The 65,472-nt window shown below is 35.0% G+C and overlaps 2 protein-coding genes across 2 annotated transcripts; one reads left to right on the forward strand and one right to left on the reverse strand.

Moving 5' to 3' along the window:
* Window positions 1-26,520: 26,520 nt before the first annotated feature.
* Window positions 26,521-28,897, forward strand: LOC131642625 (uncharacterized). The gene is made up of 5 exons (XM_058912850.1): window positions 26,521-26,834; window positions 26,942-27,243; window positions 27,336-27,554; window positions 27,658-28,515; window positions 28,605-28,897. Exons 1-5 carry the CDS (start codon window positions 26,521-26,523, stop codon window positions 28,895-28,897), a joined length of 1,986 nt encoding a protein of 661 aa, XP_058768833.1.
* Window positions 28,898-51,901: 23,004 nt separating this feature from the next.
* LOC131642626 (zinc finger protein GIS2-like) lies at window positions 51,902-60,373 on the reverse strand. The gene is made up of 4 exons (XM_058912851.1): window positions 60,119-60,373; window positions 59,918-59,983; window positions 59,434-59,662; window positions 51,902-51,906 (listed from the first exon to the last, which is right to left on the reverse strand). Exons 1-4 carry the CDS (start codon window positions 60,371-60,373, stop codon window positions 51,902-51,904), a joined length of 555 nt encoding a protein of 184 aa, XP_058768834.1.
* Between the last annotated feature and the right edge of the window lie 5,099 nt (window positions 60,374-65,472).

The following is a 65,472-nucleotide window of genomic DNA, read 5'->3' on the forward strand; positions in this document are numbered from 1 at the left end:
GTCTCTTCGTTGGGGTCCATACATCGAAACCATACAGGTCAGGACGTAGCCCCTGAGTTTCTTGATTCATGGAGCAGTGCACACGTTCAAATGATCGTGCTAGCATCTCATCATAGGCTGCCCCACATCTGGGGCAGAGTGCAACTTCAGAGTTCCCTTTGTGGCATCTGATCAAAAATCCTAATAAGCTTTCATCCATCCTTGGGTACACTTGTAGTAAAGGATTTGGTTCTCTCCCTGGGTGTTCCCATCTTTCTCGTCGAGCCCTTTCGAAATTGGCTTCGATTCTTCGATTCAGCATGATCGAACACCTTGGGCACATCCATTGTTTTCCGCCATTTCTCTCATGGCAATTCCATAGGTAGTCTTTGAGGCTTTCAGCTCTTAGAGGAACTTTAATACCCCCATTCTGCCTTGTCAGCCGTGTCTCTAGTTCGCCAAACTCAGATGTTGGGTGTCTGGCGCTAACCATGTTAACCACCGCTGGAGCAACTTCAGAGATTTGGATTTTCTGGAGTTTTATCCTGAGGTCTTCAGTGGCCTCATTGCTCTCTTCTTTTGGTGCTTCAGTCATCTCTGTTTGGGAAGCTTCTTCAATCTCAGTATTGAAGATTATTTCATCATTTAGGCTTTCAGTAGCCTGCTTTCCGTTGAGCATTGCCTTAGTTTCCGCCACTTCGATCTCCGATACTTCCACCATGTTGATATCTTCTACCTCACAGAGGCTAGCATCAGCAATGTTTAGGGGATTGGTATCGACCCTCATGTGACTCTTGGTCTTGTCAGCAAATTTCAACCTTCCATCATTGATAGCATTTTGAATTAGATCCCTGAAAAGAAAACATTGTGAAGTTTTATGGCCTAAAAACCCATGATATTTACAGAAACCTCTTTTCTTCCTTTGTTCCAACGGAGGAATTTTGGAATTAGGAGGTAGTATCATTTGGCCATCTTTTACTAATAGATCAAATATTTCATCACACTTAGTAATATCAAATGTATAAGTTTTCTTAGGAAACCTATCATTCTTATCATTTTCTACAGGGTTCTTTCCATTTGCAGGATTTAATAGTTTGCAGGCATAAGGTGGTGCCTCTTTTAATTCTGCTAAGTCTATTTCGACTTCCTCCAGGCTATATGAGTCATTGCAAGACTCATCATCGGCGTCTTCGGCTTCGACGTATGCTATCCTTTCCTTCTTATGACTTTTATTAGCCCTAGCCTTTTCTGCTTTCAAGCGTTCGACCTGTCGAACTCTATCTGCCAACTGGGCCATGTCCCTAAGGTATTGGGTATCTAATTTCTTTCTTATTGAGTAATCTAGACCACCTGCAGCCATTTCGACAAGTTCGTGCTCAGGAACTGTCGTAAAGCACCTAGATTTCAACAGACGGAACCTATTCAAATAATCATCAATAGTCTCCGTGAATTTCCTCTTAACACTGGCCAATTCCTTCAAACTTATCTTAGTTTGACCCATGTAAAATTGCTCATGGAACAATCTTTCTAGGTATGCCCACGCATCTATCGAATTGGGTGGCAAAGTAGTAAACCAAATAAAGGCATTCTTTGTCAGCGAACTAGGGAAATACTTGATCCTCAAGTCCTCGTTTCCTGCCAAGTCCCCTGCTTCTGTTAGATACCTAGCAATGTGTTCCACTGTCGATTCGTTAGTTTCGCCTGAAAATTTTGTAAATTTGGGTACCTTAGTGCCCCTAGGTAATTCTGTCTGCATGATATAGTCTGATATAGGGGATATATAATTTGGACGTCTGAGTCCAGTACTTAGGCCATTATTGGCCATCACCCTTTCTATCATAGCAGTCAAGTTATTCTCCGTGGCCAGATTTTCCCTTCTGACTCTTTGAACAACCCCATCTGGATGTTCATTTCTACCTACAACTCTTACTCTGGGTTGTTCTTCCTCCGTTTCTTGTCGAACGGGGACGGTTCTTTGACTTGAAGTCTCTAAATTAATTACTGGAATTTCTTCTGTCCAATTCGTCCTCCGCAAGGAATTTATGTCTCGGATGGTTGGTCTCGATGATGGGCCCTCATCTTGTATGCGTTCTAAAACGGGCATTCCCTCTTGGTACGCGGGCTGTTTATCTTTCCTTTTTGGTTGTGTTACACCCATGAACTCCGCCATCCGATTCATTTGAGATGACATCTTTTGGAAAGTTTCTACATTTTCCCTATTTGTGCAAGAAATGTTTGTCAATAATGGGGAAAAGATTGAAGTCAATTCTTTGGCTAAAGCCCCTAGCATATCATGGTTGCTTGCATCCATTTCTTGTCGAAATGCTGCTTGGCTGTTTGTGGTATAATGAGGCACCTGGGTAGAAAAACCAACGTTGTGTGTACTTCGACTTGCAGATCCCACATTTGGTGAAAATGTCGCATTATTAGTTGGGACATAAGTAGGTCCGGCCCCTCGTACGCCTGATCCAAAAGGAAATGGCATCCCGTATGGAGGATTTGGCCTCCATTCGAAAGTTGAATTCGTGCCTTGACTAGACAAGTTATTTGCAGCATTTGTTGAGGGAAACGGTAATACTTCCTCTGCACTCGTGGTCGAAGGTGCAGTTGTTGACACTGAAACTGGCAAAGTCCCTGAAAGTCCTGTATTATTCTCAGGCACCGACTGGGAATTATCTGCAGGTCTCGATCCATTTGGACCCGTTGTATCCCTTGTTCCTTGAGTGGAATTCGAATTTGCCGCTCCTGATCCTGTGCTTTGTGAGGGATCTTGATCACCCCCTGCACTGGCTGTAACAGCCATTTTCTTGTTGTACCTTCGTTTGGGAACCGGTTGTGCACTGTTTGTTAATTTACCGTTCCTAAGGTTCATACAAGGTCTTGGTATTGTCTAGACAAAACAAAGCAATTGATTAAAACAATCCGTTCGACACTGTCCCACTGGGCGTGCCAATTTGTTTACGGTGATTTCCGGTAAACAACCGCTAGTCCTCCAAACTATAATAAATATGATTTGGTTACTCGCAGGATCGACTAGATTGATCCTAGGACACATAGTCAATTAGATTGTTATCAATATTCTTTAGAACCATGTTCATGATTCGTTGTCTTCGACAAATGTTATTCGATTGAAAACATACACTTTTAGTGATGACTTGATTATATGTGATTATGACTTTAAAATATAAACAACGCAGATAACGTAACATGCAATTCTGTTAAAAAGAATCTTAAAACATAAAACTGTTAAAGATCTTGAAAGTAAATAACATGAAAGTAAATAACATGAAAGTAAATAACATGAAAGTAAATAACATGAAAGTAAATAACATGAAAGTAAAGATACAGTAATGTAAATGACAAGAAGTAAGTAGAATGCAAGAATTTAAAGATATTCGAAAACGAAAAGCAATAAAAGATAATACTCATGTATTAAGATGATGGTGTCATACGTACATTTTCTCAGCGAACTCGTTCTCGTTAACGCTTGATACTTGAGTAAATATGTGAGTGATTTGTACAAAATGAACACACGGAATCCTATCATAAAAACTCCTATTTATACTAGTTTTGACCATAACGGCCCTATGCTAATCCGCTGCCACGTTTCTCATAAGAACTTCCAGCGATGACATCTGTGAATAAGCAGTTACGCAACTATCTTCGAATTTCAAATCTTCCCGCCTGAGTCCATCTTCGACGCGTGGCAGTATGTTAATAACACTTACTAACAAACACGCTAAATAATAATACTTAAGCAAATTCATAAATTTTGTCTAAGTCTTCGAGGATATGTCCTTCCAATAGCTTTCAGTAGCCATCATCTTCATAAAAAACTTAGACATTTTTTACTATCGAAACATGGCCATCAGTAGCCATTTTATATTTCTCAGAGATGGTCATCAGTAACCACCTTGCCTTCGATCATACACTCCTTCGAAGCACATATATTTGTTCAACGAAATCTTCAGCTAACAGTTTCATTCATGGCACACCTTTAGTTGCCATTATTGATACTGGAGCAACTCACTCTTTTATTTCTTTGGATTGTGCTAAGAGGTTGAATCTAGAGATATCTGACATAAATGGAAGTATGGTTATTGACACTCCTGCGTCGGGTTCAGTAACTACTTCATCTGCATGTTTGAATTGTCCAATTGACATTTTTGGTAGAGAATTCGGGATGGACTTAGTGTGCCTTCCGTTGAAACAACTCGATGTAATCTTGGGAATGAATTGGTTGGAATTCAACCGTGTTCATATCAACTATTTTGCGAAGACGGTAATTTTTCCTGAAGAGGTTACTTCTGATAATCTGGAAATGATAGCTAGGCAGGTGAATGAAGCTATCGAAGGTGGTGCAACGGTGTTTATGTTGTTTGCATTGCTGAATTCGAAGGAAAAAGTGGTGAGTAGCGAACTACCAGTGGTATGTGATTTTCCAGAAGTTTTTCCAGAAGAAGTGAATGAATTAACACCAGAAAGAGAAGTAGAGTTTTCTATTGATTTGGTTCCGGGAACTAGTCCAGTGTCGATGGCACCGTATCGTCTGTCGCCATCTGAGTTGGCTGAACTGAAGAAGCAGTTAGAAGAATTACTCGAGAAGAAATTCATTCGTCCTAGTGTTTCTCCGTGGGGTACGCCTCTATTGTTAGTGAAGAAGAAAGAAGGTTCAATGAGGCTATGTGGATTACAGACAATTGGACAAGGTTACTATCAAGAATCGGTATCCATTGCCGAGGATTGATGATTTGATGGATCAACTGGTCGGGGCGCGCGTGTTTAGTAAGATAGATCTGAGGTCTGGGTATCACAAAATCCATCTGAAAGATGATGATATTCAGAAGACTGCTTTTAGGACGAGGTATGGACATTATGAATATTCGGTAATGTCGTTTGGAGTTACTAATGCACCTGGTGTTTTTATGGAATATATGAACAGGATCTTTCACCCTTATCTTGACAAGTTCGTAGTGGTGTTTATAGATGATATCCTGATATATTCTAAGAATGAGGAAGAACATGTGGAACATCTCAGAACTGTGTTAGAGCTGTTAAAAGAGAAGCAACTTTTTGCCAAACTGTTGAAGTGTGAATTTTGGTTGGAGGAAGTTAGTTTTTTGGGAAATGTGATTTCTAAGAGTGGTATTGCGGTCGATCCTACAAAGATAGAAGCAGTATCTCAGTGGGAAGCGTCGAAGTCAGTGTCAGAGATTCATAGTTTTCTTGGTCTTGCAGGTTACTACAGAAAGTTCATTGAAGGATTTTTGAAGTTAGCGTTGCCGTTAACTAAATTAACCAGGAAGGTACAGGCTTTTATTTGGTATGCAAAATGTGAGGAGGGATTCCAAGAGCTGGAGAAGAGGCTGACTAGTGCTCCTATTATGATTTTGCTGAATCCGACAGAATCATTTGTGGTTTATTGTGATGCTTCGTTGATGGGTTTAGGTGGTGTATTGATGCAGAACCAACAAGTGGTCGCTTATGCGTCGAGACAACTCAAAGTGCATGAAAGGAATTATCCAACTCGTGATTTAGAATTGGCAGCTATGGTTTTTGTTTTGAAGTTGTGGCGACATTATTTGTCTGGTTCGAGATTTGAGGTATTCAGTGATCATAAGAGTCTGAAGTATCTCTTCGATTAGAAAGAGCTGAATATGAGGCAGAGAAGATGGTTAGAATTCCTTAAAGATTATGATTTTGGTTTGAATTACCATCCGGGTAAGGCAAACGTTGTTTCTGATGCGTTAAGTAGGAAGACCTTGCATATGTCTATGCATATGGTAAAGGAATTGGATTTGATTGAACAATTCAGAGACTTGAGTTTGGTGTGTTAAGGTACTCCTACTAGTGTTAAACTGGGTATGCTAAAGATGACTAGTGGTATCCTTGAGGAGATCAGAGAAGGTCAGAAAGCTGATGTTGAAATGATCGATAAGTTGACTTTGATTAATCAAGACAAGAGTGGTGAATTCAGAGTTGACGAGAATGGTATACTGAGGTTTGGTGACCGAGTTTGTGTTCCTGATATTGCTGGACTCTGAAAGCGTATTTTGGAAGAAGGACACCGTAGTGGGTTAAGTATTCATCCTGGTGCTACCAAGATGTATCATGATTTGAAAAAGTTGTTTTGGTGGCCTGGAATGAAGAAGGAAATTGCTGAGTTTATGTATTCTTGTTTGACATGTCAAAAGTCAAAGAATGAACATCAGAAACCATCTGGGTTTATGCAACCGATGTTTATTCCTGAGTGGAAGTGGGATAGCATATCGATGGATTTTGTTTCTGGTTTACTGAGGACTGTCAAGAATTGTGAAGCTATCTGGGTCGTGGTAGACAGGTTGACGAAGTCTGCACATTTTATACCTGTAAGAATGGATTATCCGATGGAAAAGCTGGCTCAGTTGTATATTGAGAAGATAGTTAGTCTACATGGTATTCCATCAAGTATCGTGTCAGATAGAGATCCGCGATTTACGTCTAAGTTCTGGGAAGGTTTGCAGGAAGCTTTGGGTACTAAGCTGAGATTGAGTTCTGCTTAACATCCGCAGACGGATTGACAGACTGAGAGGACGATTCAGTTGTTGGAGGATTTGTTGAGGGCTTGTGTGTTGGAGAAAGGAGGTGCTTGGGATAGTTATCTTCCTTTGATTGAGTTTACCTACAACAACAGTTATCATTCGAGTATCGGTATGGCTCCGTTTAAGGCTTTGTATGGTAGGAGATGTAGGACGCCGTTGTGTTGGTACGAATCTGGTGAGAGTGATGTGATCGGGCCAGAAATTGTACAACCGACTATGGAAAAGATTAAGATGATTCAGGAGAAGATGAAAGCTTCTTAGAGTCGTCAGAAGAGTTATCATGACAAGAGGAGGAAAACACTTGAGTTTCAAGAGGGAGATCATGTGTTTATGAGAGTCACTCCTATGACGTGTATTGGTCGAGCATTGAAGTCAAAGAAGTTTACTCCGCATTTTATTGGACCATTCCAAATTTCTAAAAGAGTGGGAGAAGTGGCATATCGTATTGCTTTACCGCCGATGCTTGCCAATTTGCATGATGTATTTCATGTGTCTCAGTTGAGGAAATACATTTCGGATCCGTCCCATGTGATCCAAGTAGATGATGTACAAGAGACAACTTGACAGTTGAGACATTGCCTGTAAGGATCGAAGATCGAAGGCTAAAGCAATTGCGTGGCAAGGAAATAGCCTTTGTCAGAGTAGCTTGGGGAGGACCGGCTGAGGGAAATTTAACCTAGGAGCTAGAGAGTCAGGTGAAGGATTCTTATCCAAAACTCTTTACCTGAGGTATGTTTTCGAGGACGAAAATTCTTTTAATGGGGGATTAATAATTATAATTATTATGGATTTTATGAAAATAATGGAAAAATGATGGTTTATGGCAATTGTGCCATGTAAAAGATTAGTAAGAGGTGGGGGTGTGGTGTAGTAAAGCCCTTACTAATTTAATATTATTTTTCATAAAATAATTAGAATTGGGAAAGAAGGAACAGAACGTAAAAAGAGAGAAGTTGGAACACGAAGAACGTGAAAGAGGAACAAAGAGGAAGAGACCAAAGATCAAGAAATTTGGCAAAGGTAAGGGGGGACTCTTCCAATTATCATCTCTTATTGTGATTATAGATGAATAGTATATGAATAGTTGTATTGTTGAGTCAATTTGATTTGTGTGTCAGAATTAGGTTTTGGGTTCTAAGAATTGATTTAGATTTTGGGGTTTTGATGTGTGGATTGACATAGGATGATTAGATTAATCTGTATGAATGAATCCTATGAATGAAAACGTGAAAAATGGACTGTTTTAGACTCAAAATCGTGGACTTGTATGAGTATAAACGTGTGAGAATTGGGCTGTTACGAAACTGCAGAATTCTGGGCATTTTTCTGGTTTTTCGCGTATGGAACAGTGTCATACGCGTATGGGATGAAGTCATACGCGTATGAGGGACATTCCCCAAGGGCTATACACATATGATACGCAGGTGCTCTGTCCCAAAATACACTGTACTGGTGATTTGCGTATGAGAGCGTATGAGGATGCTCATACGCGTATGAAAATTTTTAAAGAGGAAATTGGTTCTGTTGGTACGCGTATGGCAAGGCTGATACGCGTATGAGGTTGCTTCTAGGCAAAATCTGGTCCTGGTGATACGCGTATGGTACGCATATGGGCAAAGGGTGATACGCGTATGGGATTGATGATACGCGTATGGCTTCTGTATCTGAAAATATTGTTTTGTGATTTTTTTGGAAAGTTTAATGATGCGTAACTTTCGATCTGTAGGCCTGTTTGTGTGCTGTTTGAGAATGAATAAACCTTGCGATGTGATCTTGTTGTTTACTGATGATTTGATTGTATTGAATGATGTTGATGTATATATGAACATGCTAAATAATGATGATGATGATGATGATGATGATGAAATGAGTATAGATGATGCTACTCATAGAATGGTGATGATGAAAGTATGTTATATATATGTTTGCATGCATTCATAAACATTGATGAGGGCTGAATCCTAGATGATGAGAGGATTCAGTGAAGGGCAGAATTCCCATTGTGTGGAATTTGTGCTGGCAGGGCCGTATCTAGATGATGATAGATCGGTCGGTAGGTGATTCCCGTTCATGATGTTTGGTACCACATGCATAGAGTCAGTTGCATTCATTTGCATGAATTTAATAACATGACTAGATGTATTCTCTTGTATTGTTTTTGGTGGTATGTATTTGTATGATGATGGATGATCTGGATATAGCTGCGTTGGGTGAATAATATAACTGTTGATGTACTGTTATTTATAATGCAATAATATTTGTTAATTGCGAATGAGACTCACCCTTACACTATATTTTTCAGATTGAGGATAGCGGCTTCGACTCGGTAAGGATTAGCTCATGAGTCAATGTGTCGGTTAGCATCGGGTCATGCTCTGATAGATGTAACACTGGGGAACGATGTTTTTAAAGTTTATGACATTAACTCTGTTTTGTTTAAATTATTTGAGGATTTAAGCATTGATGATGTAATGCTAGTTTGATGATTTATTCCGCTGTGTTAACATGAGAAATTTGATTTATGAGTTATGTTGAGATGTTTCTTCAGTGAATGCATGACGTACAACTGATGTTGTTTATTTTTTTTATATTAAATTGTGACGCCCTTGTGCATGTTACTCTGATTTAATTAATTAATTGCCGCGGGGTTTTTTATACAATAAAAGATGCAATCATTTTTTGCAAAAGTTATAATTTCTTGTACAAAAGGGTTCCACTGGGCATGCCAATTTTTTTAATGGTATTGTTAGTAAATTAAATCACAAGTTTAGCTCACTTAAGGGATTAAACTCGAAAAAATTCTAAAGAAAATTTGTGCAGAAAAGTATATTAAAAAGTGTTTGTGATTGAAACTTAAGTAAATGAACATCGACAAACTAAACATAAACTCTAATTGATACACTATAGAATTGCTTAGGAAGGATAAAATAGACAAAAAAGCATAATAAATATCATTGAAGTTAATTCTTTGATTAAAAAGACTTAATGAATTTAAAGAAAGGAAGCAGACCCGTACATTTTCTCACAAATTGTTTCTTTTCGTGACTTGGATATTTTAATTCTTTAGAGAATAAATGAAATTTGGGATCTTAGTTACATGAAATGAACTTGATTTATATATTAATCCTAAGTAACGCTCGATAACGGTTACTTGTCAGGTGTTCGACACATGTCTTACTACGTGGCTTTCATCTTATGATATACTTCCACATGTTTCTGGTCTTTGAAACTTTCTTCTAACTGTTGTCTCATTGTTTGACAAACTATCTTTACAACCTTTAATCGCTCCTGTCAAGGGATGTTTTGGTCAAACCTTGTTGTGATGGTGAAATACGTTTAAATCACTTAAACTATGGAATTAAGAATATGAAGGATAGAAAAACACTTAGAAAGGGGGGGTTTGAATAAGTGTAGCTTTTAAAACTTGTAAGATAAAAACTATTTGCACAATGATTTTTATCCTGGTTCGTTGTTAACTAAACTACTCCAGTCCACCCCCTTGGAGTGATTTACCTCACCTGAGGATTTAATCAGCTAATCACACAAGATTACAATGGTTTTCCACTTAGACAACTTCTAAGTCTTCTAGAGTATACTGATCACAACCTGATCACTCTAGGAACAAACTGCTTAGATACCCTCTAAGACTTTCTAGAGTATACTGATCAACAACCTGATCACTCTAGTTCTTACAACTTAATGTAAACAAATTCTAAGAGTATTACAATGCTTCTTAAAAGCTATAATCACAACCGTGATATTTCTCTTAAAGTTTAAGCTTAATCTCACTAATATATTACAACAGCAATGTAGTGAGGTTGAAGATGAAGTTTGAGAGCTTTTTGAATTTGACAGCATTTCTGTATATTTGCGCAAGTGTTCTATTCAGAATTCGTAAGATTGCTTCTCATCAGAACTTCATATTTATAGGCGTTTGAGAAGATGACCGTTGGGAGCATTTAATGCTTTGCGTAATCCGTACAACATTGCATTTAATGTTTTACTCTTTTGTCAACTACCTCGAGCCTTGTTTTCGCTGTGTCTACTGACGTTGCCTTTAATAGCTACTAACGTTCCTTTTGTCAGTCAGCGTAGCCTGCCATCTTGTACTTGCTTCTGATCTGATGTTTGTGTAAACAACGTTTGAATATCATCAGAGTCAAATAGCTTGCTGCAGAGCGTCTTCTTGTCTTCTGACCTTGAAGTGCTTCTGAGCGTGATACCATGAGAACTTCAGTGCTTCTGCTTCTGATCTCAAGTCCTTCTGATGCTTCCATAGACCATGTTCTGATTCTGCTTGACCATCTTCTGATGTCTTGCCAGACCATGTTCTGATGTTGCATGCTGAACCTTCTAAGTCAGTGCTTCTTGCGCTGATTTTGTGCATACTCTTTATATAATTTCTGAAATGGAAAATGCATAGTATTAGAGTACCACATTATCTCATACAAAATTCATATACATTGTTATCATCAAAACTAAGAATATTGATCAGAACAAATCTTGTTCTAACAATCTCCCCCTTTTTGATGATGACAAAAACATATATAAATGATATGAATTTGCAATCAGAATATCATACGGCTAAAGACAATTACACAGTTATAGCATAAGCATATAAACATAGTGTGTGAATATGTCTCCCCCTGAATATTAACAATCTCCCCCTGAGATAAATAATCTCCCCCTGAAATAAATACTGGAAGAAATTTATAAATAAAGGACTTCCCTAAGTATTTTCCATTTCAGTTGAGACGATCACATATGCTTAGATCTTCAGAACATACATAGCTTCTTCTTCTTGCTTCCATAGGACAGCTTCAGAGCTTGAATTTCTTCTTGAATCATTTCATGCTAGATTGTATCAGAACATTGTTAAATGTACCAGAGCATCATCAGAGCATCTCTACATCCTGAAATGTTACAAAACAAACTAAACGATAAAAATCAGAGCATGAATGAATCAGAACATAAAATATGTATCAGAACATATAAAATGTATCAGAGCATAAACAATAATGTTTCAGAGCATGTTTAGAACAAAAACATGCATCAGAACATTTAAGGGATAAGAATGAGTTAGAGTATATTCTATCATCAGAATATCATAACATTCTTCCTTCTTGCTTATGATCTTGAAGCTTTACAGCACTCAGCTTGCTTCAAATTCCATGAGCTTGTTTCCATAGTGAATTGCTTTTCCCCATGTCTTTGCTTCTCATGTTGAGCTTTTAAGGATATCTTCACTTCCTGCAAAACACTCAAAGACACAGAACTTGCAAATTCTTGTTAGAAATGTGGAGACTTTCTCCTAGCAACTGATAATATGAATCAGATTATTTATCACATTTTCTCCCCCTTTTTGTCATAACATCAAAAACACAAAAGATTCAGATGAAAAAAAAACAATATGAGAGAAAAGAAGGATAATTTTCATTGCTTGCAAAAGAGAATTATCATAAGGTACAAGGAAGATGCATAGAAGACAGATGCAAGAAACAAAGAAAAACAACTAAGACACAAAAGACTAAGACGACCCTAGCTTAGACATAATCTTGGCCAGCATGTCATGAATCCCAGCATTGCTCTCAGTCTGCCTCTCCATGAAAGAGCGGAACTCAGCATTGGTGTCTTCTTGCTTGTCCATATGAGAAGCTAGCTCAGCTTGGTTCTTCTGAATAACCTCTAGAGTCCTCACCAGAAGAGAGGGTTCACCAGAAGAAGCTTCACAACTTCTGTTCAGAGGGACAGCAATCTCAGCAGCAGCTTCTATTGTCAGATCATCATCATGATTTTCCTCAACAGGAATAGTCTCATCAGGATGATCTTCAGCATCAGCTTCTCCCATATCAGCATCTTCTTCATACTCAGGAGCAGGAAGATCAGAATCTCCATTCTCAAGAGCTTGAAGAATGGCAGCAAGATTCCTTGGGGCAGAAGGACCTTCAACTTTTGGCGGGTCAACAACTTCTGGAATGACCAAATTGGGGTCTTCCTCATAAGGATTTTCCCTCAGAAAGTCAAACAATGACTTGAAGTCTCCAGTTAGAACTGGATACTTAGGTCTCCAGACCACAATATCCCTGCAAGGATTGTCCAGCAACTCATCAACAAACATCTTCTCCTCAAGAACTCTCCTGTTTCTGATAGGATGAAAATATTTTCCATCATCAACTTCAAGAAGATATCCAACATAACCAGGTGCAGCAGCCACTAGTCTCTTCTGAACGGCCATGGCTCCAACTTGAAAATCTTGGCAAAAACTTCTCCAGAGATTTCTAGTAGAAACATCATCAAGGTCAATGAAGAATGCATCTTTCAAGAGATCCATCCTACTGATAACTTCTTGTCTGAATAACTCAAGGTAGATATGAGGTTCAGGTTCAGGAGGATTGAAGGTGAATTTGTAGTCAGGGTAGAGAAGGAAGTATGGGTTGGATTTTCTGGTAGGAAAGGGATGGGATAGAGAAGGTGGAACTGCTGTGGTTGAAGAAGATGGAATATCTGTGGAGATGATTGATGAGGATGGTATATCAGTGGGTGTGGGAGAATAGACATTTAGTGGAGTGGGGTTCAAAACAGGTGTAGAAAGAGATGGTTGAGGAGGATTTGGAATGGTGAAGGTGTTATGATGTTCAGAAGGAGGAGGTTGGATAGAAGATTGAGGTTCAGAAGGAGGTGGTTGGTATACTTGCCTGGGAAAAATTGTAGTTCTTACAGTACGGAAAGATTCCCTGATGCGCTGGTCTTGAAATTCCTTGGAATTTACTTTGACAGGATCAAAGGTGACCCTTTGCTTCTTGGCTTTCTTGACTTCTTCTTCTTGAGCCTTTCTTTTTAGCCTTGCTTCTTGCTTCTTCTGATCCTTCATCATCATCCATGTTGTACAGCTTCCTTATCAATTTCTCAGTAATCACAACTTCATGCCCTAACACGAAGGAGATGATTGCAGTTGGAGTAACCGTTGCATGAGCCCAGAAATCTTTTACAAGAGCCGGATAGATTGGTCCAACCAATCTATCAAGGTAGTTTGACCATCTATGTGCCATTGTCTTTGCTTCAGGTTTGAAACCATGTGCTCTCAGATTTTCAAAGTCCACTGAAGACCCACAAAGAACTTCCATCTCTGCAGTAGGAATGGAGCAGGTCTTCAACGGAGCATACCCATGCTTGCTAAACACCAGATGAGTGGAAGAAACTTCTGCTTGGCTTAAGGAACTTGACGAAGGATTCATGATGAGATGCTAAGTTGTAGACACAAACTAGGGTTTATGCGATGAATGCAAAGAGAGAGAGAGAGAGAGAGAGACGAATGAAGAAAGAGAGTGAAAAGAATGAAAAGAAGATGAAGAGAGGTATTTAAAAGATTGAATAAAAGAAAAATAATAAATGCAATATGGTTTAAATGAAATGATTACAAAAAAACATGACATCAATTTGCATTTAATGAGAAATAACGTTAGGAGAGATAAAATGACAGAATGAAATGATTTGCACAATTACCTAGGGCGGCGTCTCCTCAACTGCACGCATGCTTGTCCAAAAATAGTGAACACGTGTTCATTTTCTGGAAAACTGGTGACAGCTGCTTTACTTTAAAAGAGATTCTGAATCAACTTAGATAATGAAGCGTTAGTAATAACAGAATCAGAACTTCTAATTGATCATTATCAGAACTTCTTATAAACACATAATCCCGACACATTTCAGAATTTAACCATACATAAGATCTTCTCATCTTCTCATTCTGGGCATAAATCCATACTGATATTCTTCAGAATGAACTTAAACCTATCTTCAGCAAGGGGTTTTGTAAAGATATCAGCCCATTGATGGTCTGTATCCACAAAGTTTAAAGAGAGAACACCCTTCTGAACATAGTCCCTAATGAAATGATGTTTAATCTCAATATGTTTAGCTTTGGAATGTAAGATAGGATTCTTAGATAAACATATGGCCGAAGTATTATCACAGAAGATAGGAATGTTACTCTCATATATTTGATAATCTTCTAGCTGACTCTTCATCCAGATCATTTGTGTGCTACAACCAGCAGCAGCAACATATTCTGCTTTTGTTGTTGAGAGGGCAATAGAAATTGACAACTTCCAGAAGTACTTTTCCTTTCAATTCTATCTCCAGCATAGTCAGCATCACAAAATCCTACTAAGTTGTATTCTTTAGATCTTGTGTAGACTAAACCAACATTAGTAGTACCTTTCAGATACCTCAGAATTCTCTTAACAGCAGTTAAGTGAGATTCTCTAGGATCTGATTGGAATCTAGCGCACAAACAAACACTGAATAAAATGTCAGGTCTAGAAGCAGTTAAATATAGAAGAGATCCAATCATACCTCTGTACAACTTCTGATCTACCTTCTTACTTACCTCATCCTTACCTAGAACACACGTTGGATGCATAGGAGTTTTGGCTTCTTTGCTTTCAGAAAGATTAAACTTCTTCAGAAGTTCTTTCACATACTCCGTTTGATGAACATAGGTTCCATCAGAAGTTTGATTGATTTGAATCCCAAGAAAATACTTGAGTTCACCCATCATACTCATTTCAAATTCAGCCTGCATAGACTTAGCAAACTCCTTTCCAAGTGAAGTATTAGATGTTCCAAAAATAATATCATCAACATAAATTTGACAAATTAAATTATCCTTCTTAGATGTTTTACAAAAGAGAGTCGTATCCACTTGTCCTCTAGTGAAACCATTGTCCAGAAGGAAAGAACTTAATCTTTCATACCAAGCTCTAGGAGCTTGCTTCAATCCATACAATGATTTCTTAAGTTTGAAAACATGTTCTGGAGACTCAGAGTCTTCAAAACCAGGAGGTTGGTGGACATAGACTTCCTCATCTATATAACCATTTAAGAAGGCACTCTTAACATCCATCTGATACAGAGTGATGTTATGCTGAGTGGCAAAAGAAATTAATAAGCGAATAGATTCTAACCTGGCCACTGGTGCAAAGGTTTCTATATAGTCAATACCTTCTTGCTAACTATAACCCTGAGCCACCAGTCTGGCTTTGTTTCTTACCACTTCTCCCTTTTCATTAAGCTTGTTTCTGAAAACCCACTTTGTACCAATGATGTTGAATCCTTTTGGTCTAGGAACAAGATCCCATACATCATTCCTTGTAAACTGATTAAGTTCTTCTTGCATGGCAATTATCCAGTCTAGATCTTCTAGAGCTTGATCAACATAAGTTGGCTCGATCAAAGAGACAAGACCTAATTGACATTCTGCATTGTTCTTAAGGAATGCTCTGGTTCTGATAGGATCATCTTTCTTTCCAAGGATCACATCTTCTGAGTGAGCTGAGGTGAGTCTAGAAGATCTTCTGACTGTTGGTTCTTCAGAAATTCTGAGATTCTCTAAAGATGCAGCAACTTGATATTCTGATTCTTTGCTTCTGAGATTTTCAGCTTCTGAAACTTTGCTTCTTGGTTCTACAGCTTCTGATATATCAATATCTATATCTGCAAAATTCTCAAACTGCTTTGGCTTTTCAAGACCAAGCTTATCATCAAATCTGATATTGATTGATTCTTCTACAACCAATGTTTCAGTGTTGTATACTCTGTAGCCTTTAGAGCGTTCAGAATATCCAAGAAGGAAACATTTTTGTGCCTTAGAATCAAACTTACCAAGATGATCTTTAGTATTCAGAATAAAACAAACACATCCAAAAGGATGAAAATATGAAATGTTGGGCTTTCTGTTCTTCCACAATTCATAAGGAGTCTTATTTAGAATAGGTCTTATAGAGATTCTATTCTGAATATAACATGCAGTGTTTATTGCTTCTGCCCAGAAGTGCTTAGCCATATTGGTTTCATTGATCATGGTTCTGGCCATTTCCTGTAGAGTCCTATTCTTTCGCTCTACAACTCCATTTTGCTGTGGAGTTCCAGGGCAAGAGAAATCATGGGCAATACCATTTTCTTTGAAGAACTCCTCAAAGAATCTGTTCTCAAATTCACCACCATGATCACTTCTGACCTTTATGATTTTGCACTCCTTCTCAAATTGAATCTGAGTGCAGAATTCAAAGAACACTGAATGAGACTCATCCTTATGTTTTAAGAACTTTAACCATGTCCAGCGGCTATAATCATCTACGATGACTAATCCATATTTCTTCCCTCTGACAGATGCTGTTTTGACTGGTCCAAACAAATCAATGTGTAGAAATTCTAACGGCCTTGAGGAAGAGACAACATTATTAGATTTGAATGCAGGTTTGGAGAACTTGCCCTTCTGACATGCTTCACAAAGAGCATCTGATTTGTATTTCAGATTTGGGAGTCCTCTGACCAGATTTAGTTTGTTAATATGAGAAATCTTTCTCAAACTAGCATGTCCTAATCTTCTGTGCCAGACCCATTGCTCTTCAGAAACAGACATAAGGCAAGTCACCTTCTGCTTCTCAAGATCAGAAAGATCAATCTTATAAATGTTGTTCTTTCTCTTTCCTGTAAATAGGATTGAGCCATCCTTCTGACTTACAGCCTTGCAAGACTTTTGATTGAAGATTATGTCATAACCATTGTCACTTGATTGACTTATGGACAATAAGTTATGCGTTAATCCTTCTACAAGAAGTACATTAGTTATGGAAGGAGAGTTACCAATACTTATGGTTCCAGAGCCAATAATCTTGCCCTTCTGATCTCCTCCAAACTTGACTTCTCCACCAGATTTAAGCACCAGGTCTTGGAACATAGACCTTCTTCCCGTCATGTGTCGTGAGCACCCAAAGTCCAGGTACCATGACATTTTGTGCTTTGTCTTCTTTGCTGCTAAGGATATCTGCAACAGAAATTATCTTCTCCTTAGGTACCCACAGTTTATTGGGTCCTTTCTTGTTAGTTTTCCTCAAGTTCTGATTGAACTTGGGTTTAGCATGATAAGTAACAGGAGGAACAGCATGATATTCTTTAGGTTTGGCAGCCTGATATTTTTTTGGTTGTGTCACATGCTTCTTGGTGTGTGTAGTGTCAAAGCTTTTGGCATGTGAAGTGAGCCTAGTATCATGTGAGTGGCTATATTTGAACTGATCATACAATGGCTTGTATGTGATTTTCAAATCATCTACAGGTTCAAATTTACGTGGGATATCACCCTCATAGCCAACGCCAATCCTTTTGTTTCCAGAAACACCATATATCATAGAAGCAAGATGACTTCTACCAATACTTCTAGATAGAATCTTTTTGAAGCTCGAGTCATATTCTTTTAGAATATTATTGAGACTAGGAATGGATTTTTCTGATTCAGAACGAGATCCAATATCTTTGGATAGTTTTAAAACTTTTTCCTTCAGTTCAGAATTTTCCACTTCCAGCTTCTTAGTTTCAAATTCAAATAGCTTTTTTAGCTTTTTGTATTTGATACTGAGATGAGCCTTGAGTTCCAGAAGTTCAGTTAAACTGGAAACTAACTCTTCTCTAGATAGTTCAGAAAATACTTCTTCAGAATCTGATTTAGATTCTGATCCGTCATCCACTATGGCCATCAGTGCAAGGTTTGCTTGCTCGCCTTCAGAGTCTGATTCTGATTCTGATTCTGAATCATCCCATGTTGCCATAAGACCTTTCTTCTTATGAAACTTCTTCTTGGGAGTCTCCTTCTGAAGTTTTGGACATTCATTCTTGAAGTGTCCAGACTCATTGCACTCATAGCAGATGACCTTCTTCTTGTCAGATCTTCTGCCTCTAGAAAATTCTCCTCTTTCAGGCTTCTTTGAACTTCTGAAGCTCTTGAACTTCCTTTGCTTTCTCTTCCAGAGATGGTTTACCCTTCTGGAGATCATGGACAATTCATCTTCTTCTTCTGATTCTGATTCTTCAGAATCTACTTCTTCAGCCTGAAAAGCGTTAGTTCATTTTTTATAATTAGATTTTAACGCAATAGACTTACCTTTCTTCTGAGGTTCATTAGCATCCAGCTCAATTTCATGACTCCTCAGAGCACTGATCAATTCTTCAAGAGAGACTTCATTCAGATTCTTGGCAATTTTGAAAGCAGTCACCATAGGACCCCATCTTCTTGGCAAGCTTCTGATGATCTTCTTGACATGATCAGCCCTTGTGTATCCCTTGTCAAGAACTCTCAATCCAGCAGTTAGCGTTTGAAATCTTGAGAACATCTTCTCAATATTTTCATCATCCTCCATCTTGAAGGCTTCATATTTCTGGATCAAAGCAAGAGCTTTAGTCTCCTTGACTTGGGCATTTCCTTCATGGGTCATTTTCAATGACTCATATATGTCATAGGCAGTTTCCCTGTTAGATATATTCTCATATTCAGCATGAGAGATAGCATTCAGCAAAACAGTCCTACACTTATGATGATTTTTTATTTGCTTCTTTTGATCCATTCATTTCTTGTCTTGTAAGCTTTACACCAGTAGCTTTCACTGGATGTTTGTAACCATCCATATGATCCCATAAGTCACCATCAAGACCAAGGAAGTAGCTTTCAAGTTTATCTTTCCAGTATTCAAAGTTTTCACCATCAAATACTGGTGGTCTAGTATAACCATTGTTACCATTTCCATTGTATTGCTCAACAGAGCCAGATGTAGATGTATTTGTTGGATTTTCACCAGACATCATGACTTAAGCGTTTTTCTCTTCCTGAATCTTTTCTAAACACGGTTAAGTGCTTGCACCTTAGAACCGGCGCTCTGATGCCAATTGAAGGATAGAAAAACACTTAGAAAGGGGGGGGGGGGTTGAATAAGTTTAGATTTTAAAACTTGTAAGATAAAAACTATTTGTACAATGATTTTTATCCTGGTTCGTTGTTAACTAAACTACTCCAATCCACCCCCTTGGAGTGATTTACCTCACCTGAGGATTTAATCCACTAATCACACAAGATTACAATGGTTTTCCACTTAGACAACTTCTAAGTCTTCTAGAGTATACTGATCACAACCTGATCACTCTAGGAACAAACTGCTTAGATACCCTCTAAGACTTTCTAGAGTATACTGATCAACAACCTGATCACTCTAGTTCTTACAACTTAATGTAAACAAATTCTAAGAGTATTACAATGCTTCTTAAAAGCTATAATCACAACCGTGATATTTCTCTTAAAGTTTAAGCTTAATCTCACTAATATATTACAACAGCAATGTAGTGAGGTTGAAGATGAAGTTTGAGAGCTTTTTGAATTTGACAGCGTTTCTGTATATTTGCGCAAGTGTTCTATTCAGAATTCGTAAGATTGCTTCTCATCAGAACTTCATATTTATAGGCGTTTGAGAAGATGACCGTTGGGAGCATTTAATGCTTTGCGTAATCCGTACAGCATTGCATTTAATGTTTCACTCTTTTGTCAACTACCTCGAGCCTTGCTTTCGCTGTGTCTACTGACGTTGCCTTTAATAGCTACTAACGTTCCTTTTGTCAGTCAGCATAGCCTGCCATCTTGTACTTGCTTCTGATCTGATGTTTGTGTAAACAACGTTTGAATATCATCAGAGTCAAACAGCTTGGTGCAGAGCATCTTCTTGTCTTCTGACCTTGAAGTGCTTCTGAGCGTGATACCATGAGAACTTCAGTGCTTCTGCTTCTGATCTCAAGTCCTTCTGATGCTTCCATAGACCATGTTCTGATTCTGCTTGACCATCTTCTGATGTCTTGCCAGACCATGTTCTGATGTTGCATGCTGAACCTTCTGAGTCAGTGCTTCTTGCGCTGATTTTGTGCATACTCTTTATATAATTCCTGAAATGGAAATTGCATAGTATTAGAGTACCACATTATCTCATACAAAATTCATATACATTGTTATCATCAAAACTAAAAATATTGATCAGAACAAATATTGTTCTAACAGAATATACTAAGTCCCTAATATCTTATGAGTGTGTCGAACTCGACACTCATCGAAGTCCTGATTTGTGCAAACCTTTTTGAGATTCTGGAGATGTTTTGAAAACAACATGATCCTAATCTTGTGGATTTTTTCCGAGACTCTTCCAAACCATGCTTTGTGGGTGTTTAACTATACCATGTCTAAAACCAGCTGATAACTTAGTCGAACTATCTTTAGTTGAGAGGGCTAGTATGTCGAAACTATGATTGGGTCTCTTTACACTAAGCATTTAGAAATATGGCCATTACCATTTTCTTTCGAATCCTTTAACTAAAATTTCCAGGCTAACAGGACATGCATGATAAATATATAATGATAAAATCTTTTCTTAGCAAGTTTTCTCACTATTAATGCCAAAATATTCATTTTACTTTCTATTGTTTATTTTTATGTTATTTACTTTCACGCATCACAATTAATATATATACAACCCTTTCTATAATTAAAATATTTAAAAACAGTTGAATAATCTTTGAAACCGTCAGTCTTTGTGAATATGATAATTGTAAAACTTTCTTTTACTACTAACACAACACTTTATATACTTGCTGGCTGAAAATTTTTGTATAATTTTCCTCATCAAGTCCTGGTAGCTGGTGATGGAGAGCCTAGGGAGGCACATGTACCGACGGAGGGCTACCTCCTTCAATGTTCCCGCCATCAGTTTTTATTTGAGGGAATTGGTAGCTTCATTGATGGCCATACGCGTATTGATAGCAATGATGTGTCCTTGAATATCACTCTTGCCGTCGAACATTGCCATGGAGAGTGACTTGAAGTTTTCTAGGACCTGTTCGTCGATAAGGGCTAGGGGTCCACTTGATCCTTCTAATCGTCGATCGCATGTTGCATGTGTTTTCACTACAACAAATAACGCTTTTCATGACGAGGCTTTCACATCAACCAGAAAAAAAAACGAGGTGCTAAGCCTAGGCGCGAAATGTTTTATTTTTTTATAATAATAAAAGTAACAACTTAACTTGGTTTCTAATATATCCGACGGGTAAAATTAATCAGGACACGCTTCGAAATCCAGCTTTTGCAGTTTATGTTTTTATTTGATTATAATTGAAACTAAAACAACTAACCCTTCGGTTTCTCGATATAACTGATGGATCAAATTCGATATAATTGAGAAATCAAATATTCAGATTTTGCTATAAAAGCAACATATTTTACTTTAATCCTTACTTATTTGTAGCCGCCTCAAACTTGCAAGAATCATTCTTTAGGATGAATTGCAAGACAATAAAAACATTCAATCTTCTTAAAGAACAAAATGTTTTTTCTGCTTTGCAATCTATCTCACATAATGATGTTGATGATGTTGTTGGTGTTGGTGTTGTTGTTGTTGTTGTTGTTGATGTATTTTTGCTCATTTGATAGATTGCAAGTGCAGAAAACCTTTCTTCCTTCAAGGAGACATTGAAGGAAGCTCCCTTCTCTTTTTGTTGTAAATCATTTATTCATTCTTCCTTCAAGGAGACAATGAAGGAAGCTCCCTCAAGGAAGATATTCATTCAAAAGAACAGGGCTGAATAAAGGCTATGCTTTTGTTAATTTCACTAAGCCTAATGCAACTTGAAAATTTGTCTCACAACATCAAATCAGAAGTGGGAATTCGTTGTAATAACTTGTTATTTTAATATTCTTTCTTATTTTAAAAAGTATTCAGAATTTGTTGTAAATAGTTGTTATTTTAATATTGTTTACGAACAATGTAACTTTATAGGGTTAAATATGTTTTTGGTCCCTATAAATATTTCAACTTTGACTTTTAGTCCCTATAAAAAATATATTGACTTTTAGTCCCTATAAAATTATTTTTGCACTCACTTTTGGTCCTTCTACAGGGACTAAAAGTGAGTGCAAAAGTAATTTTATAGGGACTAAAAGCCATTTTGAGTAATTTTATAAGGACTAAAAATATATTTAACCCAACTTTATATATATATATATATATATATATATATATATATATATATATATATATATATATATATATATATATATATATATATATATATATATATGTTGCACCTCGGTGTTCCTAAAAATTGAGGGTATATTTTAGCGTTAATATTGAGGAGATTTGTCATCGTCCTAAATCAAATCCTCGCCGTCCATTTCATGACTACCAACGCTCAAGACACTGCCATTAGTGATCCGCGTGAAACCTAAATAACTTTCATTATAAAAGCATTCTAAATATAAAAAATGATAATACAACATCAAGAAGCGCTTGAAACTATCCTTCACTTTAAGATTTGCAAGAGTCTTTGTCATGAAGAGTTCTCTATGATTGATTGCAGGAACAGAAAATTATTTGGGTTTAAGGTTTGTGTTTTCTTAAATATTTATTTGAACATAAAATTATTTATTTATCTAACTTTTTTTTTTATATCAGAAACAAATGCAAGGAAAAGTAATTGAAAACATATTGGAACCCAGTATTTCTACCATATAATTATATGATTTGAAGATCTAAAATCTATATCATGGGGAAATTAATTTACCTAACCCTTTTTTTTTTGTTTCCCATCATTTGATCTTGCCTAGAATGTCAAGGAATTGAAGATCCAACATATGATCTTCATGGACAATCAATTAGTTTGTAAACAAAATATTTTATTAATGTTTTGTGTAACAATGTAACAAGATCTATTAAAAAAATTAACAACCCCTCAGTTTTCCTGATAAACCGAGATAAAAAAGCGCTAGTTTTTGTAAATTATAAAATTGCAGAAGTCGGGGTTCGAACCCAGAAGCCGAGGTGATAAGGCTTTACTTTTGGTTTTTTCTTTACCCACCTCCCTATGGGGGTCACCCCCAGCGAAAACCCCACTTTACCCCTGCTTCGGAAATGCATTTCCGAAATATTTTTTTTTCTAAATTTTTCCAGATTTCGGAAGTGCACTTCCGAAAAAATCCCAAAAATTGGGATTTTGAATAATTCGGAGATGCATCTCCGAAAAAATAATTTAAAAATCCCAAAAATTAAAAATTTTAGGATATTAATTAATTCACATATCATAAATTTGATATAATTTATGAGTAATGAATAATAATAATTATATATTTTGATATAATTTATGAGTTATGAATAATAATTATTATATATTTTTATTCTGAATCATATTTTAAAATTTAAAGTAATTTTAATTAAAAAATTAAAATAATTTCACCTACAAAATGAGTTATAATTTTTTATTTATATATTTATATATTTATAATAATTATTATATATTTATATATTTACAAAAAAATTTAAAAAAATGAGTGTTTTAATTTATATATTTATATAATAATTATAATAATTATTATATATTTTAAAAAAATATTATATATTTATATATTTAAATAATAATTATTATATATTAATTATAAATATATAAATATATTTATATATTTATATAATAATTATAAAAATTAAAAAAATGAGTGTTTTAATTTATAATAATTATTATATATTTATATATTTCACTTACAAAATTAATAATTATTGTTATATATTTATATATTTCTATTCTGATTCATAATTAAAAATGAGTTATAATTTTTTATTTAGTTTAAAAAAATTAAAAAAAGATTTTGTCTTAATTTTATTTAATGAATAAATTTTATATTTAATTATATATAATTCAAAATTTACTTATAAAATTAAAATGTTTTTTATTTATATAAGTTAGTAAAATAATTTTTAACTTTAAAATTGTTTAGGAAATTTTGATTCACCTTGATTTTATTGATTCACCTTCATTTTATTGATTCACCTTGATTTTATACCTATTAATTGTATTGATTCACCTTGATTTTAATTTTTTAATAATTATTGAATTCTTTCGGAAGTGTATATCTGAAACATTCCAAGACCAATTTGGTCTTGGAATATTTCGGATATGCATCTCCGAAGACACCCCTCTCCCAAAAAGGGGTGTTTTCAGAAATGCATCTCCAAAAACCCAAAAAAGGGGGTGTTTTCGGAAATGCATCCCTGAAAACACCTTTTTTCGTGTTTCCGGAAGTGCATTTCCGAAATAAGACAAATTTTGAAGAAAAAAAGCATTTCGGAAATGCATTTCCGAAGTTAGGGGTATTTTGGGTTTTTCACCAGAGGTGACCAAGAAAGTAGGGAGGTGGGTAAATAAATTTCCTTACTTTTTATGACGACCTTAGTTACCTTGCTTCTATTGCCGAGAATAAATGTGTTTCATTTCCGACGTTAGATGCGTTATTTGTAGTAGTGTTTTGTTGTAGGCCATGTATATTACCCCGCAACGTTTCATTATGACGATACTATTCCTTCATAATCGTCCACTTTTCTACTATGGCAGCTTAGTCATCATCGTGGTGATGATGGTTGTTGCTACTAGTAGTTGTCCTTGTTATCACGAAATGAGGTCGGGTTGCTATTGAAATGGAAGTGTGTGGTCTGTGTCAATTTTACCGAGTACGATGGTGGGGTCCAAATATACACGTAGTGTACACTAATTGATAACTCTACTGATGCCTAGGAAGGGTCGCACACAATATTATCAGATAGATTTGTAGATGCTTTTCCTAATATGTTCCCCTCCATTTACAACGATGATTGCCTTCCTTTTTGAAATATGCGATTAATACCTTTAAACGTGAGCGCCAAACTGATGGAAGAATATATAATCAACCAACAGTTTCAGAAGTTGCTGCTCTCATTGTTGGTGATGTTGATACTGCAGAAAAAAGAAATATTATAATGCAAAAACAATGTGGCGAACTTCAGAGAATAGATGAATATCATACGTCTTATTTGGGATTTCAATATCCATTACTTTTCCCTTACGGTGAAGATGGTTACAGACCAAACATACGGCATCGCAATAAAGGTTCTAACACGGTTCGTAATGCAGAAACAACGGCTACAGCATCGGAAATTGAGGATGTTCCATGGGAGGAAGCAACAAAAAGAAACAGACCTACAATCAGAGAGTGGTTCGCCTTTAGGATCCAGTCAAGAAAAAACGAGGCACAGACAATTCTCAAGTCAAGGAGATTGTTCCAGCAGTTTTTAGTAGATGGTTTTACAATGATGGAATCTTAGAGACTTCGATGGTTAAGAAAAAATCAGTCAAAACTACGAGTAGGCAAGTATGATCATCTTGCAGATGCTAGGACAAATGGACATACACGTGGTGCAGCTACAGGGAAAAGAGTTGTCCTACCTTCGTCGTATGTTGGAAGCCGTAGATATATGGATCAGTTATACTTTGATGGCATGGCAATTTGTAGTTATGTTGGATTTCCTGATTTGTTTATTACATTCATATGTAATCCCAATTGACCGGAAATACAACGTGTACTAAGTTCTGCAAATCTGAAAGCGTCCGATCGTCCGGATCTCATTACAAGAATCTTCAAATTGAAATTTGATGCGTTACTGTCCGATTTGACCAAAAAGAGTATCATGGGGAAGGTTCTTGCGCGTAAGTAATTTCTAACTTTTATTAATTTAATTTCCTTATTCATTTTGAATGTCATATTATACACCATATCTGAATTTTATATATGTAGATATGTACACAATTGAGTTCCAGAAAAGAGGACTGCCCCATTCGCACATATTAATTTTCCTTCATCCGTCGAGCACGTATCCAACACTTGCTAACATTGATCGTATCATATCAGCAGAAATACCAAATCTCACATGACACTGACGAAGAGTTATATAACTTGGTCAAATCTCACATGATACACGGACCCTGCAGAAATGCTTTTCGTAATTCTATGTGTATGAAGGAAGGAAAATGTTCTAAATACTTCCCTAAAGACTTCAGACGTGATACGATCGTTGATCAAGATGGATATCTGGTTTATAGACGAAGGGACAACAGACACACAGTTTCTAAGAATGGAATTGAGATTGACAATAGATTTGTTGTTCCTTACAATTCAAAGTTATTGTTGAAGTACAGAGCTCATATTAACATGGAATGGTGCAATCAAAGCACATCCGTCAAATATTAGTTCAAATACATCAACAAAGGCTATGATAGAATAACTGCTGCAATTCTCATGAATGAAGATGGATCTGTTTCGCAACATGACGTCGTCGATGAAATAAAGCAGTATATTGACTGTAGGTACGTTTCTCCAAGTGAAGCTGCTTGGAGAATTTATGCTTTTCCTATTCATGGAAGAAAACCAGCTGTAGAAAGACTTCATTTTCATGCTGAGGGACAAAATTCTATTTTCTATACTGATGTCAGCCCTATTACCACAGTCCTTGATAAACCGAGCATTACTGAGTCAATGTTTACATCTTGGTTTGAAGCCAAAAAGAAATACGACGAAGCGCGCCAACTAACGTATAGCAATTTTGTTTCGAAGTTTGTATACATTAAAAAAAAAAAAAGTGGAAACCCGGACAAAAGGGATACACAATTGGTAGACTAATTTGGGTTCCTCCAACTACCGGGGAATTGTACTATCTCAGGATGATGCTAACACATGTTAAAGGACCGAAAAGCTATGATGAAATAAAGACAGTAAACAATGTTAAGTACGATACTTTCCGTGATGCATGTTTTGCTATGGGATTTATTGGGGATGATCAAGAATTCATATCTGCAATAACAGAAGCATTTCATTGGGGTTCTGGATATTATTTGAGATTACTTTTTGTTCACATGTTATTGTCAAGTAGCATTAATAGGCCTAAGCATGTCTGGAGTAAAACTCGACATCTGTTATCTGATGGAATTCTTTATTCTCAGCAAAGGATTGCAAACAACAAAGGTAAATTATCAATTTGATCAGAATCAAATTTTTTTTAATAGAAATGATGTTCCAATATTTACCATCTATTTGTTTATATTATTTATTAACAGGTCTGCGGCTAACAAATGAAGAAATTTTGAATTTAACATTGATTGAAATTGAAAAACTTCTTCGGCGAAGTCGAAAGAGTTTAAGTGATTTCCCTGGAATGCCAAAACCACAGGGTTACATAATTGAGGAGCTTGGAAATAATTTAATATATGAAGAGCGAAACTACGATCCTGCTGAACAACTTCAAGAGTTTAATACGCTGTATAATAACCTCACAGGTCTAAATAATAATAACATCAAATTGGCAGAAGAAGTTCAAATTACTTACAAATTTATATTGCTAATATAATATTTCTAAATTATATGTTCACTTAATTTCAGATGAACAAAGAGATGTTTTCAAACAAATCTTGACGGCTGTTGATACCGAGAATGGAGGCGTATTCTTTCTGTATGGATACGGCGGTACAGGCAAAACATACATGTGGAGAACATTAGCTTCTTACATAAGATCAAGAAGACAAATATGCTTGACAGTTGCCTCTTCAGGTATTGCATCCCTGTTTCTCCCCGGTGATCGAACGACACATTCTAAATTTAAGATTCCAATTCCCACACTTGAATCTTTGACATGCGACATTAACAAGGGTAGTGACAGGGGGGACTTACTAAAAGTATCGAAATTGATTATTTGGGATGAAGCTCCGATGTGTCACAAATTTTGTTTTGAAGCTTTGGATAAAACCCTCAGAGACATCATGGGTGGATCCAGGTCATCAGATAAAATATTTGGTGGTAAGGTAATTGTGTTTGGTGGCGATTTCAGACAGATTCTACCGGTTATTCCAAGAGGCAGTTGTTCAGATATAATTCATGCAACTATCAATTCATCATACATTTGGGATCATTGTAAGGTTTTGAAACTTACAAAAAACATGAGGCTTCAACAATCTGGGACGACTGCATCAGCATCTGAGTTAGAACAGTTTTCAAATTGGATATTAAAAGTTGGAGATGGAAAACTAGCAGAACCTAACGATGGCTATGCTGATATTGATATTCCAGCAGATATTTTGATATCAAATTTTGATGATCCCCTTCGAGCAATATTCGAAAACACTTATCCAAATTTTGAAGCTAACTTCAATAATATAGCTTTTCTGCAGTCAAGGGCAATATTGGCTGGAACAATTGAGAGAGTAGATGAAACAAATCACCATGTATTAGATAATCTCCCAGGTAATACTAAATTTTGTGTGAACATATATTTGAAGAGTTTTTCACTTGCAATTTTAACAAATCATAATATAAAGTCACTCCATTTTCAGAGGACGAAAAGGAATACTTAAGCTCTGATTCAGTCGATACGCATGATGGTGATGGCAATGAATCTTTTGATGTTTTAACTCCTGAGTTTTTGAATGCATTGAGAACGTCAGGACTTCCTAATCATAAGATCAGATTGAAAGTAAATACTCAAATCATGCTGCTCAGGAATATTGATCAAGCAGAAGGTTTATGCAATGGAACACGTCTAATTGTTACAAGATTGGCTGATCATGTTATTGAAGCCAAAATAATTTCAGGCAAGAACATCGGCGGTATCATTTATATTGCATGAATGGACATTACTCCAACGCAATCGCCATGGCCATTCAGGAGGACACGAAGATAGTTTCCTATAACGGTCTGTTATGCTATGAATATTAATAAATCTCAAGGTCAGTCGTTGGATCATGTTGGCATATATTTGCCGAGGAGCGTGTTCAGCCATGGCTAGTTTTATGTTGCAATTTCAAGAGTAAAGAGCAGAAAAGGCCTTAAAATATTGATCCATGATAAGGAGAAACATCCATTGACCACCACAACAAATGTGGTCTTCAAATAAGTGTTTGAAAATTTGTAGTCTATATGTTTAACATTATCTATGGCAATGTTGTTATTGGTAGAGATTTTGTGCTGGGTTGCCTAAAGTCAGGTTACAACTTAAACAATTTATTAACTGTCATGAATTAAAGATTGGATATGACCTTTGCATACTGATAACATATTTCATTTGTAAAGCTGGATTGAAAAATGATGATGAATATTAGCTGGCATAATATCAATGATAACAGAACACCATCACTTAAAAGATTAGAAAAGGCAAAAATTGATGTTGATAACCATTCTTTACATCCATTACAGAACCCAACTATTTTACAATCAAAGTACCATCAACAACAAATTTAAAGCTCCAACTAACAGCTTTACGTATTCATCAGCTACTTTTTTTTTCCCTAAATACACAAACATCAGATCTGAAAATGGAATCATGGAGAATTCTATGAAATCTCCAACTTGAAGATTTTTTGATTTTGCAAAATCGTACCATCCAACTCCAATATGTTTTTCATACTCATTCCTTCCAGCCCTAAGAATACGACAGTGATATCCCTTACCTTCAATAAGATTTACCATCCTTATTGCATTTTGGTCTTTACGAAAACATCTCCTTGATATTTCCATTGGAATATTCTGCATTGTAACTTTCTGCTTATTAATCTCAGAGATCTATAGCTCTATATACAGCAGTGGATATAAGTGGGTTTTGAACTTACCAGGGCATTTTGGCCTCGCATATTCGCTTCTGTGACATTAGACCTCCACTTTACCTCCCCGGTGTGATCAGCCATGCATTCAGCCTCTGTAAGAAACCCATCTTTTATGAGAGTTTCAAACATCTTTTCCCGCTCTTCCTCAAACTCTTTTTTAATGTTACGTGCCCATTCAAGACTGTCTCTCTCAGGATCACTGAAACATTTATTTTAAAGAGTAACACTGCTATTAAGTAAAGAGATGAGAAATCAAGGGAAACCAGTTTTTCTATTATAAGATGCATGCAAACAATACTTACCTGCTTGATGGAGAAGGGACAAATGGAACTCCCCACTTCACCATATCAAAATTAAATTTGATAAGATAATAGTTTGATGCATTATGACAATACTTACTATATATAGATAGTAATACTCTTTATAACTGGGTCGGACAACAGTGATGAGCCTACATATTTTATATGTACAATTTTCCAAAATATTTGCTAAATGAGTCTTAACTACATAAAGTAATTTTATCTATTATTGAAGTAGTCCATAGATGTCATATACAGGCCATATATAGCAATTAAAGCTCAACAATTAGTCCAAAATATTTGCCATATATACATATACAAATATCAATTTAGACAAAATTTATTTTGGCTCACTATTTCAAAATTCCTTTACATATATATATATATATATATATATATATATATATATATATATATATATATATATATATATATATATAAATATATATATATATATATATATATATATATATATATATATATATATATATATATATAAATCAGGCCTTTAAATATTTATGGGCCTCTATTTCGCTTTGTACATTTAATAAAAATATTGGTGTAAATTTTTTTATTACATAAATTGAAGTTGCTATATATGCAAGTTTACTATATAATATGTATTATTTATAAAATCTAATTTGTTTTTAACATGGTAAATCGTTCATCGAACAAAATCTTCTTCAAAAACCTTCTCATATAAAATTTTGAACTACGATGAATAGGGAGCTCTTATCATGCATATAAATAAATTATTCTAACACACATGAGCCAATAATGATGGCCAATGTAAAGGAGCAACTATTAATTATGTAGAACATTAAGATGACCAAAAGAAGTAACCAACAGAAATTTTCCATACCAGCAAACAACTTTCGTTATAGTTATGCAGCATTGCACAAAAACATCCAACCCATAAGGTCATCAAACAACAAGATTGAAACAAGTCATATCAGTAACCACCACATACAAAACATTAAAAGAGTTTAGTCACTGAAACTACTTAAACAACAAAAAAGAAAGAAAGTTTCTTCCACAACTTTTCAAAGCACCATCATTTCTTCTTCATTGTAACATACATGAAAGCACCATGTCGCGCCAATTGACATGTCAGTGTGTCACCTTTCTTGAACCCTTTGGCCTTCACATAGGCGTACCATCCTTGAGTCATGTATTTATCAGACGGGCTTGGAACCCCGTTACGGTATGCCGTCTTCATAGTACACTTGAATTGTTGATACAAGTCACAATCTCTAATAGTTACCTCCTTCTGATTACTTGCCAAGCAGTCTATTGCTATCTGCTTTGGGAAATGCTGCAACAACACAAAGATTCATTGAATAAACACTTGAGATCGGCAAAGTATTAAAATATGAGGAAGATTTTGAGTATGCTTACCTGGACATTATCCTTTTTCACTTTTGAATTCTTTATAGCAATATCCCAACAGTATGTTGGCTTTCCCCCAAACATTCTTATCCTAACATCTGAGTGATTTTTCCCTTCTTCCCAAGTTTCATTATTCTTTTCTCATTCCCATCTGTAACAGCTTTTTTGTTGGCAGTCCTGCACAAAGTCTTGCTATTTGTTCTCTTCTCAAGGACAGTTGCTTTCTTCCCAACTGTTTTATCAACAACAGTTTTGGACTTCTTAGTTGTTTTGTTACTTGGTTCATTATCATTCCTAGAGACAAGGGGGACATCATCTTCTTCAACCTTAACATTCCTCATAGGAACAACACTGTTGTTGAAATTTAGAACAACTGCAGGGGCATTCTTGTAAGTTTCTGCAAATGTAACAGATTTCTTCGAATTTGCTTTACCTTTTTTAACCGACTTGGCAGAAAATTGTTTTACAGAACCCTCTGCAACCTCATCCACGAGTTTTTGCATTTCATTCATTGTTGTCTCCTCACTGAAAAAAGAGTTGTAAGTCCGTTAGGACATTATGAATGCCAAATAAACACTAATAACCCCAAATCTTACTTAAATTAGCGAAGAATTGAAGGATTAACAATTTTAAACAATATATAAGACGACACTCTTGACTGAAAATGAAACTCTTATGAAATAGAGAGTAACACTAACAGGCAAATAAGCAAGCAATCGAAGGTTCACAATATTCCCAAAACAGTCTCTGCGAAATAGTAAAAAAACTCCATTCACATCATTTTCTAAAACTTACACAAATCTATTTCAGCATGCATCAGAAATCAAAAAACCCTAAAACCTAACTAGATCGGACATGGTGAGTGTTGTCCCAACACAATGAAATTAAATCGGAAATCATGTTTCTAACCTCATTAGTTTGTCGTCGTCATCTGATATCCACCCATGCGTTGCCTTTCTTCCACCCCTCATTGTCGTCATTTTTTGCTTTCTCCAGAAGTGATGTCAGGATTTTCTAACGAGAGGAAGGAAAACGAAAGAAATGGTGTAATGTGAACAGTCTGAAATATTTTGTGACTCAACTTTGCACGCTTCATTTTCCCTAGGCGTCTTCAATAAATGACACCTATCTCAATCACTCAGAACTGTTACCCATGATCCACCGTGTAACCAAAGCAATTACTACACCATTTGGAAACAACGCTTTGTAGTGTAACATAAAAAATGCATTTAAGTTATCTCTATCTGTTATATCCAAACATACATGCATATAAGACTTTTTTTGTTGCTTTACCGATGCCATGCAGTGTTTTTATATTCAGTTTTCCTTTGTTTTTTTTATTACTTCCTCTTTACTTTTTTTCCCACGTTTTAAAAAACAGAGTTTCAATATTTTTTATTTATATTCTGCCTTTTTTTTAGAATCAACTTTTTTGGGACCAATCAATATACTTTATCAATTCAACCTTATTAAATATTAATATTAATTACATATACAATTTTTGCCCCCTTATGTGTGTGTGTGTGTGTGTGTGTGTATATATATATATATATATATATATATATATATATATATATATATATATATATATATATATATATATATATATATATATATATATATATATATATATATATATATATATATATATATATATATATATATATATATATATATATTGTATAGACTTTCACAATATTCCCAATATATTTCATTTATATTCAAAGGTTAGAATAGTTTTTTTTTCAATTTCTACATCTTTGGTCTAAGATTTGAGAGATTTTTTTTTTGCATCAAGATTCTTTTTATGTACACATCTTCAAATTGTTTTCCAGTGTATTTCATTAACAATATTTCTTTTATTTTCCAGCCCCTATGGAAAAAATGATGGTGGAGAAGCAAGCGATCCCTATCCCAATCGTTTAGGTTACAATGTAGAACTTCATTGGAAAAAAAATCACAAAATGCTATAAAAAAGGAAAAAATTGCATGGTGATTTTTCATTTAGAATTTTTGTGTCTTATTCTTAATTTTTTTATATGTCTATATTTTATGTAACCCCAACTAACAATACATATATTGTTGTAGAATATTCCAGCTGACATTGTTAGAAAGGGATTCTGTGTTGATCATTCAAACTTAACATTGATGGACTTCGATGATTTGCAACCTCTTGATTGTCAAGTTCTTAAGGGGAAAACCCACACAGTGAGATGTATCTTGGAAAGGGTTGGTACGAGTAAGGAGCTTCAAAAAATTTTAAGTGTTGGCGATGTCTTGATTTTTCAATATTTTTCTTATTCTGAGATGCTTTACGTTAAGCATGTAAAAAAGGACAGAGTGAAGTATGTAATAAGTGATGATTCCGATTAACTTTTTATTTTCCTGCATCGCTTTTTAATGATTGTTTTGTCATCATTTCAAGTTGATTATAATAAATCACCAAAAAATCATATTTATATACATACGACGTGTATCATTTTTTCATGTTGGCACTAAAAAGTATTAAGTATGGCTAATTTATAGTTAAAGATATATTATATTTTTAACAATAATTGAGTTATATTTGTGAATATAAATAAAAAAATCAACCTAAATGCATATTTATGTTCAACCATATTATAGCTAAGTTATTTAATAATTATTTGTTTATTTATTTTTAAAATAATTAAATATGTAATATGTGTTGAGAATCAAGTGTGAGTGTGGATAATAGTCCCACATTGGAAATGTGTGTGGTGACTTGAGCATATATACGTGGGAGAACCCACTCACCTATCACCTTAAGGTTTTAGGTGGAGAAGTGGTGTCTCTCCCACAAAGGTGTGTTGCTCAAAGGAATGTCCCGGAATTATAAACAATGCTCCCGACTCGACCCTCCCCCGATGTTGCGCTAACAATGGTATCATGAGCCTTTGGTTCAAGAAAAAGGGACCGGCTAAAACTTGTAGTTGAAAGTCAACGGATACATGTAGTTGAAGAGAATCAACGGATACATGTAGTTGAAGTCAACGGATACAAGTGTATGTGTGGAAGAGGAGCTTCCACATGAGGGGGAGCATTGTGTAAGACTCACACTTGAGGGGGAGTGTTGAGAATCAAGTGTGAGTGTGGATAATAGTCCCACATTGAAAATGTGTGTGGTGACTTGAGCATATATACGTGGGAGAACCCACTCACCTATCACCTTAAGGTTTTAGGTGGAGAAGTGGTGTCTCTCCCACAAAGGTGTGTTGCTCAAAGGAATGTCCCGGAATTATAAACAATGCTCCCGACTCGACCCTCCCCCGATGTTGCGCTAACAATATGTTTAAAATATAGTGTGTTTCAAATTAAATATTTTTAAATCAACTATTACTTTTTATCATCATAATTAATAATTAAAACATAATTTATCATAATTAAAAATTAAGTCACATATTAGTTTTTAAATATTTCATATATAACTTTTTTATTAATATTTCCATCTTCTTTAACATTATTAAATACACGTTAGAATAATTGTTACAAACAAAAGTTGTCAAGTTATTTTTTCCCACTCATATCATATTTAACAATCCAAACATTGCCTTCAAATATATTATCATATTATGTTATTTATATTTGATTTCATATATGAAATTTATATTTGAAAATAATATTATATCAAAACACTTATTGTTGGGCCTTAACTGTTAGAATTTTAAATTGGGCCGTGTCTTAACATTATAAAATTTTTAATATTTTCCCAATTGTTAAAATTATTTAATATTTAATCTTATTCTAATATTTTTCCTATTACAAATGATCCGACTGCTCTAAATATCCTACAGATCTTATTTTTATACAAAATATTATTAATAGTTTTAACCACTTAATATTATATTTCAAAAAATTATTCAATTTATACATTTTTTGGTATACATATGTATTTTTTTTAACGATTTTATTATTACCAATTTTATTGAACTCATCATCATGTTACAATATTTCATATATATAATGATATCCTTATGTATATTTTTGAACAAATCTATAATTAACAATTGTATCGAAACTCATCATCATGTTAACAAAAATACATAGATATAACAAAGAATATCCCTAGCATAAATTAATTTCTTTTTACTAACTTAGTCAATTATTAATCATTTACAATTTTTTACAGCCCCACGCCATTATCCTTATATATTCCCCATTTTCCTATTAACCTTACATATCTTACATAAATTAGTGAAATCTGAAACATAACCACATTATAATAAATTTAATCTGTCATACAAACACTGCTACAACACCAGCAGATAAGACTAAATGTAAACCATGTTGATCATTTTGATTTTCATGCATTAGTGCAAATCATAACATGGTAATATTGAAATTATAAAGTAGCTATCAAACCATTAACTGTTACAATCCAAATAGAAACTCTGAATAATAAATAAAAAAAGTTTCAAACATCACATTAAACTTCATATAATTAAAACAAAAAAACCCAGCAATATCATTCATAACAAACTGCTGTTCTTCAAAAACTTTCCACTACTTCATCCAGTATAGCCATTAACACCTCAACAATACATCCTTAGTTAAACCTGCATTACACAACCATAATAATTTTAAAAAATTACCAGAAACATACAGATGAACAAACGAAGTATTGAATATCAATATTATACTATATTTTGTGTGAACAAGGATATTCCTAACCATTGTTTTCAGTTTCTTCACCAACTCTGTCCAGATCATCCATTCACTGTCATCCAGAAGACAAACATAGACATAATGCATGAAATCGAAATAAACTCATCTAACTTAATATCATGCTTTTCGAAAATCTTTGAATAATAATGTTATACCTTTCATTTTCAAATTCGATCTTCCCAATAGACACTACATTGGATATTTCTATCATTCTGGGTTTGATCTGCAGTCCCACACTGCCCATAACATCAGCTACAAATTGAACGTCTTCAACTAAAGCAAACCCCAAACCAGCTCTCATTGCCTGATGCTTTCCCGACCAATTGATTGCAAGCATCTCCTTCTGCCACACCCTTGATATGTTCTTCATCTTCCTCTCCCTTTCCCAGCCGCATGCAATACTGTTCCCTGCATGTAAAGCCCACTCACTGCACATCTTGGTAATCCGTTTTTTCTTCAACTTCAACCTCATACGCAGTAGCTTGGATGTTCGCTCCATCTTTCTTTTAATCGCGAATCGTTCCAATCGATCTTCAACAACAATAAATTTCAAAGATCTACATAATCATAAACAAGCATCAATAAAGTCAAACTCTATAGGAAAAAAACGAAAGAAAAAGATTGGATTTAGAAAAAATTGATCTACCACCTGCATGCTTTGGCAACTTGTGAGAAGCTACCCATTTTTCTTCCCAATGATGGATTAGATTTCGTTTTTGATACTAATAGTCTAATTTTAATAGGTTCTTATCCCCTAATATACTCAAAGGTCCATTACCTGTTAGACTTCCTTTTAGTAGGTAAACGTGCAAAAGATTTTGGAAACCGTTAAACTGCCTTTTTTTGTGCATGCAGAACTAAATATAATCAACTGTTTTTAATAATAATTAATTTCCCACTATTGATATATAACTCAATTTGTTAATTGTGTCAAAAAATAATATATTGCTTCATATTTATTATATAGTGTAATACAAATTTTTAATGGTTTGCTTTGATACATTATTTAAAGTTTATTTTTACTTAATATAAATTCTATATTGATATGACAAATTTTGAAGAAAAAAAGCATTTCGGAAATGCATTTCCGAAGTTAGGGGTATTTTGGGTTTTTCACCAGAGGTGACCAAGAAAGTAGGGAGGTGGGTAAATAAATTTCCTTACTTTTTATGACGACCTTAGTTACCTTGCTTCTATTGCAGAGAATAAATGTGTTTCATTTCCGACGTTAGATGCGTTATTTGTAGTAGTGTTTTGTTGTAGGCCATGTATATTACCCCGCAACGTTTCATTATGACGATACTATTCCTTCATAATCGTCCACTTTTCTACTATGGCAGCTTAGTCATCATCGTGGTGATGATGGTTGTTGCTACTAGTAGTTGTCCTTGTTATCACGAAATGAGGTCGGGTTGCTATTGAAATGGAAGTGTGTGGTCTGTGTCAATTTTACCGAGTACGATGGTGGGGTCCAAATATACACGTAGTGTACACTAATTGATAACTCTACTGATGCCTAGGAAGGGTCGCACACAATATTATCAGATAGATTTGTGGATGCTTTTCCTAATATGTTCCCCTCCATTTACAACGATGATTGCCTTCGTTTTTGAAATATGCGATTAATACCTTTAAACGTGATTGACTAAGTCTTTAATGGTGATTGAGATTCGACTTTAATGGAAGGGATCCTCATATCCAAGGCCCATTATTAACCATAAATGTGTATCTGAGATACTTGTATAGAAGATTGATCCATATAAGAATCGAATCAACACCTCCTACCTGACCCACTAGTATGCCTAAGCAGCTACGCGTCACCCAACAGACATGTGCTCCGTATTTGTATTCGCGCCATTTAGGTGAGCTTATGCCGCGACAAAGCCCGGCTTTCTAAAAAAGTGGTGGGATCTACTGCATAGTAAATGTCTAGATGTAGAAAACACAATCTCTCTAGAAAAACTCAAGATGTACACATCCCACAAACATAAGACTCATAAGAGCGATATGTTTTAGAAAAATTTCTGGATCTTATCTCTAAAAAATCTTAGATATACATTAACAAAAATTGATACCGATAGATTGAACTCCATTAATAAAGTCTAAATCTTAAAATTCAATGTAGTGTTACAAATTGAAAAAACACTATTAGATAAGTGTTAATTTTAGTATATCCCGCGTTGAAAATTCATCAACTATAATAATAAATCCAACAAAATGCATCCCTTTTTATATTATTGACAAATATAAGTGAACCAACCAGTGATAATGATTAGTACCAGTAGTATTGGGTAGCTCGACAAAAACAGGAGTATGTAAGCAAGAGCAGAAAATATGTACGCAAAGAAATAAATAACATGACTGAATCTGAATCACCATAATTAAAGAAAACGAAGAAACAAAAAAAATTGTGTACTATGATGCATGTGTTATGATCAATGCGGATCTAGAACAGTCGTTCTATAACTTATGGGAGAAATTAAATTCATCAACGGTATTAGTTACAAGTAAGATCTTACTTTTAAATAAACCGGTTTAATCCCGTTCGGGAGTCAGTTCTGATATTAAATAGTTTCAGCTCCTCCTTCTCCTGATCAGAATTGCAGAGGATTGAATCGTAGTTCTTCCTACCAAATCTAACGTCAATCCCTATTATATTAATTAACTATTGGTAATAAATTATATCTTTAACTAAGACCCGAATTAGGACTATTGTAGAGGGAGATTCACAAAAGCCACATTGCTATTTATGGAATTTTACCGGTAATACACTCTTTAATGCATAGTACTTTGTTGATCTATTACGCCAAAGATTTCAAATAAATATGATATGATTCACATTATAATTTTCAACTACTACTTCTGACTTTTACTATAAATTTCATATGCAATTTTCATTTATAGTAAAAAAATATTTAAAGAAAATACAGCTTTTAATAAATGAATGAACATGTTGAACTCTGAATTGGGCAGCTAATGTAATAAATGAGGACGTCGACAACATCTCATGATATTGGTAGCATCACCAGTGGGTGCAGGGAACTTCATTTCTTTGGGGAGGTTATGTATTAGAGACGTCAATCATGTTTCTCATTATTTAACAATTTTTAATAAAAATTATTTAATTTTTTTTTTTTTTGTGTTGAGTTGAAAAATTTTAGTGTTAAAGAAAATTATAAAATAAGTGATGTGAATGTGTGGAACTTGTTTAGAGATGATACTTTATTTTTATATGGTGAACTTATATTTATAAATAGGAATACTGTTATGATAATATTCTTACACTTGTCCATACAAACCTTTTTTTTATTTGTTAAAATTTATATGAATATCTTCGAATTAGGTTAGTATTGAATGCGTGAGAAATACAAGAAAATAGAAAATATAGTTTTGAGTTGAGATTGATTTAAAATAAATTCTTTCCAAGTCAAAAAGAAAGAATATGAGAACAAAAATAAATGACACAATTATTTTTATCCTAGTTCATTGTTAACGAAGCTAATTCAGTCCACCCGCCAAAGTGATTTTGCCTTCTCAACAAGGACTAAATCCACTATAATCGAACTGATTAGAGAACCACGACAAAGAGCAATTGTTAGTGTTGTAAACCACAAAGACTACCCACCCGTCAATATCTTAAGAAATTCTAACTATACCCTAGTCTCTCAAGGAACTATCAACTTACAAGTTGAAATACTATGAATTGTGTTCACAAAGTTGCTTCTTGAAAGACGATTACACAAGTTTAAATACAATCAAAAATACAAAAGTGTATATAGCAAGTATATGAACAAAAACTCACTTGCTATAAGTTTACGAACATAAGTTCACTTGGTTGTACAAAACTTTACAAATAATATATCAAAGTAATTTGAGCAGCGTTCACTGTTAGTTTTGTAGAGTGTCGTTAGTAGGAATTATTCTTATCTTCAATCTTTCAGGTATTTCCTTTATAGCCAAAAAGAAGTCTGTTGAAGGGTAGAATTGAAATAGTTAATTCCAGCTGTTTTGTCCATAACGGTTAGTGAGAGAGTGGTCGACCACATAGTACCGTAGTACAGTCCTTACGCCACCCTATCCGGGAAGTGGACATAAGTACCTCATACTATTTTGTCATGTAAATCAATTTTTATCTTATCTTTTAATCTTCAGAGGCTTCTGATAGATGATGATGAAACATGCTTAGAAGGACCAATACTTGAATCTTCAGAACCTAAGTCTTCGGAACTTGTTCATGGAGAACCTTGTCTTCAGAGTCTACATCACTTGGTCTTTAAAATCTTTGTCTTCAGAATCTTCAGAACTTGTTCTTCTAAAACCTTGTCTTCAAAATCTTTAGAACTTGAACAACAAAATCTCAGAGCTTACAAAGTCTTCGGAAGCTCTTCCACAAGAGTCACGATGAGAAGCTCTATCACTAAAGTTCATCAGAACCGTTGTTATAGAGGCATTCTAGAACTTGAGTGAGTCTTTGTAAACACCAGCAGTTTCTTCCAGAGTCAAAGTGTTTTGAGTCCAGAACCTGATGATGTCACACGCCTTATCTTCAGAGTCGGAACCTATTAGTAAAAGCTACACACTAGACAGAAACCATTAGATTACTAAATTATTCTCTAAGATATCATGTAATGTTATCATCAAAACATAAGGCCAGATACATAACCAAAACGTGTTCTTAAAATCTCCCCCATTTTGTTGATGACCAAATTATGAATTTTGATAAACAATTTATACTAGGTTTAATCACATAAAACTTATTCAGAGTTAGCTAAATAGATCCCCCTGAGATCTATACTCCCAAAATTCATTTTAGCTTATTCAGAGGCTTCCCCTGAGCTCAAGACTTACAAAATAATTTTGAAGTATAAAGAAGGTAGCAGAAAAGGAATACTTCCCTGTTTGCATTTCATCAGAGTTTGACTAAAAATGCTTGGTTCTTCGTCTCAGATCCTAGCTTGCTATCAGGACGCGATGAAGTGTTATAATCGATTTGTGAATTTGCACTAAGCATCTGAACTTGGTTCATCTTGAATATTCGTCATGTTCACAACTTCAGAACTTGCTGGCTTCTCATAGATTTTGACCATGTCATATGAATATCCTTCAGAGTTTTGCTTATCTATAAAAATTTAGTGAAATTTTGCAAAGTTCATGGTTAGAAGCAAACTCATAACATGTGAATGAGCTTTTGAGAATAGGTATTTCAAAATCATCTTAACTTCTCCCCCCTTTGTCAGAAATAAAAAAGACTTTAACAAAATAACCAAAAAGATAAACTTCATTGATCAATAAGATAACGTACATAATTTAAAAGAGAAAATGTAACGCCCCAGACTGCTTTTGGGATGATCGACTAACCCCACATACCAACACAGTTCTTTTCAGCATGCTTTGACCTCACTCACACGCTTTCTGAAAAACTTCCCAGAAGGTCACCCATCCCAAAATTGCTCCAAGTCAAGCACGCTTAACTATGGAGTTCTTATGGAACGGGCTACCGAAAAGAATATGCATCTTGTTTTCGGTAGCCCGTTCCATAAGAACTCCATAGTTAAGCGTGCTTGACTTGGAGCAATTCTGGGATGGGTGACCTTCTGGAAAGTTTCCTGGAAAACGTGTGAGTGAGGACACATCATGGTGAAAAGACCCGTGTTGGTTTGCAGGGTCAGTCGATCATCCCGAAAGCAATATGGGGCGTTACCGCAAATGTTTGGGATAGTTTATAGAAATAAATATTAAAATATATCATAACATGATCTCCCAAAACAACAGGATAAAAGAGAGAGAAACGATGGAATTTTCATTAATAAATGATAGAAGGTACAGAATGAGAACAACAAAACGAGACAAACAACCAAAATAAACAATAAGAGAAACCACTCAACATATTCAAACATCTCGCATTGTTCTACATCTAAAGCATAAGCAAACGTTCCATTCTTGACACTATCAACTATCCTTACTCTTAAGAAAAGCTCAGACAACACACTTCCATAAGGAATAAGAAAGGTTGTCTGACTTCTAGAAGCCAGAATTGGTTCTATGTGATAGTTAAAGATAGTCTTTGGAAGGTTGTCTTTGGAAGGTTGGTGCAGATGTTGAATACAAGAAAATACAGAAAATGCTTGTCTTAATCTGTGAGAAATTCTATGTTTGTTTCCCTTGGATGAAGGTTTAACAATATTGCTTGATGCTAGACTCTTGCAAAAGGACGAAGAGCCGATGGACAAGAGGATCCACTAACTCGATTGAACTTGTCAAGAAAAATAAGACTCAGGGATTCAACAATTTTTTTGTTAAAACGATAGTCTTCCACAAACGAGCCAACATCATTACACCCTATTGCATCAACAATAGAGGTTCATGTGATTCTTATTGGATGGATAGACACAAAAAATGAATTTTGTTTCCATCAAATGTAACAGATGCATTAATCCATAAATATTTAACTAGATTTGAAAAAATGGGTGCATTCAGTATAGCGAAATAATTTTCCCATCCTTGTGTTTGTACATTATTTAAGATATCAAAACCTTGAGATTTCCGCTTGATCATGTTGATAGTCTTTTCAGCAATCACAGACAAAAGTTGTTCTTCACCTTGGAAAGTGAGATGAATAGGAAAAATAGATGTTGAGGATGAAAATGTGAGGGGAGTGAAGAGATATAAATAGAAGGAAAAGGAAGTGAAAACAACCTGCAAAAAAGATTTGATTTGGATAATTATCCAACTCGAGACACTCAAAAGGATTTAATGATTAGAGATAGAGAGAAAGAGAATTAAATATATCTGTTAATTTCAAGACAAGTGTCAGCAAGCTACGAAGCTTGTGAACAGAGTTATACAAGAACTTGGTAAAGCGTGCTACGATTCCTTATTTCCAAAGTTAACTTATACACAAAATGACAATCAACCGATAAACGAGATTCAGAAAAATGACTTTTGTCAGTTTTTTTGAATAAAATGTATACTTTGAAATGACAAGAACTAATGAAGTAAACTCTTTAGTTTCCATAGGACAACATTTTTTCAGAGGAAAAGATTCTTACCTAGGACATTTCTGATACATGAGAACTTCACTTTTTTAGAAGCCTCACATTCTAGAAGCGAACAAAATAAATAAATAAATACCTCAGAGTCTCATTTTTCAATTCTGAGAAGGTGAACATTCTAAAACTACATCTTTTTCATTCTGGACAAGACACCATGTTAAGGTTCTTCATAATGAAAACAAATCTATCTTCAGCAAGGGGTTTTGTAAAGATATCAGCCCATTAATGGTCAGTATCTATGATTTTTAAAGATAGAACTCCTTTCTGAACATAGTCTCGTATAAAGTGATGTTTAATTTCAATATGTTTAGCCCTAGAATGTAAGATGGGATTCTTGGATAAACAAATAGCAGAAGTGTTATCACAGAAGATAGGAATGTTACTCTCATATATATGGAAATCTTCAAGCTGAATTTTTATCCTAAGGATCTGAGTGCTACATCCAGGAGCATAAATGTACTTGAATTCTGTGGTTGAGAGTGCTATTGTAGATTGCCTCTTACTGGACCATGAGATTAAATTACCTCTCAGAAACTGACAGCTTTCAGAAGTACTTTTTCTCTCTAGTCTGTCTCTAGCATAATCAGCATCACAATGACCTACTAACTTGTATTCACTTGATTTTCTATAACACAAACCAAAGTTAGTAGTACCTTTCAGATACCTAAAAATCCTCTTAACAACAGTTAAGTGAGATTCTCTAGGATCTAATTGGAAGTGAGCGCACAAGCATACACTGAAAAATATACCAGGTCTAGAACCAGAAAAATATAATAGAGAACCTATCACACCTTTGTACAACTTCTGATCAACCTTACCGCTTACCTCTTCTTTCTCAAGAATGCAGGTAGGGTGCATGTGGGTCTTTTCCGTCTTACATTTTTATAAATCAAATTTCTTCAGAAGTCCCTTGGTGTACTTGCTCTAGTGAACGAAGGTCTCTTTTAGGCCTTAATTGATTTGAATTCCCAAACAGATCTTGAGTTCCCCCAACACACTCATATCGAATTCTGCCTGCATAGACTTAGAGAATATCTTGCACAAAGTGGCATTAGCAGAACCAAATATAATATCATCAACATATACTTGAACTACCAAATTTCATTTTTGAAGGACTTATAAAACAAGGTGGTATCAACCTTTCCTCTGGTGAAATCATTTTCTAAAAGAAAATTGCTTAATCTTTCATACCAAGCTCTATGAGCTTGTTTCACACCATAAAATAATTTCTTGAGTTTAAAAACGTAATCTGGGTTTTAATGATTTTCAAAACCAGGGGTTGGTGAACATACACTTCCTGTATTATGTAGTCATTCAGAAATGCACTTTTAACATAAATTTGATACAAGATGATATTATGATTAACGACAAATGAAATTAAGATACGAATAGACTATAACATGGAGACTGGTGCAAAGTTTTATGTATAGTTAATCCCTTCTTGTTGACTATAGCCTTGTGCAACCAGTCAAGCCTTATTTCTTACCACTTCTACTCTTTCGTTGAGTTTGTTTCTGAAGACCCACTTGGTTCAAATCACATGAGTTCCTTTGGGTCTGGGAAAAAAATCCCACACATCATTAATTGAGAATTGATTGAGCTCTTCTTGCATTGCCCACAATCCATTATGTGTTAAAAAACGCTTCATCTACAGACACATGTTCTAAGAGGGACACCAAACCCAGAAGATTTTGTTCAGAAGGTTTGAAGGAGTATCTGGTTATGACTGGTTTAGTCTTGTCACCCAGAATCAATTCTTCAGAATTTGATGATCTCTGTATGTGCTTCCTCATATGAGTCTTAGCTTCAATAACTTCTAGTTGAATATCTTCAAATTCCTTTACCTCTTGTTCTTCTGTAACACTTTCATTAACTTCAGAGCCTGAGTAGGTAGTCTCAAGATGTGCAAATTTTTTAACTAGCTTTTACTTTTTAGGGTCAAGCTTATCATAGAATCTAACATGAATTGATTCTTCAACAATACATGTTTCAGTGTTGTATACTCTAAAGCCTTTTGAGCATTTATAGTATCTTAACATGATACATTTATGTGTTTTCGAATCAAACTTGTTAAGATTCTCCTTAGTGTTCAGAATAAAACAACTACACCCAAATAGATGAAAATATGAAATATTGGGTTTATTATTATTCCACAATTCATAAGGAGTGTTTCCCAGAATAGGTTTAATGGAGACTCTGTTCTGAATATAACAATCTATGTTAACTGCCTCTGCCTAGAAGTGTTTTCCCATGTTAGTCTCATTGATCATGGTTCTTGCCATCTCTTGCAAAGTCCTATTCTTATTATCTACAACTCCATTTTGTTGTGGAGTTCTAGGGCAGGAGAAATCATGGGAAATGTCATTCTCATCAAACTGCTTCTCAAACTGTTTGTTTTCTAACTCTCCACCATGATCACTTCTAACTTTGACAATTTTAGAGTTCTTTTCATTTTGCACTTAAGTACAGAAGGTAGTGAACAGAGAATGTGACTCATCCTTATTTCTTGGAAATTTAACCCAAGTCCATCTGATGTAGTCATCAACAATGACTAATCCATACTTATTACCATTGAAAGAAGAATTTTTCACTGGTTCAAACATGTCAATGTGCAAAAGCTCGAAAAGCCTAAAGTTAGAATCAAAATTCTTTGCCTTAAACGAAGTTTCTGAAAACTTGACTTTCTAACATGCTTCACCAAGAGCCTCTGAAGAGAAATTCATATTAGGAAGGCCTTTGACTAAATTAAGCTTGTTCAGCTCAGAAATCCTTCTCATGCTAACATGGTCAATCGTCTATGCCACGTCCATTGCTTTTCGTTAACAGACATAAGACATTTTAAGTTTTTCTCTTTAAGATCAGAAAGTCTAATATTATAGATGTTATTCTTCCTCTTGCCATCGAATAAGATAGACCCATCCTTCTTACTAATAACTTTACAAAAGTTTTGATTAAATATTATATCACAATTATTGTCACTTAATTAACTTATGGACAATAAGTTATGCATTAATCCATCAACAAGCAAATAGAAGGGAGAGAACCATTACCAATTGTTCTAGAGCCTATGATCTTTCCTTTATGATCACCTCTGAAACCTACGACATCTCCAAGCTAAAGTTCCGGGATTTGGAACATATGCCTTCTTCCCATGATGTATCTCGAGCAACCAGAGTTAAGGTACCATGACTGGTGTCTTAACTTTACTGCTAAAGATATCTGCAACATGGATTATCTTCTTCTTAGGTACCCATAACTTCTTGGGTCCTTTCTTGTTAGTGTTCCAAGAGTTTTTAACAACTTTGGGTTTAGGAACAAAATAAACCTATTTGCAAGAATTAAATTAACGGGGTGTAGCTATTGGTGTTACCTTGGGTTTAGGAGGAGGTTTTTCCTTCGGCAAAAAACCAGCCTAAATAAAATGAGAATTGAGCACATTTGGTTTATCTTCTTTTACAAAATTAGATTCTTTATCTGAATCATAACCAATGCCTCTAGTCTCGTTTCTACTAACGTCAAAGATCATCGAAGCCATAATGCTTCTTCCTAGGCTTCTAGCTAGAAATGTTTGGAAAGGCTTGTCATACTTTTTATAACATCATCAGTACTCTTAGAAGCTTCTAGAGGAATTTCCTTCTCAAGATTAGAACTCATACTTTTGAGAGCAGAGTTTTCATCCATAAGAAAAAAATTTCTTCATTCAAGATGGAGAATTATTCCTTAAGCTTAATGTGTTCTTCAGAAACAGATTCATGGACCTTTTTCAATTCCTTGAATTTGATCCGAACTTCCTGATGTTTTCCATAATCTCAAATAAAGGATAAGCTAAAACAGAACGAGATATGTCACAAAAAACCTATTCTATGTCTGAGTTAGATTTTGATTATACTTTTGATTGGATCAAAACCCTGAACTATAATTTCTTCAAGATTAAAATAACCTTCAATGATAACAACCAACAAATTCTCCATATCCAAGAAGGTTCAAGAGATTATCTCAGGAGACGAAAATTTGAAAACAAAAAGAAGAAATGAAAGATTAATTTTGAAAATAAGAGAGATGGGTTCTTAAATACATATTTAGGAGTAATGCAGGACAACTGTCTTTGTTGATGGTTTACTCTAGATCAATCTTTAAGTAATTCTAAACAATTGAAAAGTACAAAAGGCGCAAGGATTTAAAAACACTTTTAAAATATTGGAAAAGACAGGAAACAACAGAAGATGACCGAGAGAGTATAATACATAATATTAAAGAGTCACACATCATTACCTAAAACTTTTTAACATTCTAGCAGTTGATACATAAAAAAAATTATCAGAGGTATGAAGTTACAGGCGTCATCACATTGTTTCACACTTAAATTTAGTTAGTGTTAAATAATCCATCTTAAGTTATGGTGTCTGAAGTACTTCATAAGTTATAGGATTTCATCTAAGTTAGATTATCAGACTCTTACTGAAACCATTTCTTTAATCAATCAGACGACAATACTTGGTCCAGAAACAATTTAAAAGAAAATTGTTCTATGAAAATTGATTGGATCATTTATAAAAACAAGCATAAGTGATAACAGTTTAGTTTCCACACAACTGACAATCATATTGCTGATATATTAGTTAGAGTATTTGTGAGTGATTGTCAGTAGCTGAGATGAATTCTATGTCTACTACAGACATAATAAAAAAGTACTTAGTCCTTTTCTTAGCTTTGAAATCTTTGGTTTTTACCAATAAATTGGTAGTTCCCATAAGTGGACTTTTCACAATTCAATTCCAAGCAAAGTTAGTAACATACCATCCAACCAGTTGAACTTATCAGATGCTACAAGATTCCCTTATCTATTAAGTAAACATTTTCTAGAGTCTGATTGATGTTCTACTCACAAAAATACACTTCATAATATAATAGACTTGGCAGGTGATAGGTTAAGTAAAAGAACATACATCTTGAAGGAGCTTTTGATGCCTTTTTGATGCAAGCCTCCTTGAATGTTCTGATAACATAAATTTTGCAGGAGTTTCTTTCAAGACCTATTGTGATAAAGCTTTGAAGAGCTACCTCATGCTCATATAAAGTTTTATTAGAATCTTTATCTAAGAGATTATTATGATCTTTTTCAAGAGATTCAAATTTGTTTTGATACATTTTTAATTCTTTTTTCAAAAGATCATGATCTCTCTTTCAGATTTCCATCTGCCTTATTTTATCTTTGCAATGACTCATGAGGTCTTGAATAAAGGAAATAATATCATAACGAGATATGTTAGAAAATACCTCATTTTCTTCGTTTGATTTTGAACCAGAGCAAGATTCAAATTCTACATCACATAATGTGAAATCCATCAACGCCGAATTTTCTTCTCCTTCATCTTTGTCAGAACTTCCTTCATTATCAAGTTTATCCCATGTTGCCTTGAGACTCTTGTTGAATTTGTTTCTTAAGTTGTCCTTCTAGAAGCTTCCTTTATTTGACTTCTACTTTAGTAGATTAGGACAATTAGTTCTGAAGTGACCAGGCTTGTTGCTATCGTAGCAATTCTGAGGCCACTGCTTCTACCAAATAATCTCTTGTTCCTTTTGGACAGATGTTGAAATATCTTAATGATAAATGTCATTTTCACATCATTTGAGTTATCATCAGAAACTCCTTCATCAGAAGCTTCTTCTAATTTGCTGATTCTTGAGGTTTTGAAATTTTTACCACTAGATTTCTCAGCAGCATATTTTAGAGCCAATGATTTAGACAACTTCACAGGCTCTTTTCCACAGCTCCATTTCATGGCTATGAAGGTTGCTGATAAGAATTTCAAGGCTTAAGGTATTCAGGTCTTTAACTTCCTTAATAGTTGTAAATTTAGGTCTAAATCATAGAGGAAGACTCCCTAGAATCTTCTTGACATGATCTGCGGAAGTATAACCCTTGTTTAAAACTAGAAGGTCTGATACAAGAACTTGAAACCTGGAGAACATGGTTTCAATTTATTCATCATCCATCATTTTAAAGAGTTCATACTGGTGAACCAAAATATTTTCCTTAGCTTCTTTCACCTACTAATTACCTTCATAGGTAGCACATAATGATTCAAAGATAGTCATGGCAGTTGACTTATCTATCTTTATGTATTCATAGTGAGGTAGAGCATCAACAATAATACCTCTTACTCTGTGGTATTTTCTGTACACTTTCTTTTGAGCTGGTGTGAGAACTTTTCTATTAGCAACCATTCCCACCCTATTTACTTGATTATCAATGCCATCCTCAAGGATATCCCATAGCTCATTATCAAGCCAAAGGATGTATGTGTACATTTTGCTTTTCCACCATTCAAAGTGAGTTGAATCACCACTGAATGCAGGTGGTTTAGCAGAATAGTGACTTTTTCAAAAGCACTATAATAATGTGGAATACTAGTGCTAGTAACATGACTATCATCAGTATCTCTCATCTAGTATACTTTTCTCTTCAGGAATATTTTCTGCACCACTATTAAGTGTTAAGCACAGACCGTGCTCTGATGCCAATTGAAGGTGAGAAAAATACAAAAGGGGGTTGAATTGTGTATATGATAATTATTTCTTTTTGAAACAACAGCTTATGAATCTGACCAAGCTCAGATTCTAAGCTAGAGTATACAGTAGTGGAATAATTTAAAATGCATAAGCAATAAGTAAATCACACACAACAATTATCCTGGTTCCTCTATAACAAGAGTAGGCTAGTCCCCTTGTCACATAAGAGTTTTCACTATAATCAGAACCTGATTACAATTTGCTAAGACACACCAGTCTAAGACTTCATGCTCAATATCACAAGAAAGAGACTTCTTGCCTAAACTAACTATTCAGGACTTCCTGCTCAATCACACTAGAAAGAGACTTCTTTGCCTAAGCCAACTGTTCATGACTTCCTTTCTCAATCACACTAGAAAGAGACTTTAGGGCCTTAACCAACTGTTCAGGACTTCCTTGCTCAATCACACTAGCAAGAGACTTCTTTGCATAAACCAAATGTTGAGTACTTCCTTACTCTATCACAATAGAAAGAGACTTCTTTTCCTAAACCAACTGTTCAGGACTTCCTTACTCAAACACTAAGTCTGAGACTTTTATAAAGTCTAGAAAAAATGCTTAGGATTACAACAAGATGTACATGATATACAATCAGAGGTATACAATAATACAACATACGCAAAAACCTTGGTTCTCGAGATTTATAAGATATACAAGTGTAAGAAACTCTCAAGACTATGTGCAACCACAACAACTATGGGCATAAGCTAAGAGAGCGAAACAATTTTTGTTCTTGTTGCGTCTTCTTGTTGTATTATCTTGTTACTTATTTTGAATCCTCTAATCCTCTTATAGAGAGAACAAAAGAGATGTTGGAAGATTTCTTGCATAAGTGTCTTTGGTGAAGAAACAGTTTCCAAGAGAGAGATGTTGGAGATGGTACGAAGAGGATCATCATCTTCTGAATAATTTATTTATCCATTGTGTCTTTCTCAAGTAAGATGTTCATACGCATGCTGGAGTAGACTGAAGAAATCATGTCAACCTTCCTTGAGCCTTGTGCTAAAATCTCTAGTTGACTTTCTCCATAATTCTGGCAGCTTGATAAGATAGAGTTGTTTTAGCACAGAGTACAGAAAAGTGAATATTTGTACTGTGTTTCGAGCAATGCGCTTGTGTAAGAACAAGATTTGTTTAGGCAATAAGTCTCTATGTTTTGACGATAACAACCATATATTTTGTATGTAACAATTTAGTTTCTAATAGTTTTCTTGAGTGTGCATATATTATGTTCAAGGACATCTGGATTGTTGTCCGCAAAGAATCATCAGAAATAAGTAAGGAAACTCATAAATACTATTTGCTGTTGAATGATCCTCAGAAGAAGTTATTGTGCACTTGTCAACAAGCTGGTGCTTTAGAAGTCACAAGTAATTATAAGGAGTCAAAGTCAGAACTAGTACTCTAACATCAGAAATCAGCATGCAAGATCGAGCTTTTAAGCATAAATTAGAAGCTAAAATTTGTCCATCAGAAAAGATGCTGCTTATATCTTTGAAGACAAAGTCGAAGATTTTGAATACTGATCAGATACATTAGAAGTCATGTTAAGCATATGAAGATCAGATTCAAGGATGTACTGAAGATCAGAGGGGAAGTTTCAAGAATCAGAAGTGCATTCATCAAAGGAAGAACTCGTTTTCAGATTGGCTGCTATCTTAATATCTGGAAAACAAGGTTCTTACCTTAAGGACTCTAAAAAAAACTGGACAAGCTAAATTGTCACAAATCACCTCCAGATCAGAACTCAAGTATCGTTCCTTCAAAAGAGCTTCTGCTATCAATTTTGATAAACGAGACTCTAACTCTCATAAGATAATGATTCTACTCTTCATTCAAAGTAGTTTCTGAACTACACATCAAAATTATTATCAGGAAGAAGAAGACAAGTTAATCTCCTCCAAGCTTACTACTTCAAAATTAGAAGTACATTAATTGAGGATAAGATCAAAGAAAGAATAAATTAGTACAAATGTACATCACAACCACTTCAACCAGATGTATGTACTATTTCTCTGAAGCTGTCTCCCACACTTCAAGCTACAGGACAAAAGAAAGTACAATTAACAGAAAAAACTTGATTCTATCCGTTGGGAACTAGATGTTGGAATTTAAAAGACCTTCTTAACCTTCAAAGTCTCTTTTGAGAATTATATAAGAAGATCAAATCATCCAACAAAATGTGATGACACTGGCAATGCCTATGTTGTTCATATCACATCTATGTGTAGCTTCTGATGCCGCTGGTATCGCTACAAAAATAGATGTCACAGTATGTTCATACTGCTATAACGGTTGTTATCGTTGTAGTTGTTAATTGTGATTTGGTTTGAAATGGAACTCAACCAACACAGATTAACATGAACATACTGATGAAGAAGATGACTATGCTAACAAGCTGATATCAAGAAGCATATGTCAGAATGAGAAGCTGAAGCACACACCAATCAAAATGCTATTGGGAAATTTAGTTGTTTCTAAAGCCTAAATTTTTTATGCCGAAGATGATCAGAAGAAGAAGATTCTTCAAGATGCCATTCAACTATCAACAGATGCATCTTGAAAGAAATCAGAAGAAGCAAGGAGTTGTTGCTCGGAACTTGCTCAAAGAAGATGAAGAAGAAGACCACTACAAGATGCTACCCAACTTTATATCATATACATATTTGTAGAACAATGTAATTCACACTATAGTTGTTGCTCGTATAGTGTTTTAGGTCTAGGATTCTTCATGTAAATTGTTTTAACACATGAGTTGTTGCTCGGAAATGTGTTAAATAATTTATGCTTAATTTAGTGTTTACATCCAGCTTGTGTAGAAGCATTATACTGTAAGCAAACCTTTACCAACTGAATGTTGATTTTTCCTTGAGCGAGCGAGTGAAGGTCAAAAGCTTGAGAATATAGTGGTTGCGGTCATTGTGGGAAATCCTCTTAGATGACCGGGTGAAGGTCAGGAATCTAAAGGGGTCAATGAATGTTATATCTGTGGATCAGATCACTGAACAATTCATTGTTGGTGAGTCACAAGTGGTTCTTGTGCAAGGTTGTTAGTCACAATCGGAGGTTTGTGCAAGGAACAATGAATGTTATATTTGTGGGTCAGATCACTGAACAGTTCATTGTTGGCCAGTCACAAGTGATTCTTGTGCAATGGTGTCACAAACGTTGGTTTGTGCAGGGAACAATGAATGTTATATCTATTAACTCAGATCAAAAAACATGTCATTGGGTGTTAGTCACAAGGGTTGCCTGTGTAGGTCGTTAGTCACAAGGGTTGTTTGTTGTAGCGGTGAATTTGGTGAGACTAGAGTCATGGGAAGACTTAGCTCATTTTAAACAGAGTCGCCACCGCGCTTTATTGTTTCCAAAAAGGAATGGGTGAAAGAGCTAATAAAACCAACAGAAGTTTTTAAAATCAAAACTATTAAACTTATCAGAGTTCTGGCTACGGAGGGTTTGTTATACAAGGGGAAGGTTTTAAGTGTAACACCCTTTTTTACTACCCCAAAATATTTATCATATAATCAGATAATAGCATGCATATAATTCAAAAGGCGTCAAATCGATGTTTTTAGAAGAACAAAAAACCTTTGAAAAAAACTGACAGCATTTATCTACACAACACAATACACTTGGTCATTTCAATAACACTCAATATAAAATCACAATTTAACCTGGATATGCATTCACAGCGGAAGATATGATACTCATGTGATTCATAATGATTCATGTCCCATACCATGATCATACATCGACTAATGGTCTCAATTCAACATAAGACATAATCAAAAGGTTTGGCTTATAAGCCTCTCAAAATGACAAGTAACCAACAAATAAGTTCACAAGTCATAGCATAATACATGAGCAAATATAACATGAGTTCAATACACCTAGTCTACCCAATGTTACATGACCAGAGCATCGACTCACTACCTAGTCTCCAATAACCAAGGAAGAACCTCCAGCTAAGTGCCGCACGAGCTACTAAACTCCAGAACCTGCATGTCGCCAAATGAGGGCAACATTAAAACAGAAGGGTGAGAATACGAACCATTATGAAGAAAGTATAACGGAATACAATGGTTAAATTAATAATTCCAGAAGTTGATCACATCAAACATAGTTATATAAATAATAATAAGACAATATATATTTCACATGTTAACAAGTAAACAATAAGTACAAGGGGAATATCAATCCAATACCAATATTATATTCTCAATTATATACACAACTACAATGATCACATAGTCACGTATTTAACCAAACATATACTCAAACATCACTTATTTCAATTATCAACCTCATACACATGTCACAACACTATCAATGCACATAATCAACTATCACATAACTCTAATGTGACTCAATGCAAGATATGTGACGCTATGCATGTGGTACCGTAATGTGAACCCAATGTTTCACCGCTTTCCGATTCAATATCTAGAATCCAAGCCACGCTTCTGATTCGGACAAGACCAAAACCCACCAAACGTAAACATATAGTTTACCTCATCTGATTCACTCTAGAATCTAAGCCTCGCTTTTGTTTCAAAGCAACCACCTTTGTTTCAAGGCACACCATGACATGAATGTATGTACAATGTTAACAAACATATGCAATTAAGATCATCTCTACCATCTTAATATTTAGCATATCACAATAATCCACTCTATGAATTATCCACAATATTGTACACAACATTCTCATCACATAAGCATTATTCACATATAATAGTCAACACACAATTCCAATCCACCATTCCAATTAACACTATCACATGCTAACTCACAACTTGTCAATTATATAGAATTTACTCATCTTCATATTAAACCAATAAGCCATTAGGATTTATGCTACTTAATTATTCATAAAAGATTCTACCTTAGAACAATAATAGAACATATTCATGTGTCATTTCTATTAGGAGTCTACTGTTTTAATATAGCAATCAATTTCACCAAACTATAATTATTTACTAATTAATCTATAAAATCTATCAATTATATATTTCTAGTAATCAAGTATAATATTATCTCCCATTTTCATTGACAAAAGTTGAACAAGTAGTAGCCGAATGAATAAATGGAACAGGATACGTATTACATCCACAAACATAACATATACACATATTGAAATGGGACCTATGCCCTACAAAGGGGGTTGCCGTACGACACCCCTTTCTCCTTCACATTCAATGCCGCCGTCTAGAACTATGGCAGCATGAACAACATGGTTTGCTTCATGTTTAATTGCATAGATGATAGCTATTATTTAGTAGTCACTTCTATTAATAAAACAATATAGGGTGTTTCACGTGTTGATGTTCAGTAAGCTAGCATCATCGGCCCAATGAACTAATAAAGGAGAATAAACAAAATGGAACAAGCCACTTTTCTTTGGCCAATGGCTAGTAGACAAATAAATACACAAAACGAAACAAAAGGAAATGAAACAGGGCACATTATTAATTGACCCAGCTAACAACTGTAGCGAAATAATGAAGGGTTATGCACAGAACTCTTTTCCTAGTGTGCACGTTACAGTACCGCCTTGCAGCCATGATGTTCATCACTAAGGTCATATAGTGACATCATTCGGTGTCACCCATCACTACCCCACCCCCATTTTCGTTTCTTTAAAAAAATATGAATACAGGGTGTTTGTTCCAGTATTTAATCTTGGTTTCAAATCCAAATTTTTTACAAGTTTCAATATACTAACAGGAATTAAAACACATACTTTATAAGATTTAACTATGAACAAATATAATATGTTAATATAACAATTACCCCATTATACTAACCCACAATGATTAGGGATTCTCCCTCTTACCTCTTGATTTCTCCTCCAAAACCCTAGTTCCTCTTCTTGTTCCTCTCCTCCACTTCTATTCTTTAAACCAGAAAAATTAAAATGATGCTCCTACTCCTCATTTCCTCTCTTTCTATCTTTATTTATTATATTGGGCTTTAAGTATAATAACACCTCCTAATTGCTTATAACACCAATAAATAGGCCCAATTAATCTAACCCTCTAATAACATTAATTAACTCTATTAAACACAAATGCACTCAAGTTTAATTAATTAAATTAATAATTATATCTCATAACGGTTAAATAATTAATTAACACACCAAAGCGTATAAAATATTATAATAAAATAAATACTAAAAAAAACGGGCTGTTACAACTCTCCCCAACTTAAAAGATTTTCGGCCTCGAAAATTACCTCAAACAAACAACTCCGGATACAATTCCTTCATCTTATCCTCGAGTTCCCAAGTGATGTTGCCATCGGCGACTCCGCCCCATACTACTTTCACCAAAGCGATCTCCTTACCACAAAGCTTCCTCACTTCACGATCTTCAATTCGCATAGGTGTTGTATCAACCGTCAAATTATCTCTTACTTGCACATCATCCAACTGAACAACATGCGATGGATCTGCAATATATCTCCTCAATTGAGACACATGAAACACATCATGGAGATTAGAAAGAGACGGTGGCAACGCAATCTGATAAGCCACTTCACCCACCCTTTCCGAAATTTGGTAAGGACCAATAAAATGTGGCGTCAACTTACGCGACTTCAACGCTCTACCAACTCCCGTTATTGGCGTAACACGAAGAAACACATGATCATCCTTCTCAAACTCAAGAGCCTTCCTTCTCTTATCATGGTAACTCTTTTGGCGACTTTGAGAAGCCTTCATCTTCTCTTGAATCATCTTAATTTTATTCGTAGTCTCTTGAATCAATTCGGGTCCAACCACAACACTCTCTCCCGACTCATACCAACACAAAGGAGTTCTACACCTCCAACCATAAAGAGCTTCGAAAGGTGCCATTCCAATACTTGAATGGAAACTGTTGTTATAAGTAAACTCGATCAGAGGCAAGAAACTATCCCAATTTCCTCCTTGTTCTAAAACACAAGATCACAAAAGATCTTCAAGTGACTGAATAGTCCTCTCCGTTTGACCATCAGTTTGCGGATGATACGCTGAGCTCAAACGCAACTTCGTACCCAATGCACTTTGCAAACCTTCCCAAAATCTCGAAGTGAACCTCAGATCTCTATCCGAAACAATACTCGATGGAATACCATGCAAGCACATAATTCTCTCGATGTATAACTTAGCAAGTCTCTCCATTGAATAATCCATCCTCATCGGAATAAAATGAGCACATTTAGTTAACCGATCCACAATTACCCAAATCGCCTCACAATTAATCGATGTCCTCGGCAGACCAGAGACAAAATCCATGGAGATACTATCCCATTTCCACTCGGGAATAGATAACGGTTGCATCAAACCAGACGGTTTTTGATGTTCCATCTTTGACTTTTGACAAGTCAAACAAGAATACACAAATTCTGCTATGTCCTTCTTCATACCTTGCCACCAAAACATCTTCCTCAAATCTTGATACATTTTAGTAGCGCCAGGATGAATACTCAAACCACTTCTATATCCTTCCTCAAAAATCCTCTTTCTCAAGTCTGCAACATCTGGAACACAAACCCGATCACGACACCTCATAATACCATTCTCATCAATCCGAAAGTCACCACCTCTTCCTTGATTAATCAATGTGAATCGATCAACCAAGCCCAAATAAGATTTTTGTCCCTCTCGAATCTCATCTAAAATACCACTAGTAAGCTTCAACATACCAAGCTTCACACCACTAGAAGTATCTTCACATAACAAACTCAAGTCTCTAAATTGTTCCAACTATTCAAACTCTCGAACCATCAACATAGACATGTGCAATGACTTCCTACTCAATGCATCGGCTACAACATTCGCTTTACCAGGATGGTAATTTAAACCAAAATCATAGTCCTTCAAGAACTCCAATCATCTTCTTTGTCTCATATTCAACTCTTTCTGATCAAAGAAGTACTTCAAGCTCTTGTCATCACTAAACACATCAAACCTTGATCCAAACAAGTAATGTCTCCAAAGCTTTAACACAAATACCACAACTGCCAACAGGATAATTCCTCTCATGAACTTTGAGTTGCCCTGAAGCATAAGCTACAACTTGTCCTTTTTGCATTAGAACACCTCCTAATCCCAACAAAGAAGCATCACAGTATACCACGAAAGGTTCTAACAGATCCGGTAAAATCAAAATAGGAGCAGAAGTCAATCTTCTCTTGAGCTCTTGAAAATTTTCTTCACATTGCGAAATCCAAATAAAGGCTTGACCTTTTCTAGTCAACTGCGTCAACGGTAACGACAACTTAGAAAATCCCTCAATGAACTTCCTGTAATAACCAGCCAAACCAAGAAAACTTCTAATCTCAGCAACAGACTTAGGAGCTTCCCATTGAGATACAGCCTCAATCTTTGAAGGGTCAACAGAAATACCACCACTTGAAATCACATGCCCAAGAAAGCTTACTTCACTTAACCAAAACTCACATTTAGATAGCTTAGCAAACAACTTCTTCTCTTTCAACACGGATAAAATAACTCTCAAGTGCTCAACATGCTCTCCCTCACTCTTAGACTAAATCAAGATGTCATCAATGAATACCACAACAAACTTATCCAGATAGTCATGAAAGATTCTATTCATATACTCCATAAACACACCAGGTACATTAGTACACCAAACGGCATCATAGAGTATTCGTAATAACCATACCTCGTTCGAAAGGCAGTTTTCTGAATATCCTCAGTTCTAACACGAATCTGATGATACCCAGACCTCAAATCAATCTTGCTAAACACACATGCTCCAACCAACTGATCCATCAAGTCATCGATTCTCGGAAGTGGATATCGGTTCTTAATCGTCACTTTGTTCAATTGTCTATAATCAACACATAATCTCATCGAACCTTCTTTCTTCTTGACCAATAGAACAGGTGCACCCCACGGTGATACACTAGGACGAATAAATCTCTTCTCAAGCAAATCTTCTAGTTGACTCTTCAACTCTTTCAACTCAGAAGCAGACATCTTATATGGAGCCATCGATACAGGACTAGTTCCAGGAACTAAATCAATCGAAAACTCGACTTCTCGTTCCAGTGGTAAATCAATTATATCATCAGGAAATACCTCCGCAAATTCACAAACTATAGGCAATTCCTCAATGGTTCTCTTCTCGCGCACATCTAAGGTTCTTAACAACATAAACAATTCAGCTCCATCTTGAACCTATTCATCAACTTTCTTAGCAGACAGGAACAAATCTTCTTTAATACAATTCTCAGGAAAGATGATCGTCTTATCAAAATAGTTGATATACACACGATTAAATTCCAACCAATTCATACCCAAAATCACATCAAGTTGTTCTAAAGGAAGACAAACTAAATCGATCCCAAAATCACTACCAAAGATACTCAATGGACAATTCAGACATGCATAAGAAGTAGAAACAGAACCCATAGCAGGTGTATCAATAACCATACTTCTACGCATATCAGATAATACAAGATTCAATCTCCTAGCACAATCCAAGGAAATGAAAGAATGTGTCGCACCGGTATCAATAATAGCAATCAAAGGTGTACCATTAATGAAGCATGTACCTTGAATTAGGCTCTCATCAGTAGTGGCTTCTGCACCAGACAATGCGAACACTTTTCCTTTTGCTTGCTCCTTCTTTGGTTTGTCACATTTTGTACTAACGTGGCCTTTATCTCCACAGTTGAAACAAGTCACATTCGAACCACCTCTATAATTAGTAGCTATGTGACCATACTTGCCACACTTGAAACAAGTAGTAACCTCTTTCTTGCACTCAGCAGCTTTATGACCCTTAACACCACATTTGAAGCACTTAAGTGGAGTAGAAGATCCTCCCCAACTTGGCTTCTTGCCAAAACCAGCTTGTTTCCTCTTGTCATCATACGGTTTCCCACGATCCTGATTCTTTCCTTTCAAACTCTAGTAGAGAGAAGCACTCTCTCTACTATCCTTATCATAAATCCGACTCTTGTTAACCAATTCAGTAAAATGGGTAATCTGTTGGTAACCAATAGCCTTCTTGATATCATGTCTCAAGCCATTCACAAACTTCAAACATTTAGACCTCTCAGCATTAGCAGTATTATAGTGGGGACAATACTTGATAAGCTCCTGAAATTTAGCAGCATAAACAGCAACAGTACCATTTCCTTGCTTCAACTCAAGGAATTCCACCTCTTTCTTCCCACGAAAATCTTCTGGAAAATAGTTCTCCAAGAAGACATCACGGAAAATATCCCAGGTAACCTCAATGCCATCTTCTTCAAACCTCTGAAGAGTGTTGTTCCACCAATCTTCAGCTTCCTTTCCTAGCATATGGGTACCAAACTGCACTTTCTGAGCATCAGTACAGTTCATAACTCTGAAGATCTTCTCAATCGCCTTCAGCCAAGCTTGAGCTTTATCAGGTTCATGTTTACCCTTAAAGACAGGAGGATTGTTCCTCTGGAATCTCCTTAAAGCACCGGTACTCATCATCATCCCCGTTCCGGTTACCAACATTCGCCTGAGGAATTTGACCAATAGCACCAGCCAACATCGTCAATGCCTCAGCAATAGCATCATCATTCCTGCCTGCAACCATCGTCCTAGACAACCAAACAACCAGTCAAACAGTATCGATCGTGTTAGATACACAAATCAAATACAACAAGATAAGAAAACATTAACGACTATTGACCAACTAGTCGACCATGCTCTGATACCACTAATGTAACACCCCTTTTTACTACCCCAAAATATTTATCATATAATTAGAGAATAGCATGCATATAATTCAAAAGGCGTCACATCGATGTTTTTAGAAGAACAAAAAACCTTTGAAAAAAAAACTGATAGCATTTATCTACACTACACAATACACCTGGTCATTTCAATAACACTCAATATAAAATCACAATTTAACCTGGAGATGCATTCACAAGCGGAAGATATGACACTCATGTGATTCATAATGATTCATGTCCCATACCATGATCATACATCGACTAATGGTCTCAATTCAACATAAGACATAATCAAAAGGTTTGGCTTATAAGCCTCTCAAAATGACAAGTAACCAACAAATAAGTTCACAAGTCATAGCATAATACATGAGCAAATATAACATGAGTTCAATACACCTAGTCTACCCAGTGTTACATGACCAGAGCATCGACTCACTACCTAGTCTCCAATAACCAAGGAAGAACCTCCGGCTAAGTCCCGCACGAGCTACTAAACTCCAGAACCTGCATGTCGCCAAACGAGGGAAACATTAAAACAGAAGGGTGAGAATATGAACCATTATGAAGTATAACGGAATACAGTGGTTAAATTAATAATTCCAGAAGTTGATCACATCAAACATAGTTATATAAATAATAATAAGACAATATATATTTCACATGTTAACAAGTAAACAATAAGTACAAGGGGAATATCAATCCAATACCAATATTATATTCTCAATTATGTACACAACTACAATGATCACATAGTCACGTATTTAACCAACCATATACTCAAACATCACTTATTTCAATTATCAATCTCATACACATGTCACAACACTATCAATGCACATAATCAACTATCACATAACTCTAATGTGACTCAATGCAAAATATGTGACGCTATGCATGTGGTACCGCAATGTGAACCCAATGTTTCACCGTTTTCCCGATTCAATATCTAGAATCTAAGCCACGCTTCCGATCCGGACAAGACCAAAGCCCACCAAACGTAAACATATAGTTTACCTCATCCGATTCACTCTAGAATCTAAGCCTCGCTTTTGTTTCAAAGCAACCACCTTTGTTTCAAGGCACACCATGACATGAATGTATATGTTAACAAACATATGCAATTAAGATCATCTCTACCATCTTAATATTTAGCATATCACAATAATCCACTCTATGAATTATCCACAATATTGTACACAACATTCTCATCACATAAGCATTATTCACATATAATAGTCAACACACAATTCCAATCCACCATTCCAATTAACACTATCACATGCTAACTCACAACTTGTCAATTATATAGAATTTACTCATCTTCATATTAAACCAATAAGCCATTAGGATTTATGCTACTTAATTATTCATAAAAGATTCTACCTTAGAATAATAATAGAACATATTCATGTGTCATTTCTATTAGGAGTCTACTGTTTTAATATAGCAATCAATTTCACCAAACTATAATTATTTACTAATTAATCTATAAAATCTATCAATTATATATTTCTAGTAATCAAGTATAATATTATCTCCCATTTTCATTGACAAAAGTTGAACAAGTAGTAGCCAAATGAATAAATGGAACATGATATGTATTACAGCCACAAACGTAACATATACACATATTGAAATGGGACCGATGGCCTACAAAGGGGGTTGCCGTACGGCACCCCTTTCTCCTTCACATTCAATGCCGCCGTCTAGAACTATGGCAGCATGAACAACATGGTTTGCTTCATGTTTAATTGCACAGATGATAGCTATTATTTAGTAGTCACTTCTATTAATAAAACAATATAGGGTGTTTCACGTGTTGATGTTCAGTAAGCTAGCATCATCGGCCCAACGAACTAATAAAGGAGAATAAACATAATGGAACAGGCCACTTTTCTTTGGCCAATGGCTAGTAGAAAAATAAATACACAAAACGAAACAAAAGGAAATGAAACAGGGCACATTATTAATTGACCCTGCTAACAACTGTAGCGAAATAATGAAGGGTTATGCACAGAACTCTTTTCCTAGTGTACACGTTACAGCACCGCCTTGCAGCCATGCTGTTCATCACTAAGGTCATATAGTGACATCATTCGGTGTCACCCATCACTACCCCACCCCCATTTTCGTTTCTTTATAAAAATATGAACACAGGGTGTTTGTTCCAGTATTTAATCTTGGTTTCAAATCCAAATTTTCTACAGGTTTCAATATACTAACAGGAATTAAAACACATACTTTATAAGATTTAACTATGAACAAATATAATATGTTAATCTAACAATTACCCCATTATACTAACCCACAATGATTAGGGATTCTCCCCCTTACCTCTTGATTTCTCCTCCAAAACCCTAGTTCCTCTTCTTGTTCCTCTCCTCCACTTCTATTCTTTAAACCAGAAAAATTAAAAAGATGCTCCTACTCCTCATTTCCTCTCTTTATATCTTTATTTATTATATTGGGCTTTAAATTAATAACACCTCCTAATTGCTTATAACTCCAATAAATAGGCCCAATTAATCTAACCCTCTAATAACATTAATTAACTATATTAAACACAAATACACTCAAGTTTAATTATTTAAATTAATAATTATATCTCATAACGGTTAAATAATTAATTAACACACCAAAGTGTATAAAATATTATAATAAAATAAATACTTAAAAAAACGGGTTGTTACATTAAGCACCCCTCATATCCATGGTACTCCATGGAAACCTCTTTGTTTTTGTGTTATTCTCTTTTGTTTATAAATAACCTTTTTTGTGAAAAACCTATGTGAAAAACTTGTTTGAAATAGAGGGGGGGGATGGGAAGAGAATGTTTTGAAAGCGAGCTCGATAAGATATCGCATCTTAGGCCTACATACCCCTTAAGTGCAATAGGGAAGTCAGAGCTTCTGTAGTTCCTCTTTTTTTTTTTAAAAAAAAAGGAAAAGGGGGCCAAAGTGGCCAAAATATTTTTGGTTGTGAGCTTTAAAATACTCACAAGTTTTTAAAAGAGGGTTAAGCTTTAAAATACTTAACAAGTTTAAAAGAAGATTAGGCTTTAAAATACCTAATAAGTTTAAAAGGGTTAAGCTTTAAAATACTTAACAATTTAAAAAGGGATTAGGCTTTAAAATACCTAATAATTTTTAAAAGGTTAAGCTTTAAAATACTTAAATTTTTTAAAACAAATCAAAGAAGGACCAAGCTTTAAAATACAAGGTCAATGAGTTAAGAGAAGTTTCACCGGGAATAATTCATCTTTTAACACCAAGGTTTAAAAACAAGATCAATGGATCAAAAATAGTTTCACCGGAAATAATTCTATTCTTAAAACCAAGGTTTCAAAATAAAAGGGGTTTGGTTAAGCTTTAACAATACTAAACCACAAACAAGTGGAAAGCTTTAAAATACTTTGCACAAACATAAAAGAGATTGGAAAAGAATTTAAGTGCCTTGACAGTTTAGTCAATATCATTCCCATCCTTTGGATAAAACATCAAGCTTAAATAATTAACAATAAATACCTCATGTATGTACAAGAACAAACAAGTGAGTGTTAACAAGCAAGAGATGAATGTGTCTAAACCCTTGGATTCAAATCATGTATGAATGCTGAATGATTAATGTGATGATTAAATATTGGGTTAGATAAACAAAAATAATAACAAGTACAAATCACATGGACATAAAATCAACAAGTATATGTACAAGACAAGGTTAAACATTTAAGTACAAAGACATAGATTAAAATCAACAAGTATGTACAAAGATAAACATGGATAGACAAAGATCAACATGTTGCAAATTTTTTGGTTAGGGTTTTAAACCTAAGGCTTTTTCAAATTAGGGTTTTCAAATTAGGGTTTTGAAATAAACTCCTAAACCTAATTAATTTTAATTGTTAAATACCAATTTCTTTAGGAGAAAAGATCTAAGGATACATAGATAAGTGAAAAACACTCTAACCTAACCCTAAACAAATATTAACAAACATTCACAAAGTTCTATAAAAGAAACAATCAAAATAAAACAATTTTTAGTTGATTTTTTAAACATAAAAGAACATGTTTTTGATTGATTTTTAAATGATGATAAAATAAATATTTTTTTTGGGATTTTTTAACATGGTATTGAAATACACAAAATAAATAAATCACATAAAAAAAAGAAGGGATTAACATGATACATTTATGTGTTTTCGAATCAAACTTGTTAAGATTCTCCTTAGTGTTCAGAATAAAACAACTACACCCAAATAGATGAAAATATGAAATATTGGGTTTATTATTATTCCACAATTCATAAGGAGTGTTTCCCAGAATAGGTTTAATGGAGACTCTGTTCTGAATATAACAATCTATGTTAACTGCCTCTGCCTAGAAGTGTTTTCCCATGTTAGTCTCATTGATCATGGTTCTTGCCATCTCTTGCAAAGTCCTATTCTTATTATCTACAACTCCATTTTGTTGTGGAGTTCTAGGGCAGGAGAAATCATGGGAAATGTCATTCTCATCAAACTGCTTCTCAAACTGTTTGTTTTCTAACTCTCCACCATGATCACTTCTAACTTTGACAATTTTAGAGTTCTTTTCATTTTGCACTTAAGTACAGAAGGTAGTGAACAGAGAATGTGACTCATCCTTATTTCTTGGAATTTAACCCAAGTCCATCTGATGTAGTCATCAACAATGACTAATCCATACTTATTACCATTGAAAGAAGAATTTTTCACTGGTTCAAACATGTCAATGTGCAAAAGCTCGAAAAGCCTAAAGTTAGAATCAAAATTCTTTGCCTTAAACGAAGTTTCTGAAAACTTGACTTTCTAACATGCTTCACCAAGAGCCTCTGAAGAGAAATTCATATTAGGAAGGC

This window comes from Vicia villosa, unplaced genomic scaffold (assembly GCF_029867415.1).
Source record: "Vicia villosa cultivar HV-30 ecotype Madison, WI unplaced genomic scaffold, Vvil1.0 ctg.005456F_1_1, whole genome shotgun sequence".
In the NCBI taxonomy this organism is placed as follows: domain Eukaryota; kingdom Viridiplantae; phylum Streptophyta; class Magnoliopsida; order Fabales; family Fabaceae; genus Vicia; species Vicia villosa.

Coding starts and splice junctions, on each gene's coding strand:
- LOC131642626 (XM_058912851.1), bottom strand. CDS start 60,373: ATGTTGGTAACCGGAACGGGGATGATGATGAGTACCGGTGCTTTAAGG. Junction 59,984..60,118: donor TTGAAGAAGATGGCATTGAG/GTTACCTGGGAT, acceptor GCTAAATTTCAG/GAGCTTATCAAGTATTGTCC. Junction 59,663..59,917: donor GGTCTAAATGTTTGAAGTTT/GTGAATGGCTTG, acceptor TGTGGTGTTAAG/GGTCATAAAGCTGCTGAGTG.
- LOC131642625 (XM_058912850.1), top strand. CDS start 26,521: ATGAATGAAGATGGATCTGTTTCGCAACATGACGTCGTCGATGAAATA. Junction 27,555..27,657: donor GCTGTATAATAACCTCACAG/GTCTAAATAATA, acceptor ACTTAATTTCAG/ATGAACAAAGAGATGTTTTC. Junction 28,516..28,604: donor TGTATTAGATAATCTCCCAG/GTAATACTAAAT, acceptor CTCCATTTTCAG/AGGACGAAAAGGAATACTTA.